Source organism: Balearica regulorum, chromosome 14 (assembly GCF_011004875.1).
Source record: "Balearica regulorum gibbericeps isolate bBalReg1 chromosome 14, bBalReg1.pri, whole genome shotgun sequence".
Lineage (NCBI taxonomy): Eukaryota > Metazoa > Chordata > Aves > Gruiformes > Gruidae > Balearica > Balearica regulorum.
In genome coordinates, this window is record NC_046197.1 from 18,700,375 (window position 1) to 18,771,524 (window position 71,150).

Sequence of the window (71,150 nt, forward strand, 5' to 3'; positions counted from 1 at the left end):
TGCTCCAGAGGCTTGCTGCCTCGCTGCCTCGTCCCTCCAGCAGCCCCTTCGGACATGCACATCGCACATGGCTCCACCTGCTCAAAAACTCTGCCCCAAATTCTCCCCTCCTCCTCTCTCACCACTCTTGGCTCAACAAGAATATCAGGAATGGGAATTTTAACCAGATGGGGAGTTAGAATTTAACTAATTCTAGGTAATTCTCATTTAATTCTAACTAAATGGGGAGTTTCCATCACAGCTGGGGATGCCGGTACCCAGGTGCCCCGGACGCTGCAGGTGCCCTGGGTCGCTCCGGAGCTGGAACCGGCGCATCTCGGGGATACCGTGCCCAGGGGCCGCTCCGGGAGCGCCGCCCGGTGCCGGTGGGATCCCGCTGCCGGACCCGGACCCGCACCCGGTGCGGTTGGGGATCACGGTGCCCATCGGGAAGTGCTGCCTGGTCTCAGCGGCAGATCCAGCGCGGCCCTGGGAGCGGCTCCCGCGGCCCGGTACGGCGGCAAGGCCCGCCCCGCCGCCCGCCCCTCCCCTCCCCTCCCCTCCCCTCCCCTCCCCTCCCCTCCCGTCCCCTCCCCTCCCCACCCCTCCCCTCCCGTCCCCTCCCGTCCCCTCCCGTCCCCTCCCCTCCCCGCCCGCCGTCACGCAGCCGCCGCCGCAGAGCCCGGGGAGGCGCCGGGCAGGGGCAGCCGCCGCCGGAGGAGGCCGAGGCGGGAGCGGGAGCGCGGCGCAGGCTGCTGCCGCCGCGGCGGGGACAGGTAGGGCGGGGCGGGCGCTGGGGGGGGGGTCCCGGTGGGTCCCGGTGGGTCCCGGTGGGTCCCGGTGCATCGTCCCCGGGCCTCGTCCGCGGGCCGCCCCCTCCGAGCCGAGCCGCGGCGTGGGAGCAGGGAGGGGGGAGCAGCGGCAGCGGCGGCGGCGAGACCCGGTCACGGGTGGGAAATCCGCAGAGACCCGGGAGGGTTTTTTTGCCATCCACGGCGCGTCGGAATGGAGATAACTGTTTTCTTACGTAATGCTGGGCATTACGAAATTAGGGCCTGTTTTCGAGGCGTGGGGTGACCGCGCCATCGGAGGGCGTCGAGGCGGTGGCATGCGGTGAGGCGGGTGGTGCGGGGTGCTGCCACGCGCCCACCTCGCCGGCGCATCGCGCGATGCCATCGGCCGTGCCGGGACAGGCCGAGTGCGCATCGATCGGGCGCTGGCCCCGTGACGGGCATGGAAAGGTCGTTCGGCACCGGAGGTGCGTGCAGGTTTCTTGACAAACGCTTCCGCGTGTGGGGATCGTTTTTCGTGTTCCAAGGGAGCAAAGGTCGTGGGTGGCCACACCTGCCCGGATTTAGCACCATTTTAGTGCTGACATCCCTTCCACCTTGCTCGTCCGCGCCCCTGGGATCTTTTTTGCAGGTTGGCAAATTCATCCTGACGTGCACCGAAACCCCAAACCCCACCCCGAGCAGCCAAACTCATTTTTGTTTTATTTTATTCTGCTTATTCTCAAAATGTAGCTCTTTACTTGGCGGGGCGGGGGGGGGGAATAATGTCAGTTTTAAAAATCTTGAGGACTCGGTTTCCCCCTCCCAAACCAAGCCGGGAGCACTGTGCAGCCACAGCAGGAGCCGCCGTGCGATTGCCTCCATTCTGCCTCGTCACAGCCCTCGCTGGAACAACTCTCGCTGGAGGCTGATGGACTCATTCAGTCTTTGGGCATTTGTTAAAAAAAAAAAAAAAAAGGTAGCAAAATTTTCTGAAAATGAAGTGGAGCTGACTCATCCTTACTGACCGGCACAGGGTTGTGTCTCTTGGGAATATTTATGGTGATGCCGGCTGAAACGGATCCCATCTTGTTCCTCAGACGGTCTAGTCAGGATCAGAAGCGCTTGGCAGTTTGTTTTGTTCGGTGCAGTGGGTGGTTGAATAAACACCTGTCTTGTGGAATTTCATCTATGAAATTTTGTCAGAATTCCTTCATAAAAGGGCTTTTGCAGTACTGAAAAGACTTCCCCGAATAATCCCCCCCAGCACTCTCTGTGGAACTGACCCACAGTCCATACCTTTTTTCCTGCCCACGTTTCGGGTGATGCGGGGGGGGTGTGATGGTGTGTGGGACACTGCGTCGGTTGCGATAGCCGCAGGAGCGGTGTCCCCAGCCCTGGCTTTCGGTGGGACGTGGTGCAGACCCTCGTGGCTTTGGCATCTGCTGCAAGAAGAGAAAAACCCATTCACTGGCTCCGTAGCCCGAGCTCCGGTGCGGTGGATGCTTTTCATCAGCGTGAGAATAGCAAGCTGTCAAATTGTGCTGGAAGACAAAATGCTGATTTAATTAGTCATCCCCGTTGATCCGGTGCTGGGGCCGGGAGCGAGGGATGTGTCCCTTCCGGAGCGCACACCAGCCATGGTGGCACGGGGTGGGACGGCAGCGCTGCTCCTCTCCTCCTCTGCAGGTGTTTGAAAGAAACAGTTAACCTGAGCGTTTCATTTAACGTATAGGGTATGTGGCTCTTTGTTCTTCCCTTGCAGTTTTAGTAACTATAGTAGCTACGGCAGGCTGCAACATCCCCCAACTTTGTTTAATTGATACTTAGATGTGATAGTTTAATAAGGGGTTGCCATACAACGTGTTGTTCTTAATTCATACCCATACAATTAAGAGCAGTCTCTTTCTGTAATTCCATAAATATTAGTATAGACTAAATCTTAATATTTACATTTGCTTAAAAGGGGTTTATCTCCTCTGTGCTCCTGTGTGTATTGGGCTACTGCATAAACCAGTCTTTAAAAACTAAATCCGCTCCATCATGCGTGTAGTTCAGAAGCAAAGCTGGGCTGGGAAGGCTGCGATCCCGCAAGTGTCAGAGGGATGCTGCATGGGTTTACTAGTTCCTGCATGAACGGAACTGCGGGCTCCAGAGTCGTACATTTTGAGTCATAATGGTGCCTGGATTATATGATGTCGGCACAGCAGCAAGTTGGTGCAAAAAGTGGTGTTAAGTATTGTGTCCCATAATGCAGAGTATTTACAAATTGTGTGCTTATACTGGCTTCTCAAAAGACTTGTGAACATGCCAGACATGATGTTTGACCTCACCGGGACTACTCATGTATTTACGGTTAAGCGTGTTTTGAGATCTCTGCACAATTAGGCTTCTGAACCTGATTCAAGGCAGGCTGTAGTCATGACTGGCATGGATCTGGGGTCTGGATCATTAAACCCAACCTGTGGAGCCAGCACCGTGCTCACCTGGCAGCCCGGCACGTCCGATGGTGGGACAGGGACACCGGTGCCATGCGGAGCCGGTGACTCCGTCCCAGCCTGCCGTGGCATGCGGAGAGAGCTGGGCCCTGCTCTGCCTGAGAGCAAAAGCACCGTCCTTTGTGATCTGTTCACTGATACAACATACGTTGCTTGGGAGGTGACCCTGCGCAGCCTGGGGGTCCAGGAAGGCACTTAAAAGTTGCTTCATACCAAGGAATAATTTTTCTTTTAATGAAGGAGATGAATGAGAAATAAACTAATCAGATTTTTGGATCTTGAGGCAAGAGACCCTCATGCTTTTTTCCTCATGCAGGCAGCCTGCACCTGGTTTAAAAACCTGCTGCTGTCTGTCCCTCCCAGCTCAGGCGCCGGTGGGATGCGTCCCCGGCAGCTGAGATGTGTCAGCTCTGCAGCTATCATCTTTTCAGGGGTACCGCTTGTGGAGATGGGGAACTGAAATGTTCAGAAGTACTGTTTCCGTCAAGAAATGTTAGGAGAGTTCAATTTTTTAGGAAAAATGTGACTAGAGTAAGGTTAAATCCAACCTTTTTATTTTGTTAGCCTTGAATCTGATAGGCTCCCATTGTCTCCATGGGAATTTTATTCTTATCGTGGATTTTATTATTATCTTAAATTTTTTAGATTGCTCCTTCCCCTCATGTAAATATCATGAAGTTGATAAGTCCGTGTAGGGAAACTTTAACATAGGCACGTAAGAGAGTTATCAAGCAGAGATGAGTTTTCCTTTGGTTGCTGGCAGTCCCTACACTTGCCAAGGGCACCCCGGAGCTTTGCTGCCTGGTGGGCTGATCTTGGTTTAATTGCCCGGAACTGCATCGTAGAGTGAAAACTTTGCCATCTGTGACACTGGAAAATATTCAAATTTTTCCTGCTGGAAGTGCTTCGTCTTTACGGAAATCTTCACGAGGGCTGGCTCCTGCGTCCTGCAGCTCCGGAGGAAGCCGTTTTCTCCCTGCGGCAGTTACACATCAGGTGTTCCTGCAGGTGATGCTCACAGCACCACTCGGAGCTAACTCCTCAGTTCAGGTTCTCCTCGGTCGTGACTTGCGCTACAGTATTTCCTACTGAAGAAAATAAAAATATTTTCCTACTTAGAACACATTATATATATATATAATTTTTTTTTTTTCTACTTGGTCTGCTTTGTGCGGGAGTTGAGGTACGTAGTCACTGTGAGCTATTTGCACAGTTGGGCAGGGATAAAAGCAATGAATTCGTTTCAGTCCTAACCTAATCGGAGTTAATGTGCTGGGATCCCATGGTGAAAAGCAAGGGCACTTGGCCACGGCCATTCCTTGATCCTTTAAGAGTTTGAATCCCCATTAAGCATGCTTGTCTTACAACCTGCACTCGCACAGGATGTAATCAGTTTTGTTTTCCATCTGTTAAACAAGAGACTTCTGATTAGCCAGTGCAAACAGAAATAATTATTTTTGTTCTTGCTGACAATAGCAAGGTTAACCACCAGGTACAGAGCTCGTAGTGTTTTCCACACTCAGCAATTTTAAACACCTTGCTCTGTGTGCATTACATGATTTACCTTACAACCGGCAGGGATTTGGCTTTCAATATTGTCCCCTAATTATAGTAATTGCCTAAGTGGAGATCTCGACGTCTCCCACTGTTCTACAGCCACAGCCCGGACTGCAGCGGTGGAGCAGCCTGTCGCAGCTCATCCACCTGACGAGCCCGGCCACATCCCGTGGAGGTACACGGACGTGAGTGGGAGAAAAACTTGGCTTCACGGGCTTGGCTAAGGGAAAAACAGAACCTACAAAATCCAAACCAAAAGTATACAGTATTCAGTTTTCAAGAAAATATTTTGATTTTAGGAAGTCACTCAAGGGGACTGTTGATAAAATACATCTGATAGATTCCAAAACGCAGTTAGTTGGCAGAGCAGCGCGTTATCTTTCAAAGCAATGCTTATTTGATTTTCAGATGTAGGAGTTTTTACCATTCTTAATTTTTGATGATGCTAAGTGGATGTACCCATCGGAGGGCTCTCATGAGGCCGGGCTGCTCTGGCAGGGCAGCAGCATTTCCTGAACGTGTACGGCCCTCGGTGAATCCTGATTCCCTCTCCTGAGTGCTGCCCCAGCTCTGACTTCAGGGTGTGATCTCCAAGCAGGGCTTTGTACTCTACTTCCAGTGACTTTAGTAAGGAGCAGAGAAATTACTTAAAGAATTTGGTTTGGGGTTTCTTTTCTGTGTGCGTATGTTGTTTTTTTCCCCTTTTTTTAAAAGGCTGGTTTTGTGTATAAACATTAAATCCCTGCTTTTATGTTTGCACAAAAAATGGAGAGAGACTTTTAGGTCTAATATGAGTAGCTAAAACTGCTTTGGAATATGGAATACTTTTTTTTTTAAAACTTTTTTTTTTTTTTTTAAATTTGAACTGTTTAGTTGCTTGTGTATTTGGGGCTGCATCTTATTACTGAACAATAACTGGAAAGAGATGACATGCATCCAGGTAGTCTCTGCAACTGAAGCTACATCACCGTATGCACCCTCGTATCCTACTTTATTTATGTTCGGAGAAGACTGCTTTTATTTAGCCAGCAGATCTGTTTTGTTCCCTCCAGGATAGGAATTCTTCATTTATGCCATAGCATTATCCTGTTTTAACAGGCAACAACTTGTTGGATGGAGTGCTCGAGGCGTCGAGTGACTGCTGAAACTCCCTATCTGATACTCGTGGCGTGGCGTGCTTGCCCGGAGAACTGCATCCAAGTCTACAGCCAGAAAGACTATTACGAGCACCCACCCCTCGCGTTCAGAGCTAGCTGTTCTGTCTGTGGTTTAAAGGAATAGTTTTCTGCTAACTTTGAATAGTCTGCAGTAAGGATTGGCAGGCAATTTTTTAAAGCATTTGCATGCTTGTGTAATAAACTGCGTATTACTTTTGCATAACCAAAAAGTTGGGGAATATGGAATTTTAGTGCAACATCTAGTATTGAGAGGACCAACTTTATGATTTATCTCCTTTGCTTTTTTAAAATTATGAAATCTTGTCTGTAAAGCCAGAAGGTGTATACCATTTCAGATTGTTTGACTTTGTTTCCCTAGAACAAATTACTGTACTTGGACAGGAAAGTAGATTCGGTTGTTTTGTTCTTCTGAGAATCTTATTTTCTCCTCCGTATGCGATGAGACAGTTTCCTCAGTTGCTGAGACAGTTGGATGCATTCACGCTTCTCGCAGGAGGCAAGAACCGAATGAAGAATGGTCAGGCCCCGCTGAGGATGGGAAAGCGAGGACCACCATGGCGATGTGGGCATCCCTACGGAACCGCAGACGATGGAGAACGCTGGCTCTGCGGTGTCCGTGCCGTTGGGCTGGTGGCTCGCTCCGGGCCTTGCAGAGGGCTCTAGTCTGCATTTGGCCGCTGAAGCGGGGTTGTGGCCCTCCTCACTGCCTGGCTTCTACGTACTCACAGCGTAGCAGCCCTTCAGGCCTGAGTTTTCTCAGCAAGCGCAGTATTTTCCCAGTTAATAAACAGAAAAACACTTAAAGGTCAATGTCAAAGGAGACGTCTTAACCCGCTAGCAGCAGGACCAAAGTAAAAGAAAACTGTAGGTGAAGAATGACCGTTTATTGATTTTGCTAACAGAAATGATAGCCGGTTGCTGCTGTGAATTAGGGGCAGAGAGATGCTCCTGATGCTAGATGTCCATCCTGGTGAGATTTCCCGAGTGTATGACTTGGGGCCCTAATTCTTTGTGTCAAACTGCATAGACCCATTGCATGAAACACAAGAAATGTTTCCAAGAAATTATTTAAAAAAAAAGTTGTTCATTCGTGCAATTATACTGATAAGAGAGCAACAGTTAACTCTTTGGAAAGCATACACAGTTTGGTTTTTTTTTTTTTTTTTTTAGTATATATCTGCTCTGCAACCTGTTTCTTGTCCTCAGTGGCAAATGCATGGTAATTTTTTCTGCTGGCTAATGAGCAAAATCAAATCACACTATTTGCTATAGCTACTTTCTTCAGACTGTATTTAATTGGTACATGGTGAATAGAAAATAAAACTGCCTGAAAATAAGGAATTGGGCTTGAGTTGCTTGTTGCTTAAATTAGTTACATAAACAAGTTTCTGAACACTGTAATTTCCTTTTTTTTTTTTTTTTTGTTTTCTCTCCCCCCTGCCCCCAGAAAATGGCTGTTCCACCTGCTTATGCTGATCTGGGCAAATCTGCCAGAGATGTTTTCACCAAGGGATATGGTAAATAAAACCAAAATAAATTTGATCTTTCACTATCTACCTGATACCTGACACTGTTAGGATTTTATTGCTCTTCTCTGATAAATATTCCAATAATTTCCATTAGAATCCAGAGAAATTTCTGTTGTAGCTTTGCTTTGCCCTTGCTGTCTGGAAAGGAAGAGTAACTTACTTTTCTTTTGCAAAAATTCTTCTTGTTCCCCATAGGACTATTGTCTGTTTTGAAAGAAAATTGTGTGTTGTATTTTGACTGTTTCCTTGTTTCATGAGTAGGATCATTGATGTCAGTAGTTTGCTTATGAATAAAATGCTGTTCAGTAGGAATAAAGACATTATTACCTAATTTGGTCCCAATTATATTGCTGAGGTCAGTAGGATTAATCAGTCAAGTGCTATCTGAAGTGAGTGCAAGCTGCATAATCTGCTTCATAAAAACACATGATCTGAGAACTATACCCTTGGTTTATTTTTTTAATAGTTTACAGGCAATTTAGAAGGGAGTTTTAAGAAATAAATTGGAAATGCTTTTCAAATTAGCATATATATAATTCATATTTTTTACTCATCTTCTAGGTTTTGGGTTAATAAAACTGGATTTGAAAACAAAATCTGAAAATGGACTGGTGAGTTTGGAAAGACATTGAAATCCAAAGCATTGCAATGTTCTTGTGTTTACTGTATATTCCTTTTTAAAAGTAAATACGTATCCCTTACTCTCCTTATCATTTTTCAGATATAGCATAACCTTGCAAGTTACTTTACATTAATAATTTTTGTGTAGTACACGAGACTGTGCACAAATTAGATTAGAAGGTACAGTGAAGGGCTCCTTTGCAACCACGGTAATTGCTTGCTATAAAAATCAGGTTGCTATTTGAGGCCGTCGCCATGCCCTGCGCTCCGAGGAAGTGTCACTGCCTCCCTCTTGCTTTACTGGATTGAACGAGCGGAAATACGCTGGTTTCTAAATGTGCCGCACGCTCATTTTCTTAGCCGTCACTAAACAAGTATAGTTGCAATGTAACCGTGTATTGGAGCTAATATTTAGACTATCTCTGCAGCGCATTTTCAGACTTGCACGCTGATTCACAGATACACCTTGTACAGTCAGTTATCGGACTAGCGCCTTATTCTGTGTTGTGCTGCGGGTAAGGGGCACCCACGTTGCTGTCCCGTAGCCGTTCCCTCAGGATGAAATGCTTTTTCTCCCTGACGCTGAATTTTTTTTTTGTGGGGCAAGAGTGTGTTGATATTAATGACTAGCAAACATTTTATTAAATCTTCCAAGAACTCTGAAATTTTGAATAATATCCCAAATTATAATGACTAATATATTCTAAAAGCATTTGTCTGCCTGCAAATAGATATATTTTTGCAAATATATATCTATTATGTATATATAGGTAATTATTATTTTTTTCATTTTAGGAATTTACAAGCTCAGGTTCAGCGAACTCGGAAACGAGCAAAGTTAACGGTAGTTTGGAAACAAAATACAAATGGGTGGAATATGGATTGATGTTCACAGAAAAGTGGAACACCGACAACACACTAGGCACTGAGATTACTCTTGAAGATCAGGTAATTTTTGGCTCAAAAGATGCAATTTACAAATTAACTTATGACAATCTCTAATTACAAGTTAGAGTGAATTACAAATTACCAGTGAATTTCTTTTCTGTTCAGCTTGCACATGGCCTGAAGCTGACCTTTGACTCCTCCTTCTCTCCTAACACTGGGTAAGAAGTGAGTAAGCTTAAGTGACAAAAAAAGGCATTTTTAATTTTAGTTTTCCAGAATACTGTCTTGCTTCTTTACTCCTTCTGTCCTAAGGTATTGAGACAGTTAATAATCAGCCTGTGTATGATTAAATCATGTACATCTGATTTAAATCTTAGTATTAACAATCCCTTTTTAATCCTAAGCTATAGCAAGCAAACTTTTAAATACAGCAACTTGAAAATTATAGTCAGAATGAGGGTGGGAAGAAAAGGTTTTGTTTGCACTCCTGTTGCTTATTTCTGGCCATGTCAGAGGATGAGCTACTGTCTGAATAAAAGCGCTAAACAAGTCAGCTGTAATGCAAAGCTTAACAACCTCCGGGAGCCAGTTGGCCACGGCTCTAATAGGTCGACACAGTAATTGGGCTCTTCTCCCGAGCTGAATTTATCATCCGAATTCTTGCTGGCCGCAGCGTGCCTTGGTGGTGGAAGAGTATTTCTGACGCGGTGATTGGATGCCATGTTTTATGTGGGCCAGAGGGATTAAGCAGCAGCTGTAGGTCTAGATGTGGGTTTATTTTTTTCCCCTGATTATCTTTTTGCAGGCAATGCTGCCAGCGAGTCAAAATATTCTGCACATTAGCTTCGCCGAGCAGCACGCTGCACTGCAGGCTGCGGGGTTACAGTCCCCGTGGAGGTTTCACCCTGTCTTCTAGATTGTGTCCTGCACTGTAAACTGCTTCCAGTCCATTCCCAATGCTGTAGTAACTAGATATTTTTCTGTTTGTTAACCAGAATAATCTCTAGTGTTTGTTGATAATTATTTCTTAGCTAGTAAGATCCTTAAAAAAAGAAAAAAAGAAAAAACCTCTATGAGAATGACAAGTTACAGCTCTATAGCTATTTCTTAGGCACTTCACAGACATTATAGTATCTGAGTTATGATGATTGCCTTGTGGGAGGACTATTATAATTTGAATAAATGGAATGAGATTCAATCCCGGTGTGACCTGGTTTAGGTTGACAGGGATGCATTGTGGCTGAATGAGACACCTTCTCCCCCTTCCTTACTACCTCCTGGCTCTGATGAGCCTTTCAACAGGGAAAGTCACGTTTAGGAGCGTTCCCTGTTAGCTTGCCTAGTCCCTGTTGACATTGGTGGGAGAGGTACCGCTGGCTTTTACAGAAGTTGCAGACAAGCTAATGGTGAGTGCTTTTGGCACTCTTGCTCTTTATTTCTGATTTTGCAAAACACAAGAAATTCCTAAGTCTGAAAAAATAATAATAATAAAAAAAGAGAGCAATCTCTATGTGGGTCTGATACAGCATTGAAACAGTTCTTGGAGACTGTTTTTTGCTAGCTGAAGTGAAAGTCTGAAGTTTCAAATTAGCCTGACTTTTCCAGAAGGATCTCAGTAAAAGATTTGGTCAAAGACAGAAGACGCTTGTAAGGTAAAAAGAGAAGAAAAAAGTCTTAAATAAGAGCAGCAGTATATGTTAGACATAACTCTCTTGCCTTGTGAGGGCCTGCACCCTTCATGTAAACCGACCTAAGGACACACGAGAAAACACCGTTCTGGCCAGTAGTATAAAAAGAAACGAGTGAGTCAGGAAAGTTTATTTCTGCGGTAACCTGGCAGCCTTTCTAATGGCTGTAACCATTGAACTTCATAAAGGATCCTAAGGAGAAAACAGGGTGTCAGAGCCATCGAAGCAGCCTCCTTCCTCAGCAGCACAGCCTTTCCCTCAGAAGCTGGAGACAAAGTAGTGATTTCTTCATGTCTGTCACAGTAAATGAAATCACCAAGTTCACTAGGATTGTCTAAAAATTATTTGTTTGGGACAGGCCAACTATTACTGACTTTCTGTGACTGCTCCAGATTCCATTCCTTCCCTGCATCTACCAAACTTCCAAAACCATCAGATTAGTTGGAGATGAGGATTTGTTTTTGTCACCTCCCATCCGGCTTACTGTGCTGCCACTTTTCAGAATGCGGCCCAGAAGCGCTTAGTGGGGTGCCACACCGCATTTTATTGCTTGATAGCAAATAATTCACTGGAACTGAATTAGGGTTTTGCAAATGTGAAAGGTAAGAAGGTGATGTATCACGTGGCTCTCCAGGTATGTATACTTTGTCCTCAAGAACTATTACACTGAGTTAAAGTAACTGATTTGATGGAATTGCTATCTACGAGGGTACCTTTTCAAAGATACGAGATTGTTTCTTTTCTCTTTAGGAAAAAGAGTGCTAAAGTTAAGACAGGGTACAAAAGGGAACACATCAACCTTGGCTGTGACATGGATTTCGATATTGCTGGCCCTTCAATACGTGGAGCCCTGGTGGTTGGCTACGAGGGGTGGCTGGCAGGTTACCAAATGACTTTTGAGACAACGAAGTCTAGAGTAACCCAGAGCAACTTTGCTGTTGGCTATAAGACCGATGAATTCCAGCTTCATACTAATGTGTAAGTATTGGCAGATGGGCGTTAAAAATGAGTTTGAAAGGATTTTGTTGCTTACTGAACAATGAAAGGGAAGTGGAGTTTCAGCAGTGGTGAAAGAGGGAATGGTGGATTTGAAATTCCTTCTTCATTTAAGAGGGTAAGCTGCATTTCTTTAGCTGCATTAAATTTTCTTTGAATTTTGTGGGTGAGGGAGTGCATGATGGAAGGAACTGAAACTTACTGAGCACTCAAGCATCCGGTGTCTGTCTTTCTAACAGATCAGGATTATTAGAATCTATTAGTGGAATAAAAAAACCAAGTGGATTATAAAAATAGTCTTTGTGAAAGTTGAAACAAAAGCAATGCTTTCCTTTTGCACATGTCAAAATCAAACAAAATGGTGGTTTGATCTGTAGGGGAAATAGTTAATGAGAGGATGAACAAGAACATGCAAAAGGGAATGAATGGAAGTGATACGGACTCGGTTTGTTTTAGTATTGGAAGGGACATGGTATAAAGTTTATTTTAGTATTGTAACTCCTAGTAATCTATTTACACAAGCATTTGTCCTTTCTGAATGCATGAACAGTGGGAAAGCAGGACCAAATTCCATGAAAACCTTAATTTCTCTGTCTCTTGTTCCTCTTAATAAAGCAATTTATGCCGTTGAAGAAGATGATAGTTTTTTAAGATTAGGCAATCCCTAATCCGTTCCCTCTGCCCCCCTTTCCCACTCCCTTGGGTAACTGGATATTTTGCATGTAGCAGAGCTATTGCAAGCTGTTCCCGTTGGAGGGCTGAACAACTGTTTTGCCTTCCTGGAGCTGCTTCTTCAAAGGCTTTCTGTTCTGTTTCATGCTGTTTTGCAGAGATCTGGTTTAGGAAGCTCACGCTGCCTTACAGAACAATTGAACCTTCACAGCCCAGACAGCTTGTTTGAAGGATTGCCAAAGCACAAAAAAATGTGGGCAGAAAACTTTCATCAAAACAATATGCGGGGTTCCCCTCCACTCAGTAGTTAGCAGCTATTCCTTCAAGCACAATGACTTTCAACTTTGTTAAGCTGTAGCAGTTCAAAACACTATTATTGGCTTTTGCAAGAAAATGCTGTAATTATTATTACTCTTAATTAAACCAACAGCAGAAAATAACTTTAGAACAGCAGCAGGGGCTCAAATCTTACTGTACTGTTTCTTGGATTCCTGAGAGTCTGCTTCTTAGGCTGCTGTTACTGTACGTGGGTGATAAATCATCTTCAGGAGGATGCCTAGTTTGTTTATTTAATATTCATACTCTACCAATTGACGGGCAAACCCATAAATATGTGATATGAACAGAAATCTTATTTATTGATGTTAATAGATTAGTTAGGTATTTGACGTGTTTCAGCTTTGAAACGTGTCAGAGTTTATATATAATCCCAGAAACAGTTGTGAGCGGAACTCGCATCACTAGCCTGCTCGGTTGTTAATACCGAGACGGTTCAGTGTTTCTCAGGGATGCTGTGGCAGAGTAGATAATTTAACTAGGTGGGGCTTGAGGCATCATCTTTTGTTCCTGGTGTTATACAGAGCAGCTGGAGACTTTAGCAAGTTACTTTCCTTAATGGTGCCTTAATTGTCATGGGAGGATAATGGTTTTTTATCTACATCTGAAAAGTGCTAGTATTACTACTGGAATTAAAAGAAGGTTTGGCTTTTTAATTATTATTAATAATAATAACTAAAGGGAGGTAGGGCTGGATAATTTCTAGTTTTGAATATGACTTTGGTTTTTTAAGCGTAGCTCAGACCACCCCCCGCTAATGTTGCAGGTCAAGACAGAGCTGTGTGGGCACCTTGCACAAAATCTGCCAGTATAACCAGCTCTCCTCGGTCCTTTTTAATCCCTCCTTTTCTTGAGAGCCAAGCACATGCAGTTATATGTGCGCTTCAGTCTTATCTGAAGTAAGTATTGTAGTGTTTTTCTGGAAGAATTGCTCTAACAATTTAAATGGCTTGAACTTTTAAATACGCGTATCACTACTGTTTGTGCAACCGTTACGAACTAAGGAACATGAGGCCAAAGGGGTAAAAGTGGAGGGATTCTAAATCTGCCCCTATTTTTAAGGTTTGGAGTGCTCTAATAATTGGAACCAGATTATTTCATAGTTCAGAAATAATTGTGTTTTATCTGCAGAGGTCTTCCTGTGGTTTAAAGCCCGTTTTGTGCAATATGTTTGTGTCCTCTTTAAGAAAATGAGCAAAAATGGAAATTCAGATGCTTGCTGGTTTACAAGGAGCACAAGGATTTTAGAAGTCTTTTGCTCTTGTTCTTATGATCTGCATGCTCTAACGTTTTTGTGTTTTATTTACCACACTTTATTCCCTGCGCGACATTGGTGTCAGTAGTAATTGGAAGTTGCGCTACTGGGTAGCAGTGGTAGAAGGCTGTCATCATTCTGCTGTTGGTCAGTGCTCTCTGCAAAATAAAATTAGTTTCATTCCAATTTCTAGTACAGAGACATCTATAGTACAGAAGTACCATAAGGACTCTTGCAAATGATATTCATTTGCAAAAGCCGATAAACTTGGACATTAAATTGGCATCTTCACTTCCGGTACAGTTCATCCGCGTCTGGTAAAAGCATGCTGACAGGGTAGTGTTAGGGTGACGGCTCAGGCTCGGTGATGGAGGTTCAGCCCTTTCAGGGCACTAGGGAGACATATGCCTGGGAAAATAATTATTTCAGAGATATGCAAAGAATAAATCTCTTTACTACAAAGACTCCCATTTAGAGAGAAGGGAAAATTGGAAGCTGTCATCATTAGTCTATTTTTGGTAGTTTGTCATGGCTTTTTTTTTTTTTTTTTTTTTCAGTTTCCTGTGTTGTTTGTGCAAATACAGTAACCATCAATGAATTTAAGCATTTTAAACCAATTTCCTAACCAATCTGGCCTAATGTCTCTATTGTAGTTGTTAAAGGGATTTTAAATACGGTGTAAGTGAATGTTCTGCAAATATAGGTCATACCGGGGAGGGGGGAAAGATTGTTTTGGGGTGCAGTTTAAAACTAGACTAATGCATTCCTTCCAGGAATGATGGAACGGAATTTGGTGGCTCCATTTACCAGAAGGTGAATGATAAACTGGAAACTGCCGTGAATCTTGCTTGGACAGCCGGTAATAGCAACACTCGCTTTGGAATAGCAGCCAAGTATCAGATTGACCCAGATGCCTCTTTTTCTGTGAGTGCTATGCGCGTACATTTCTAAGCATTTGAAAATAGGCTCTCGTAATGGAAATGCGAAGCAACCTTTACATCAGTGAAGTACGGGTTTGATGCAGTTCTGTGGTGTATCGTTGGCATGTATGTCTATTTGTCTTGGGTTTGGCAGCATGAGAGCACAACTATTGAATTTTCCTTAAAAGTGACACAGAATGTTTTATTGTATTACTGGGCACTGTTTTGAGATTTTAACTTTGAGGCAAAATTAACTCTAGATTTTTTTTTTCTTGTGATTTAAAAGATAGAATCCTTTACATGCTTAAAAGATGTTATTTAATTTTCAAGTAGGAAGGACTCTGAAGAAAGATACCAAATTATTTACGTACGGTATTTTTTCCCTTTAAGGCTAAAGTGAATAACTCCAGTCTGATCGGATTAGGATACACCCAGACTTTAAAGCCAGGTGAGTCCACGCAGAAGGAATTCAGACATCAATAAGCGATACTACTTTATGGTCAGACTCAATGATCTTAAAGGTCTTTTCCAACCTAAGTGATTCTGTGATTTTTAGTCTGGAAATATCCAAGAGTTTTTTTGTGACAAAATGTGAATAGTTTTGTAACACCGCTATTCTGCTTGGCAACCCAGTGATGAACTTTTCTAGGGACTGCTCTGTTAATTTTGGATGTTGAATGGAAGCAGAATTATTATAGACCACCACGCACTGACCAGGCAGATACTCTTTTATGTTGATACAAAACATATCTACAATTAGGTGTTTCACAGATAAGTAAACGTATTTTTAGTACTTTCAGAGGCTTCCTATTACTGAGTTTATTTTGCTTGAAAATGTGACTTTCTCAAGGTCCCCTGGTCCAGGAAGAAGACAACCTTACTGCTGTGAAATTGGTTTTAATGTAGTCTAATAAATCTCCTGCCAGAATACCAAGCAGACTGACATGAGCTATTACAGTCGACAGGGCTTGGGCCTTCTCATACCTAGATTTTAAAGTGGTTTAGAAAGGTGGGTATGTATCAAGGTCCCAATTTTTCATAATGCTGGACTCTAAAATTAGATTAATCAGTGGACCAGCAGCAGTGAACTGACTCAGAGCTTTAATTACTTGGAGTGATAAAAAGCAGAATCTATCACCGTGGTTTATTATAACTTTCATAATTCAAAAAGATTTCATGTCTGCAAATTGTTTTAAAATGCCCAATCCTTAGAAGGCTAGCCGCCAAATTACGTTAACCTAGCTACCCAATAAATTAAAGCAGCAATACAGACACTGCACTTACTGAACGTAAAGCTCATTCCATATTTTAACAGTTGTTTTTTCTCTTGCTTTTCTCTATTTTGCAGGTATCAAACTGACATTGTCAGCTTTGTTGGATGGCAAGAATGTCAATGCAGGTGGTCACAAACTTGGTCTAGGATTGGAATTTGAAGCATAAGGAGTGATTCGACAATGACTAATTTGAAAATACAGCATAGCTACCTTCAGAATATAGTGTACCTTTCAATGTTTAATGTCTGGGATGCAAGTATTGCTAAGTATCAGTCCTGCTAGTCCTGGTTAAAGACAGCTAAGCTTTAAAAATGATGTTGTTACAGAAATGGAGACAAAAGCATAAAATTTTTTCCTGATTCCAGGCTTTGTTTTTGAATGTTATTGCCCATCACATTTGCCAGCTGCCACGATAGGAAATATGAAGGTATTGTTTACCTTTACTAGTATATTGACTGCACAAGGAATATGTTAACGTGATAAAAAACCTGAGACTTTAAGAATCGCAGACCACTATATCGTACTGTTAATTCTGTAAGCAAAATGTTCTGACACTTAAGGTTTCAATTCACAATGGAATGTGCAAAATTGTCTGAAAAAGGGATTTTAAAACAAAATTATTTTTAGATAGGTATTTCATGAATGGTTTGTCTTATTTGGTTATCTTACACCTACAGCTGTCTCCGGAATGCTTTAGGTTGTCCACCTTGTATAAGTCTGTTGTGGAGGACGTTTGATGTGACTCAGACAATACTACCTGTCCTGTGTTGTGGTTCCTTTCCCTTGCACCGACCGAAAAGCTTGTAAGAGAGGGCCATAATCAGGGAAGAGTCTTTGTAACTGCAATCACATAGTTGCGTCACTAAATCGAAAATGGACTTTTGTTTTATTACCACTTTTTTTTAGCAACTAAATGGGTACATTTTTAGAGAGTCTTCCATTTTGTGTGGAACTAGACCCCAAAATGCTGTACTTGACACTACTAAAAATGGATAAAAAACCCAAACCCAACTTGAATAAAATATTGAAATGTCACCTTTTACTTTGTCTTTATGTTATTTGTGAAAACAATTTCATATTCATTCTTGACTCCAGAAGCAGACTGGCAACATTTTAGTGCATATTTTGTACCACACAAAAACAGTTGGTAGATATAAGTTCCAGACACGGCCATATTCTTAGTGCTTACTAAGCTCTGGCAACTGCACATATGCTTATGGAGAAAACGAGGTAATGATGTGACTTGTTTAGCTTGCTTTCATTGCACAATTCGCTAAGATTAATTACCTTTACATAAAGAAATAGATGTGAGCAATGAACAGTTATCACCTAAGATAAACATCAGTGGCTTTTCATTAAAACTTGGTATTTTTCCATCTGTAAGTGATCGATGCGGGTGGTGTGCAGACAGCAGGAGGCTGTACGTACAGAAGGATGTGCCTGATGTGGCAACGGCGTTACGACATTGTGAGACGGGTAGCTCCATCTATACAACTGCCTGCAAATTGTGCAACGCTTGCTGCCTTCCCTTTTATCACAGGCTATTGCTAAGGATTTCCTAGTATGCCTTATCTCAGGTATTTAATGTAACACTCCTGGGAGAAGCAGTCCCCTTCCAGACTTCAGCAACCAGCTTGCAGTAACGTGGCAAATGCTCAGCGTTAATTTGCATTGCTGTATGCTGTGCATGTCCTGTGTTCTGTGTGGCCCCAAAAGCTTTTGGGCTCCTTGGGTTTTCTTATGCTTCAAGTGTTTTGGAATTTGTTCTCCCATGATCAGCTTCAAGGCTTCTCTCAGGGCTTGGATCACCTCATTTGGGGTGAGAACAGGAAAGCCTTTTTCTTCCAAGTCCATTCATGCTGTAAAATTGTTTTACTCCATCCTAACACCTCGTTTCATAATACATTTACATCTCTTTTGTTGGGAAGCATGAGGCAGGCTGGTGGATCTTCCTGAGCAGGCCGTAAGCAACTTGGGATAATGGAGTAGCTATTTTCCTCTAATTAAAGCCCATAAATCTATCTTAATTCTGCAAAAAGCTTTCACGAGTGCTACAGCACAAAGCCCAGTCACGCACGCAGATGCTGGAACAGTAAACAGCTTCCCGTGGCCGTGGCTTTGTGTGGAGGGCCCAACCCCTAGTGTCAACCTCCGTCTGAAGGAAAACCCGCACTTTCTGTCAGGGGGCCGGAGGCGCTCCCCGCTCGCTGGGCCCTGCCCTCTCAGGCCCTGGCAGCCCCAGTTCGCCCGCCCGGCCCCGACACCCTGGGCCTGGGCCTGGGCCCGGCCCCTCCGCGCTGCCCTCAGCCCCGGCGCGGCGCCCTCCATCTTCCCGCCCAGGCGCATGCGCGGCCGCTCCACCGGCGGCGCGCAGGGTTCCGCCGTGCCGCGCAGGCGCCGCGCCCACCGTCCCCCGACGTGGCGATGGCACCGCCCCCTGACGCCGGGGGGCGGTGCCATCGCCACGTCGGGGGGAAGGGGGTGGGTGGGTGTCCGGGAAGATGGCGGCCGCCGGTGAGAGGGGTGTCCCGGCGGGCCGCGCTCTGTGCCTCCTGCTGCTCTGCGGCTGGGCACTGGCGATCCGCGGCAGTGAGGCCTCCGGTGAGCACGGCGGGGAGCGGGCCGGGCCTGGGCGGCTGGCTGGCTGGTTGGCCGGCCGGTCGGCCGAGTGGGGAGCTGCGGGCGCTGCGCGGCCCCCCGCCGGTCTTTCACCGGACTCGTCCTCAGCGCTTTGGGGCCTAAAGGGCTCTGCGGCCGCCGGCGGGGCCGGTCTGCCGTTCTCGCCGCCGGGAGGCCGCCCTGCCCGCCTCGGCTGTGTGCAGGGGCAGCTGCTGGGGCCTGGGAACCGGCCTCGGCCGGGTCTTGGCTCTCGGGGAGCCGGTGGCCGCCAGGGCGGGAGCGCTGTGGGGGAGCGTGGGCGGGCAGAGGGCCGCTCCTGAGGCCGTCCGCCTGAGGCCGGCTCGCCCGGGGTCCGCCTGGTTTTATCGCTGTGAAGATCAGTGTAACTGACTGCTAGTTAAGTTTATTTTCTTTCTCCTACTTCCCTTCAACCTACAGGCCAGCTGTAACCGACTGCTAATGAGAAATACATATTTCAGGTGCAGTGAATTCCTGTTTGTTTTAGGAGGAGTATTGGTCGGGCAGTGAAGAGAAAATGAGTTGCTGATGGAAAGGAATGGAGGTGTTTTCAGTTGGCAGTTCCTTTCTTGTCATTCGCTGTATCCAAAACACCTCTATTTGTGTTGCACCTCACCTGGTCTAAGGGCTAGGCAGTAACGAAGGAGGAGGTTCAGGATACAGGACAGAAACTTGTAGGAAACCAAGAGTTTTTAATTTCAAAAGTCATAGAACAGCTTGCTTTCTAAAAAGTAAATTTTCCCAGAAGTGAATTTTGACCCTGTCACATGTTTTTGTGTAGTTTACTCAGAGGACTGTGTTGCTACTTCTGTCACCACGATAAAACGTTAATATCTATTTCTGAAGCTGAGGCATCTCCGGAGTCTAGGCACTACATCTAACGTCATCTGACCAGTGTTGTGTAACTGTAAACAGTTCAACCACCATTCATAATGCCAAATCGTTTTGTGAAGATATAATGAAACAATTGTGGTGTAGTTGCTAAACTTGCTACTCCTATTAAAACAAAAAATAACTTATTTTAGGAATAATAGGAAATTATTCTTTGTCACTCGGAAGCTGCAGCATTTACTGGTGGGAATCCCTTGCATTTAAGCATATATCCTTCTAAAGTTTTCAGGTTAAAATGAGTTTAAGAATAGTTTGAAGTGTAAGGATACATACAGTGTAGTTCTATAGGAAAAATATGCTTGTTTCTCAGACAATGTAGCTGTTACTTTCTAATATTTTTTGTCTTTTTGGTAGCGCCAAGGACTACCGACCTCACTCATAATGTGCCACTAAATATGAAACCATCTTGCAGCTGCCTTTTCTCACGTTTATCTCCTCATATGCAATTAGCTGGCTTGACTCCTGAGGGGAGATAGGAATTCCCTAAGCTTGTCCTATACAAGAACTGAACAAGTTAATGTCGATATGATAATTCAAACTAGTAATTTCTTCAACAATAAGTGTGTTAAATGTAAAATAGTTGACTTGAAACTGTTGCAGAGAGGTACTGTAATGCCTAGTTCATACGGGATTAGTTGAGTCTTCTCTGTTTTACAGTTGGTTAAAGAGTAATTCATGCTGGAAAAGTGTGCCGTGTAAACAAGGAGAAGTCTGTTGTAACCGATCCTCTGTAAATATACATGTTTCATGAATAACATGATTCAGTGTCCTCTGTATAATATTTTACTTGTGAGTAATTTGACACAGGCAGTTGGTTGAATGCATCATTTCTAGAATCTGTAACTTTCCAGTGAACCAGGAAACTCCTTGGGAGTGCTTAATGAAAGTACTGTTACTTTTTAAAAATAAAAAATTCAAAAATAGATTGGAATGCCAAAATACAAAGCAAGTATTCTTCCACTATTTAAATTTTGACGTGTACTGAAAGTCTAAAATGTGTTCTTCATTTTTAAGCTGCTTCCTGATTTGAATCTGGAAGTGCTGTAAACATGAGTAGTTTGCACTTTGCTGTTTTTTTAGGATTAAAAGACCTGGCCATCTATAAACACCCTCTATATCTTTTTTACCTTCCTTTGGATAGAGAAGAGGGTGATGGGCCCTGTGTATGGTTTTAATGGTTGCCTTGTTTTCTATCTAGTTTTGCAAATCTATCCTAGTACTGGAGAGATTATCAGTTTGCCTAAGGCTGCACTGTAACGTAGCACTGTTGCTGATTTTCTTCATTATAATAACTTGTTGCCGACAAAAGGCTTTCCTACAGGAACATACGCAGTCAGATTGTCCTTTCTTCAGCTTTGTTTTTTAACCTGTGGTTCAGTAATTTAATTCGAGTTAACATAAAGTTGGAAATCTTTTTCTGTTTCTACAAATTCAGTGAAAATAAGTGGCTGGGAAGAGATGCTAGGACCTTGTGTCCTGACTGAAGGAGACATCAGTGTGTTCTCATTTTTTGCTGGCAAAATATGCATGGTGAATGATTAAAAAACTTCTAACTGCAGAAGAAGCTTTATTGAGAACTTCTTCCTCTGTAGACCCCAGCAAATTCTGCGGGAGAAAGAGTTTGATGATGGAGAAAATATTAATCATGTGTCATTATACGAGAGGACATCTCTCTGAAGTTCTAAGTCTGGAAAATATGCCTGCTAAATTTTCCAGGGACACTTTGGCATACTAATCTCGTAAGCATGTGCTTGCAAGCTTTAATTCCTGTCCCACTCAAGACTTGTCTTTTGAAGTTGCCAAAGTACAGGATATGAATTCTAAAGTGTTTGCATGTGAATTCTAAAACATTTGCAGTGTGAAATATGCCCTGTTCATCCTACGATTTCTTGTCTGTAAAGTAAATGCCTTGCATTAATTTTCATTTATAGCTGAGGTTACAAGAGATGTTAGTGCCTTGTGCTTAATATTGACTGTTTTTCATTCTTTTCTCAGATTCTGTGAAAACGGAGATGCTTCAAAAAAATATTTCTTCCAACAGTGAGAATGAAACACTACACAGATCGCAAAATTTGACCGACAGCATGCAGAGTATAACCCCAACAAAAAAGGCAAGCTCAACAAAAAAAGAAGCATTCCCAACAACAGCTAAAATCAGTTCTGTGACCGCAGTAAAACCACCTACAGCGAAAGGTGATTCTCCACCGTATGTTGTCTCTCATGCGGTGACTGCTAGTCCTGTATCTCAAATGGATGTTGATGCTTCTGAAGATACTAAAATTGAGGAAGAAGATCTTCTAAGAGATTTGAAAGACAGGCTAAATAGTTCACCGCCCATCATAAAAGAAACTATGGAGTCAGATGGAGATGATGACTTTCCTTATGAAATGACATCAAATTCCAGGTACAACCCAGACATGCTAGAAGATGATGACTCTGACACTATTAGTAATTACAACGAGGAGATCAAGTCCCTTGATGAGAAGATAAAAGATGTTTCTGTCACAGGTTTGGAAGAAGAAGAAGAAGATAGCCATTTCTTTTTTCATCTGGTTGTAGTTGCCTTCATAGTAGCTGTTGTTTATGTCACCTATCACAATAAGAGGAAGGTAGGTATGCTGTGAAAGGTTGAGAGACACAGCTTTAGTATTTAAAATGAAGTTGCATTGCTTGCACCCTTTTTTTTGAGAGGAACTTAACTTTTTGGACAGTGAAATCTTTGGCCACTTAGTCTTGTTATACTAATATGCAGATCATTACTGTCACTTATATCTGCACAATGAAAATAAACTTGAATCAAACATTGTAGGTTAGAAAATCAATTAATTGATAACATCAGTAATGTAATCAATCAGTTCAGTAATGGACACTGGCAGTGTACAACATGAGTTCTGTAAATGAAACCTGAGCCAAGTTGAGTGATTGATTAACTAATTTTGTTTCTGCACAGGATTATAAACAGGAAATTAAGGAAGGTTTAATGCCGGATGGTGCAGGAAGTTACAGTTACAACTGTGATAATCCTTGTAATGAGTATTCACTTTAGGGTGGTCTTTATAGCACAGATCTTCTGAGGGATTGACTACAAACTTTAAGGAAATGTTTAACACTCTTTCCAGATTTAGAGAAGCCCAAAGTTAGTGTTTTCAGGTAACTGTTTCTTCAGTACAAACTCTTTGTATCTCAAAAGTAGCCTGATTAGTGTTATTTCAAAATATACTGCTAGCATAGAAAATGAACTCCAGCCCAGCCAGACCCCTTACGCATGCATGCACAAATTTGCAATTAAATCATAGATTAGTTTTTAGTAAATTTAGTGTTTATTCTTGTAGAGAACAAGGTCAAGAGTTCAGGGGAGTCTGAAAAGAACACAGCTAAAAAAGCCCCCAAACTTCTGCTTCACAGTGCAGCGTCATGTCTGGAACATGCATTGACAAGTCTTTATAGGGGAAAATGTTGAAGACTTACATTTGAAAATTTAACTTTGAGGGAAGTTCAGATAACTGATAAAAAGTGCCTTGTGTTTGCTACAGAAGTGAAATAATGCTTGTAGTATCATTTGGGTAATTGAAAAGCTATCTTGATATTACATTTTAGCACTTGGAAATAATTTTGGGAGCAGAAAAAAACCACTAGTACTTTAAGTACATAGATAGTGACATGTATTTGTGTGAGACAACAGTCAAATTGGTTTAGGTTCCCCTTTTTCTTTCCACTTAGAGCATCCGATTTCCTCTTTTGCCCATATAGTTGCCCTGTATAGTAAAATGGATTCTTAGATGATGTTGGTAAGAAACAAGGCTAAATAGGGTGAAGATAATAGACATTTAAAAATCTGATCACTTGAGTGCTTTGATTTATCATATTGCCTCTTTAACTGCTCTGCTGATATTGCTGAAGGGGGCACGGAGCTGTTAAGGCAGAAACGGTTTATCAAATTACACCATTGCTGCTTCTGTTGCCTTTGTTTCAGCACCAGTAACACAATTATTTTTAGCAAGGGTGAAATGCTGGAATAGGTAAGATGAATAAACTAGCAAATGTCACCATCTGGGCATAGTTTAATAGCCTGTATTTGCAGTACTTCTGAAGCTACACACGTATCTTTACTGAATGTGTTACGGGTTGAATGCTGTGGGTTTTTTGCCAAACTGCAGCTGAGGTTGCCAGTGACTTGATGGCAAGCACAGTATGGAAATGGCTGACTGCTAGTGCCGTGTTTTTCAGCGACAGTAATGCCATTGCTAGGATCGAGAGGTAGGACTGTGATAGCAATAGAACTGTTAAGCTATCAGACCCAAAATGTTTCTCCGTACAGTTATGTAAGTTGGCTTTTTTTCTTTCAGATCTTCTTACTGGTCCAGAGTCGAAGGTGGAGGGATGGCCTGTGCTCTAGGACCGTAGAATATCATCGTTTAGATCAAAATGTTAACGAAGCAATGCCTTCCCTGAAAATAACTAATGACTACGTATTTTGAAAGCACTGTGATTTGAGTTTGCTGAACTTATCACTCTTTGCCTGGCTAGTCATGTAATGATATTCAGGTATTCTAAATATGCTGCTTGTACTGAAATGAGATGTACTCTCTTTGACCTGGATGTTTTTGAGATTAAATCTCATGCAAGATCAAGGGCATGATACATCTGTTTGCTACTTTGGTCAGGTTTTATATCAACTATAAAGAACAGAGTTTAATAATTAGTGCTCTTTCCATTCATTAAGCATCATCCCTTCTGTCTGGAGCAGTCTTAATAGTGGTAATACAAAAAATAAGCATAAAATATTTTAGGTCTAATAAATTAATGACTTTGGCATCACTAAATCAAATTAATGATCTCTGTGCTAATCACTTATATGGCTCATAAATCCCACTATATTGCAAACTTAAAATATAATTACTTTTTTCTGTGCTTAAATCCTGATGCTGCAAATCTGTCATCTTGGGTTTTTTTGATTCTGTTTTCTTGTTGCATAACTTGATCCTATTTTAGGCAGAATAGCTAGCATGGCAATTTCATAATTTCTGTATGTGTTCATGCAGTAAATAATTTCAAAATGATTATGTAGAAACCATTTTATATCAGAAGTTATATACCATATATTTCTTTAAAATGTTCAAGATCTTTGTGAAGGTATGCAGCTTCTTGACTGTCCAGTTTTTTTTTTTCTTCTAATGGTGTTTATGACTATTTCATTACCTTTGTAATTAATGAATGGAAAATAAGCCTTGTTGAATAATCTTACTAAAATATAGATAGTTGACTGGCTTTCAGTACATTGAAGCTTTCTGTTGAATTTTAAGATGGTTGGGAAACAGTTATGTGATTTGCCATATTATAAATGGGAGAGGGCTGAGAATGTAAGAGTATTTTGTTGTTATTCTGACCCAGGTAACAGGCAGATGACAGTAATGGTGTGTGGGGCTGCCAGTCTGTGACAGCACACTCTAATTTTTGACAAACATTTATGCATTAATGTAAATCAAGTTACTGGTACAGTAGGTTTTTTTTACCTTGTCTTTTGTACTTCCATTATTTATGTTTTCATGAGTTGTAAAATATAAAATCTTAGTTTTCTGTACATTCTGTTTGTGATTTAGTTTTCAAACTGATAAATATGTAAATAATGATGGATCAGAACCCCATAATTAATGACTTGGTATTCAAGTAGTTATGTAACATTTTGAAAAAATCGACTTTACAGCTGTTGGCATGAGGAGTATGAAGGCATGATACTATCTTATGAATGATGTGCTAAAAGTTCTAAATCCTACTGTTAAATGCATTCTTTTCATAACCACAAGCAGTAAAGCACAAACAAAATATCCCAAAACTCTTTTCTTGCAGTAATTTTTATCGTATTTGGACTTGTATCACTTAATATTTTGAATAAGGTTTTTAAAATAAATGACAATAATAAGCTTGTATTTTTTATCTTAACTGTTTCACTGCTTTTATACAGTACCTTATGATAAAGAGCTTGCTTGGGATTGGACCGCTTCAAATCCATCTTTGCTGTTACTGATGAAATTCACTCTGTGTAGGGGGTGTATGGACTTCTGCTTTATGCAGCTGTTAAATGGTATCTAGAGCAGATAGCAAGACTTAAATGAAATCTTTTAAGCGGTAGGAATTAAGTTCTTTAACAAGTAATTTTTTACCTAAGTTGTATAATTAATAATTCTCATGGAAGATATTTGAAACTATTACCTCAACATACCCTCATTAAAGCATAACACTGCGGGGGTCAAGATCCACAGGGAAAAGTGTGAATGTTGGTATTGGAGAGGAGGCGGCTAATGTTTTCACACCCAAGAAGTTCCGTAGCTTTCTCCTTAAATAACATCCATAAAGTGTAGTAGTGGGTTTGACATTAAACAGTAGTATGTTCACAACTCATGGAACGCTTGTGCTACCTTCCAGCTTGGTACCACAGGCCTTACGCAGAACTCTGAAAGAGGTACTGAAGTGCCTGACTGTGCAGGCGTACAGGGATAGCCACGTTGAAAGTTTCATTTCAAATGTCGTTTCATTTCAAATGTCATTTCCTCTTCAACCCATGCAGTGATTTAGGCTATCGAGGCAGATGTTACATTTTCGGCTACTTGACTGGCTCTAATAGCTAGAATATTAGCTATTATTTAAAAAATGTAGAAAATTAACATCAACCTAAATTAGTAGAAATAAGGCATATTTTGTTGATTTCTGGAGTTCATAGATGTGTTACCTTATTCCATCTTGGATGCTTTCCAAAGCTCTTGAGACATAGTTCAACTGACTAATCTTAAATGTTTTTCTTCCAGGTGTTCTGAATGAATAACAGTGCTCTCTTTAAGACTATACATTAATATATTGGTGGAAAAATTTTGTGCGTTTCCTTGCCCTCCCTCCTTTAAATTGTCCTTGTGAAAAGGCTGTCTGTAGGGAGAGACGTTTATTTGCTTTCCATCTTTTGAGCTGTTCCTTCCAACAAACCCACTCATTTAAAACCCTGTAACTTTTATTGGAGGAGGAGTGCACACAGCTAATAGCAAGATTGCTTTTTGAGAGAGTTTTAGGGAAAACTGTCAAAGGCCTAATGTCAACTCCATTACTAAGCCTGCTTCTTTGCAGTTTGTTTTGCAGTCGTCACATTTTAAAATGCTCTTACGTTTAGCTGTGCTGTGACAATACTTGTCCCACAGATTAGTATTCATTAGGTGCACCTAAGAGTATTTAGGCCTAATGGACTGCAGCTCACTTTGGCCGTGCTGCAAACATTAATAAATTCTCTTTTCAAATGTCCATTTAACTGTCTTTGAAGATGCTCTTGCACGCGGTTACCTTAGAGGAGAAATTTACATCTTGAGCTTTTTTGCTCTTGATAGTCGTATCAGTACTGAAATAATTTGAGTCGGGTAACTGATACCTGAAGTCATGAAATCATGGCTCGCGTGCGTGTCTTCTCTAGCAGAGTGCAGCTTTGCCTCACTCCAAGTACTTCAGGCACTTGAGCAGTTATTCTTTGCTTGTTCTAGCTATTGTGTACATCCTCTTTATCTCACAAGTAAGAAAAATTTTTTAAATATTTATACAAATATATTTTTTAATAAGGCTCTTTACTAATGGTACTAAGGGCAGCTTATTTGCGTGTTTTTAAGTTCACAGGGAATTAACATGAATATGAAATCCTTGAAGTTCTTTAAACAGTGGGTTTCATTTGGGCAATTGTCGAAACAGATTTACTTCTAGGATGCCAGTGAAGTACTTGGGGCAAATCTTGCTCTGTATCTTGGGCCAGAAGGAGGATCTGGGGAACTACAGCCCTGTCAGTCTGACCTCAGTGCTGGGGAAGGTTGTGGAGCAGATCACCTTGAGTGCTGTCATGGGGCATGTACGGGACAACCCGGTGGGTCGTGGTGAACTTGGCAGTGTGAGGTTAACGGTTGGCCTTGATCTTGAAGGCCTTTTCCAGCCTAAACAGTTCTATGATATGGTTGACAGTGATTGTAGCAAGCTGCCCCAAGGGACAAGTTTGGTCATACCAAAGCAGAAAGTTTGTGGATGCCTCCAGGCAAATCAATTAAGATAATGATGTTTGTGGAATATCGCTATTCTTCAAACCTGTCCACTGCTGATGTGCTCCAGCATTCAGCTAATAACGCCAGCGTAACGTAGAGGCTGCAGAACCAATTCACACTGGTCCTGGAAAGGTGAATCCTAAATAATCAGCTTGTTACCAAAGGCATCTTGCCATCCAGTGTCTGGCGTATACTTGCTCAGCTTCACCTGTGGCAAGATAATACCAGAAACAAAGTGAACTATCACCTCTGCCCTGGCTAATGATGATGCTGAGTTCATTTCCAGCGCACTTGTGTGTCACTCTGCCATCTTGGTACTGTAAAAAAGGGACCAACCCTTGCACAGATGCAAGATTTGAAATGCTCACAATGGCTTCTATGCCTTTTTTTTTTCCCCAAGGATATCTTTTCAATCGCAATAGCCCTTGGATTGGTGCCTGATCAGGGGAAGTGCCTTGCTGATTTGACTTGGGTAGTTGCTACGCCATTTCCTAATAGTACCAATAAAGAGGGAACGGTTTCTCATGATCCGGTTTTATAAGGGCTCCAGCAGCACCAGGAGAGTGGGGCATATGTCATCCGTTGTGCAATAAAAGAGCCATTTGCTGATGAGGTAATCAGGATTGAACTACTGTTTTTTAATGTCTTTAATTGAATTTGCTTGTGGAAAATTAAGAGCAGGCAATCAAAAATTCATGAAGTGCTGAGATCAAATAGAGGAAAAAGCAAGCCGATTTATGTCAGATCTTACCAACAAGAAATGTATTGATGGATTTCTTTACTGAAGAAAGGAAACTTTCTCACATTAAGGTGAATTATGACTTCCATCAATATTCTGATAAAAGGAATAAAATATTCCTGAAGAGCTTTCTGATTAAACTTCTCAAGATGAAAGTTGAAGCTCTATTTATGTAGGTTCTTGTTAGTGGTTCGGTTTTATGAAATGAGGAAAGAAATAATGAATAGGATGGTTTAAACAAATGATACATTTCACTTTTACTATCCAGGAAATCAGGTATTTTAAAATATTTATAGTTTAATTTTCATTTAGCACCAGTACATATTATTCAGCTAAGTCAACTGTCCTTGGCTGCTGCTCAGTTGTATACAGGGTGAATCAAGAAAGGTTTATCTGAGCAGGGTGGTTTGAGTTACGGGAAATTAATTTGCAACATGGAGATGAAAAACATGATAGCTCTTAAATAATTTTAAATGCTACAAAAATAATAGAAAGGGAAAAGGGTTATTTCTGTGGCTCTAACACAGACTGCTGTTAATATTAGAAGGAGAAGGGGGATACTTTTACAGCTGTAACTCAGGATTGGGAAATCTTAGCTCTGAATGAGGAGCAGTGCAGCTGCAGACCAAGGTGGACAAGACATTGGTCAGGGATTTCTCAAGTCACAGTCAGTTTAGGAAACCTGCGATGAGCCCCACTGGGTGAGGCTTCGTTAGCTTTTATTGTCTGTGGAAAGCTGGCGTGCTGAGCAAAGAGAAATCTGGCTGTCAGCTGGTATTCATTTGGGCCTCAATTTTCTGCCTAAATCTCGAGGCAGCGATGCTGCCCAGGGCTGGGAGGTGTGATCCCGCAGCTGCTCTTGCTCTGACGGGGAAGGAGCGGGTCCTCCCAGATGGAGCTCTTCCTCCTGAGCTGTGATCAGGAAGGTGAAGGTTGTGGGTGGGTGGTGGGATGGTCCTGCAGGTACCACTGGGGATGGGTTACTGAGGCACCCGACACCTCCAGAAGAGGCTCTTGCCATGTTCTCCTGCTCTGGAAGGTAAGCAGGTTCCTAACCCAGCAAAACAATTTCTCTCTTTAATCTTCTTCCTGGCTTGATTTTCAGTCATTTTGGGGCACTGAGCTGGTTTATCGTAGAGGCAGACCAGTGCCAGAGCTGGCTCAAGAAAGTGATGGGAGTGTTTAGGACAGAGATGGGAATGTTGCCCATTCGGTAGCAGCAAACTGTTAATTTGGTTTCTCATAAAGCTGTTATTAAGGTATTTTGTAAAACCAAGCCCAAACAAGAGCATTTTACATTGTAGAGTCCAGGTGAGAGACTGGTCGCTGCTGTCTCAGCATAATGTTTTTTGTTGCCAAGAGGCTGGACCATCCTGAGGATTTGAAGGGGTTTTTTTTTTTGGTTTGAGTTCTTTTACGTGGTGGTTTTCTTGGAGGGAAATCCCTGAGTGGGGCGGCTAAGGGGTGATGCGCCCAGTTGCAGTGGCGGTGCGTGCACAGTCCCCTAATGTCACGGCACCCGCTTGGCCATGCAGCTTTCCTCTCCTGTCCCAAATCCGAACCGAAACTGCATTTTGAGCTCTATAAGGCCGAGTAGCTTTATGGGAGTGCTAAATCCTCATGTAAGGCTGATAGAGCAGTAATCTTCAAGGCCGTATATCCCAGCCACCACAAAGCAGCAGAACTAATAACATCATTCTTACACCTTTTCTTTTACAATCAAGTGTCCTTTAAGGAGGAGTCCCTATACTGGTTTTTGTTGAACTTTTCAGATACAGAGCATATAAATGTCCTCACTGTAATAAAAAATGGTTAGTATCAGAACTTCTCAGCTTCGCTGTTTCCAATATATCTAATTAGAAAGGGAAGAATGACATCTTTTCTGTAATTGGTCCTTAAATCATTATCAAAATCATTTAGCAGCCTCCTTAAACTTATTTTTAATTACAAGGTCTATTGCCTTGTTAAGTTATTAGCACTGAAAATCACTAAACTTGGCAATTTCCAATCTTTATTAAAATGAAAATACAAAGGTTGTGTTATCCTTACTGAGGTGCACTCATTGAGGTTTTATTAAAGATTAAGTGAAACCAGATTTAATCCCTTTGCGCTGTGCTGTAAACAATGTTGAAATGGGTGTGATTAAGCTATTTAAGGAAGCTGGTGGGGTTAAGAACTGAAGCTTAGGTTCACAGATGTACCAAGGATGCTGAAATATTTCAAATTCAGATTACATGAGTTAGGGGACTCTTGGCATTTGTTGATCACAAAGCTGATACAAGGCAGTGGAATGATGTTGTATATTTTTGTTAGCACCTTATTGCCTTTCGTCTTCCAGTGTCCCATGGGGACTTGTGATGCCTGATGGAGGTCCTTTTTGTCCCCGCATTCATTTACTGTTTGTCAGAGGGGAAATGGTGATGCTCTCCACATAACTGTTCCCCCTCAGCAAGTGGGGGAGAGTGAACAAAACTTTCAAAAGTACCTACATGGCGTAGTTTTTGCACTACAACAAGCTGTGATGTTGATGTTAACTTTAGGAGGTTAAGGTTAACTCATGCTTGTTCTTAATAGTTCTGTTAAGTTTCCAAATTAAATTGTAACGAGGTGACTGTTCTGCAGTCACTGGGGCAAGGAACAGCTGATTATCCTTTATAGAGCTGCAAAGTGTTTTCAACCTCTAAAAAATTGTCCTTTCAGTATTAGCTGACAAAGTCTACCAGTTAATCTAGAATAGGTTTTAATTTCTAATACATGCTGACTGTGAATCCCAACAGCTGCAATGCCAGATGTTCAGAAAAGGAGAATTATATTCCATGTTGTTTGAGGAGGGAAAGAAGGTGGAAGTAAAGGGCATAACGGCATCGCGCACAAACCAAGCCACAATCTCCCAAGCAGTGACGTTACATTTTCGGTATCGTTTATGGGAAAGATTCTCTGCATTTGAGTAGCTGCTCCCTAGAGAAGGAAGAGCGTCCCTGATCCTATCTGAGTGCAGAGGGTTTGGGCTGGATTGTACCACAAAATGACAAAAAGGCTCTGTGACGCACGTTACCTTAGCGGTATTGGCACAGTTTGAGAGTCAACCTTCTTTTGGCTCTTGGTTATTATGTTTAGCTTAATTTGTGTAATTTATACAGAGGTGGCTGCGGGATGCTCACACATAGCGGTTTGGTGACTCAGGGGGAGGTGGTAGCATCTTAAGTACTTTCTGTGGCTGTGTGGTTTGTGGTAAGGTGTTTAGGTGGCAGTTGGCTTTGACCAAAAACCTTGCTGCAGGTTCAGCAGCAGGAACGACCGTCAGCTGACGGGCAGTGCAGATGTGTCTGTCTGGGATCTCCTCTCCTACCTGGAATCAAGTGAAGTTGACTTTTCCAGAGAGGAGTAAGATGTAAATGTTTGTGAGTCCCAATATCATCCTGGCTCTGAGTAAGCGGTGGAAAGCCTGGAACAGCTATCTATACTTTATATACTGTTCATGGCTGAAGCCTGACCTAGCTGAAAGTACGATCTTCTCAAACGTGACATTATAGGAGTCCAGACTTGCTCCTTTTGTCAGCTCCATGCCCGATTTCTCACTCTGGAGGTCAGGAAATTGCAAGAGGTTGGATGCACTTGCCTGGTGCTCGTTCTTCCCGCTACCTTAGCAGTTGCATCCCGGCGCCACAGGTTTAGGGGAGTTTTGCTGACTCGGGAGGTTTTCTGCCCATCCAGGTCGGAGGGTCCCAGGGGCCTGAGCCCTGTGGGGAGGTGAAGCTGGGAAGTGTGAGGTCACCTTTAGTGACCTGTGGACGCATGTGTTACCAAACCGAGCCTCAGAAACAAGGTTGGTCCTTCCACATCATCCTTGGTCTGCATGGGACTGATTTGCAGAAGGACGTTGTTTGTAAAGAAAGCCAGGACAAAAGTCTGGGTGGTTTCTTTATCTCCCCACCCCGGAAAAGCCCTAAACTCATCTCTTCTCATTACAGTGTGAATATTATGGGTATCACAGTACAGATGAGATGCGTTCTGCTGCTGGGCAGGTGGTGGCTGTGAGAACAAGAGGATCCTGCTGTCTCCCATGGCACTTGCCCGGAGCACTGCCTGCTCCCTGCACGGCACCCCGCTGGTGGGTGAGCAGATAAAGCATCGCCTGAAAGTTGTATTACAGAAAGAATTCAGTGGTGAGGCAGAGGAAGGTATTTTAACTGGCAAGCAAGCTTACCTTGCTGCTGCTGCGATACCATCATTGCTGAGGACAACATTTCTTTAAGTAATACCCAGAAGAAAAGTACTCAACAGTTTAGGTATTAAAATAATTTATTTTTCCCTGCTTTTCCTGATGCTTTCCTGCTTTTGGATCAGCAGCCAGCAGGGGGGAGTGTGACTGCGCCATGCAACGCGGCCTTCCAGCCAGCGAAAAGCTGGTGAAGTGCAAAATAAGTTCAGAAATGAGCATTGGGATCCCTTCAGACAAAAGCCGACACGGTGAGACAGACGGCGTGATCCCGTAAAGCGCGCACCTTCGTTTTCAGCTGCTTGCATTATTGTGCAAGAGGAAAACATTGGAAAACAAAGAAACCAATCTCCCTAAATGTTACTGCGTGGTAACGGAAATATATAAAAAGAAAAAAAGTCCCTAATTATGGGATTATAATATGATGAATTTTACCTGACAGCATCTAACCTTTTCCAGAGCAATATTCAAACGATTGCTACGTGCTTGAGTAAATACAGATTTAGAAATACGTCACCAAAACACTAGTTAATAGATTAATTACATGCAGGCTGCTAATACCCATTTCTTTGTTGAACTTGCTGTCTGAAAAGTGGTTATTTTATGTCTGTAAATAGTTTACTTGCCTAATTACTTGCTTAGCCATTTCTCCTTCCAATTACACATGTGTGCAGTCATCGTATGGGAATTGCTAGTGCCCGTGGAGCTGCAATGTTGAGCAAGAATGTGTCTTAGAAGAGGTGGGAGAGACTCGGAACAGGGAAGAAACATTTCTCCATTTGAGAGACATAAAAATTCGCCAGCTAACAGCTGCTTGGTCTGAGGTGATTGCCAGTGGAGTCCTCCTTACTTCCCCAGAGCTAAAGGAAATGTGGTGCCAGTGCCAGACCCCAGACCAGTGAGCATCACTGGGGGAACTGTACATCTGCTGCAGTATCCAGGTGTCATCCTTTCTTCTTCAAGTCTTGACATGCTCCATATGGGTCCTTCCAAGGCTATTGAGCCATCAAAGGCTGTATGAACCCTTCTGAGGGCTGTAGAAGATGCATGGATGCTATATTCAGTGTATAACAGCCGAGAGCAGGAGAGGGTCTCCCATCCCCTGTCCTCAGAACCCCCACTCCCACAGTGACTAAAGCCAACCCTATACTGGCGATTCATTTTCACGTGTACAGCAGCAATTAACTTCTCTTAAAATCAATCGTAACTCTCAACAGGGAGTGCTCAGAGCGGAGCTCTGTTAATGTTCGAAGGACGCTGATGTACCTCTGAAGTATGTCAGTCTTCAATACTACTCCTCTTTACACTTCATGCAAAAAATAACATTGAATATAAAACTTAAAACACCCACTAAATTGGTGCAGTCATTAACACACCTCTTTTCCCAAGATGAAGGTGACTGATTTCCTAACAAAGGTTAATCTAGAATTATTCTATTAAAAGAAATGGAAAATGACTATCACGGCACCCACCACACCTCCTGCCTGACTTCCTGCTTTGTTTCTCTGTAATGTGCCAGTCCTAGAACACAAAGCAGGATCCAGAGGTGGAAATAGCAGCAGCAGAGATGGTTTCTGATTAACAATATGCCAGTGAGACTTTGGGATAGTTTGGAGATGACACAATGTTTAAGAAGTGGTGGTTCAGCAGCATCACCAGAGGGATATTGGATGATGACTTATGATTATTCTAGTGCTTGTCTTAAATATTTGATTCTGCTCTGCATACGCTGAATATTCTTAGAAGTTTTGGACTGAGCTGTATTAATTAAATTAATTTATATTATTAATTCAATAAAAGTGCTGTAGCTCCTTTAGGCCTTTCTGGTTTCCATCCAGTGATGGATGCTGGATTGATATGGTGCTTCTTCCTTGTGGTGAAGTTGGTAATGTTTTAGGTGGTCCCGCAAGGAGCAGGGAGTTGGACTCGATGATCCTTATGGGTCCTGTCCGTATTGAAATATTCTATGATTCTAAGGTCATGCAAGCTTCTCGGGTCCTAATATTAATAGTGGTAATGAGAAAGGGCCCTACCAAAGCTCGCTGCTTATCTAGCTGTGGTGCTCACAACTTACCCAAGACAGGCTATGTTCAAAAGGCAGGACAGGAGCATGAGTGACTATTGCAGGAAGGGTTTGGTGCTGCAAACAGAGCAAGATTGAATGAGTCTATATATTTCTGTACAGTTTCTTGTTGCATGGAGTGTTGTCTAATTCCTTCTCTACACTGAATTGCAAACAGATGCTTGGGTAATTGAGGGCTGAGGCTTTAGACATGATGGTCCAGGCTCTGATGCTATTACTCAGGCTGGATTATACCTTACTGTGTAAGCAGTCCCACCAGCTTTGGTACGATAAACCAAACAATACTGAGGGAGGGGAAAAAAGTGCCTAAATTAAATGGTGCACTGCATACAGCACTTGTAAATGAAACTTCTTCCTATTGAAACGGCACTGACAGCTTGTGCTGGAGGTGCAGGAAGGACAAAGTGGGCTTTTAACAGGCTTTGCTTCTTTTTGCCAGATGGTCTCATTCTTGTTTGGGTTTACAGCGCTCTTTCCCCCTCTCTCTGAATCACTTCTGGGATTAATGTCAGCAGTTTCTGCAGGAGGCTCCACTGAGGGTGAGGAGTAAAGGGGAAACATTTTGTCTATGTGAGAAAATAAAAGAAAATACAGAAAATCGAGGTGGTTTGGCTGCTTGGCCCTGGTTTGAGAGCAGGGAGAATGTGGTTTCCTCCCCTCCTTCCAGGGCTCGTGGTTGCAGCTTTGCTGACACCTCGCCATGGGGAGGGACGCCCTGATGGGGATATGGGTGGGAGCTGCTGTGGGGCGACTGTGAAAGGAGGAAAAAGATGCCACTTCTTCTCTAAAAGTGAACAAACCTTTCTCTTCAATTCATGGTGCTTGCTGCAAAACACGGCTCAAAATGCCCTGTTGGCTGCGTTCCCCTTCAAATTAGGGAAGCCTTCTTGGGAAGGTGGAGGCACATCAGTGTTCAGGGCAGGAGATGGGCAGGTAGCTCTGCATAAGCACTCAACAAGCAACGGGGGTTGAGCGTGCTTACGCTGTACCAGCAAACTTCCCCAGACTGACATCACCCTCCTAAGCCAGGCTGTATTCTCCCCCAGCCCCAGGCTTACACAGCTCGACCAGCTTGGTCATGCTGAGCCTTAGTTTGCTGTTAGGAACCCAACAGCGATGGAGACATTCAAATAAAGTAGCTAGTTTTTCTATTTCAGGACAAGATTATCTTGAAATATTTACTATAGAGGTGTTGATGGAACCAGCATGTTCATGTCAAAATGTCTGACTGACATGTTGGTTTTCAAATAACCCTTTGCTCTTGAGATACTTAAAAGCTTTTCCAAACATATTCTCCTGTCTCTGGGGATATAATCTGCTTGTTTCATTTCTGGTCTGCTAAAGACTGTCTTTTTGCTTTTGGGTGAGAATATTTGAATGTCACAATTTCTTCTGTTTGGTGAGTGGGACATTTACAGATTTTTATATAAGCATTTCCCATTTGTTGTGGAAATCACTGGTCAGACAGAGGTCTTCACTACAAAAATGATCTAAGTAATGTATCGCCTATTACCATCAAACCTCTTTAAAAAGGAGAAAAAAAAAAAAAGAAACCCCCAAGTCCTCAAATATTTTCCTCTATTGAAGATACACAAAAGCCCGTTGCTTCTAGCAGAGTTTTGACCCGAAAAGCAAAAGAGCCAATAGTTTTCAAAGTCGTAGTTGCTATAAATACTCAGATACTACAGTTGCATGTGGAAGTACGCAGGTGTCATACAGAAAAATGGGAACTTTTCCCTCACTGAATTTATAATTCCAAAGACATTTTTGAGCCTCTAATGCTGCAAAGTGACCCAAAGAGTGGAGAACATCACGCTTGGCTTTAGGCAATCCCAGCTGAAGTGTGTCTCAATGGCAGTCTAACAGCAGAGCCTCTTCCTCCTCTCCTGCGGCGCTGCAGCTCGGGGCATCATTCAGACCCCCTGTGCTGAGCATACCTGCCACAAAACTCAGAATTTCAGGAGCACGTGGTATTTGAAAGTTGCAAAAATATATAGTTGAATCCCTTCCTCTCCAGTTACAGTTTCCATTATTTTACCGGATTCTAGGGCTTACACATGAAATTTTGTCTTTCCCTTTTTTAAGCAGATTAACACTTTATAAATAAAGATAAGAGAACTATGAAAACTCTGGAGAAAGAGGGTATTTCTGGTGATAAATTATGCAGTAGCCCTGCCAGTGATATGCGTTTTCATTAACAACATGATGCGACAAGTATTTTATTTGATGCCAGACTGAAAGACAAGCCTCTCCTTGTTGGCGCAATTGATCTACGCGTCCTCGTTAAGCGGCGGGATCTTAATCCTGCACATAACGTAGCCTGGCGTGGTCCCCGGGTGGGTGCGAGGGCTGGGACCACAGCCTGATCCTGGCAGCGCTGCTGCCTTCAGGGGTTATTTCCGACTTCTGTGCCTAATGACAGCCATCTGGGTTGGGTGTGCTGTCACGTACCTAGATCTACTTGCAATAACACAGCAATAAAATTGCAAGATGCCTACAATCTGTTTGTAATCTTCTCCAGAATATCACCACCTGCATTCTGTGACTAAAAGATGTAAATACTTCCTTCTGCGCAGAGCAGCTAAAACTTTCCCAAGGCTCAATTGCCAAGTGAACGGGTTTAGTTTTGAAAATGTTGTAAAGAGGGTTTTGGTGTTTTTTGGGGTTGGTTGTTTTTTTTTTTTTCCCCCCCAAGAATGCAGCTTTTGCTGGATTTTTGTTTGTTTGTTTTGTTTTTTTGTTTTTCCTTTAGCTTGCTTCTCTTTCCAGGAAGCCTGTTGTTCAAAGCTTAGCTCAAGGATTTACAGAGCCTTGGGAGACCCTGGGTTATGGCTGACCTGGAGGCCCTAGAGCAGACGAGATGCTTTGCAGCAAAATTGTGCATAACACCTGACTTATTCTGCATTACAGAGGGGGAGACTGTTAAATTAGATATGTGTTTTCCAGTTCACACAGATGTCTTCTCTGGCTGTACCACTCTCTGCATCTGAGGTAGGGAGCTGGTATGAGCTATGAATACATTTATTACTGAACGATAGCAATGGGATATGTAGAATGTGCCTGCAATAAAAACATGGATACCTTCCAACTGCTGTTGGCAAAACGCTTGATTTGGTTGAGATTTATCATAACAAATCATCTCTGCTGGAGGTGGGCTTTCAAATACCTTTACTGCTGTACAGGCTGTCTCTTGAAGAGCAGCAGGCACAGCAGTGGTGCTGAACTTGTGACAAACTGCAGAAGAGCTCATCTTCTACGACACTTGCAAAGTGGCAATGTGCCTTTCCTTTGCAGTTCTATAATTTCCTGCAAATAATTTTATTACGGTGCTGTCCAAAGGCCTAAACCCAGCTCAGAGCTGTGATGTACTGAACATGCTTTCACACCATAAAAATAAAAGTTAAGCTGACACAACGCGGTGCACCTCTGACACATCTCACGAGTGTTACAAGGCTATCTAGTCTGTGCAAAATATTGCAGTGCTTCGCTCTCCCTGCCTTTGGCTATGATCTTTGCATAATAAATTGTATTTTGGGGTGGGTGCAGCATCTGATTTATACCCAGGCAGCTCAATCTTAAAAGGAAATTAACACTTCTGTGGCAGCATCATTTACAAGGAATAGCACTTTCCTTGTCTAGAAGATCATCACTGCTGTAACTAATTAATACAGCATGCTTAATTGCTTTGTGCAATTGAGGGTGGAGTTCGATTTAGCTCCAGTTAGATGGGGGGAGCCTGGTGAGCCCACTCTGTACACAGGGAGAGCGGCTCCACTGCTCCACAGACTCAGCCCGGGGCTGTGTCGGAGCTTTTGGTGATGGTGGAACAGCCACAGGGGGTCTGGCACCTATAATTATTGCCTTTCAAAACTCTCCCACTGCTGAGCATTCAGAATATTTAATTAGCTGAAAGCCATGATATATGTCAATCACGTGTTACCTCAGATTCCGGGTTTAAAGGGCAGAGTTATTCCCGAAGACTTATTATTAAAGGAAATTACTAGTACAGTTGGCTCAGATCTCGCTAAGAAACAAGATTATAGATGGGTAATGTTACCATGGAAAGCCAAACACTTTAATCATACCCCAGCATGTAGTAATAGACTTTTGAAAGCCACGCTACCAGAAAACTTAACAAAACCCAGGTGTTAGATAGATACTTGAATATCAGCAAGCACTCAAGGGAACTTTTAAAGGGTTGGATTCGTCATGGGGCTTTGCAGCCACAGCAGCAAGTCCTTGCCTCCGTCTTGCATGTGTTTGACATGGATGTACATGGCTGCACAGCTGCACAGGGCAATGAAGAACTAAATCCTGGAGGGGGGGTGGGGGTGGTGGGGAACCCCAAACTATCAGATTTCCAAAAATTAGGAAGTTCAGGAACACGTTGCCACACAGAGGGTGGTGAGTTGTCTGCTGGTTCCGGTTCACAGCTGCAGTGTGTTTTACTGGTCTGATGCTCTTCCCTGAAGAGCAGGACTCAAGTGTGTGCTCATGCTAATCTAAATCCTGGCTAGATGAGACCTGCAGTGTGCTGGAAACTGTGAGCATGGAGTCTTCAGAAACCTCTTCTGAACAACTCTGTAAAGTGATGGGGTTCATGCAGGGAGCCAGGGTGCATGAATGATGTCTTCAAATGTCTTTTTCCTTTATAAATTACATCTCAGCATCCCTTTCCCATGTGAAATCATGGGGTTTGTGCTCAAGGTGTGTCATTTCATGGAGTCTGTTAGGAATAGTGCTTTGAAAATGTTATTCAGGGAAGGAACCTGGTTCTGGAGGCAGTTTTATGTGTTCTGCAGTCTCTGGATCTTCAGGTTGGGCACCTTTTCTTGCACCTGAGAGGAAGATTCACATCAAGGAGGACAGAGAGTAAATTACAACATGTCCCTCTTCAGTGACACCATTCCAGGGTCCCTTAACATCCCCCATAAAGGACTTCTGCTGGGCGCTCCCCAAGAGTTGTGCAGACCCAACGTTTTCTAACCTCTCTTGGCCTTGGTTAGTCAAGTATGGGGCAGGTTGGCCTTGTTTGCTTCCCAGATTTGGGCCTCTTTGGAAGGGCAGCAAGAAACTGCCATGGCAGGTCCCTGCTCCGCAGTGATGGTTCTCAACTGAATAGCTGCAGCGTGGGGATCTAGGAAGAAAGTGGTTGGATTTACTGAATGAATCTGTCTTACCCCATAATTGCTGGAAAATAGATATAATTTGCCAAGAGTGACTGATACCAGGAGAGTCGTTGCTCCTTTTTTACCCAGAGAGAAAGCGATGGAGAAGGATTAGTCACTTGCTTGTGGCCAGGAATTAGAAGATGTTGGTGCCAATGTTCAGGCATGGACAGGTCAGAAATTTTGGCCGTGCTTTGGGGCAAGGGATCACCCCAGTGGGGCAGCAGCCAAGAGGATGGGCTAGAAATCTGTGCCTTGTTCTAGTAGAAAAATGTCCAATAGACACAAACCCATGACAATCCACAATCCCTGATCTATTTAGAACAAAATAGTCCCCAGTGTTCAAACTTCTGATGTAGCCAGGGTAAGTTGGCTTTTACCGTCCCCCATAACTGAAGGCTGAGTGAAGAAGAAATCACATCATTTGGGATTTCTTCACGTTGTGGCGAGATGTTGAGAACGACTCACTTGGACATTTTATTATAGCCACTGGGAACCAAATGTAAATTATATACTTAAAAAATGAAGCTGATAAAAAGCAAGGAGATTTAAATAGGAAAGAGGCACATGGCAGTCAGATTTAAAGCCAGCTGGAGGTTATGTAGTGGCAATGAGATTAGGAAAGCCAAAGAGAAAGCCCTGGGACGTAATAGAGCTGATTTGTTATGGGTACATAGCTGAAATAATAATAATAATAAAAAAATTCTATTCTGCCTGTTGCCACTCTCTTCCCCTGATCTCATAATGTTAATCAGATCATAATGAAATGCTGGCAAATTTTGGTCTCAGTCCTAAAACTTGAAGGGCGTGCTCTGGTCTTCTTCTCCTGAGTATCATAGGACAATGCCTCTCAACGCTGCAGACTGATAATAGTTTCTTCTCATGCAATCAAGTTATGAATATTTTGATGCATGTTCTCTTAGGCAGGATTTAGTGCCTGAACTGTGATCAGTGTCAGTAATGAGATAATACCTTTCTTTCCCCTTCTCCTGTCTGTGCATAAAGAACAAATATTATCAAACACAGCGAAGGGGTGAGTTTGGTGCGAGCCACGAGAACTTTTTGATTGTATTCCTTTCAGGGAAGCCTGATGCTCAGACCTGTCTGTGGACATGTGCTGCTATCTTATGGATGTGTGCTAGTAATTTCCATGATGGAAATAGATACGAATCTGTTATCTGGGAAGACATTTCCTGGTCCATTTGAATCGGCTTAACGTGTTTCCTGAGCTCGAATTTCTGAATCTCATGAATCTGGGAAACAAAATGAGAGCTGTTGCAAATGGATCAGCGCAGAAGCTGCTGTAAAGAAAATATGGGCAAGTTCCTTTCAAAGAGTTAGTGCAGTCTGTGAAATCAGATTCACAGCTCAACAATGTGAGCGAATGCATGAAGAGGCCGTGCCTAATCCCAAATGATCTCAGAGTCCGAGAACGGTCGCTCATGGATTTCAGGCTTTGCGGTCAGACTCGCTGATGCTTATTAGTGGTCCAACTCAATCATTTTCTCGTTCACTTCTGAGTAACCCTGTTAGGTTAGAATATAACTTTTTAGCTTTTAATTGCTTCTTTTACTCCCAGCTTTGGAGGGATGCCCTCGTGCCTCACCAGACCATCCCTCTCTCTCCCAGGACAGGATCTCTACCTCCTCCATGACACACGCCTGTCCAGACCACACCACGACCTGCGTGAAGGAGATGGCCACGGCCAGTCTCATCATCTCCTTGCTTTGTTCTGCTCCTGCTTGCAATTACAGAGATCTTCCTATTACTTAATGCTTTGTAAAAATAAGTAAGCATATTCTTTTGCTGTTGCAACCCAAGCTCATTGCTTGCTAGAATAGCAAGAAGGATTGTGCATTGAACTTCCAGGCTTGTTCAAAGGGAACGTTGTGCGGCTGCAGGCAATGGTGATGGTTGCTGATGTTTATGTTTCCATCTGTAGCTCTGCTCCAGGAGAGGTTTTGTTAGATGTCAGGATCTAATAGAAGTTCCTGACTTGCTGGTACCAACAATGTTTTTATCAGACTCTTTCACAACCTTGCTCTGCCACACTGCCCGTATTGAGTGTTGCCATAGAAATTCCAGCTGTGCAAACTGAAGCTCTTACACCCGTAAAAAGTTCCTAAATTGGTAGCATGATAGCTTCAGAGACAGTTTAAACACTTCTGCTGCTTTTCTCTTCCTCTACTTTCTTTCTAACTTTCTGCACCTTTTTTTTTTTTTTTACCTTCTTTTTTCCCACTTCTCATCTCACCTCTCTCTCTGAATTATTGAATTATTGACCTATGGACTTATTGTTAGGCAAAGTATGGGGCCCTCCCAGGTAAAGGACTCTGTCCCCTCTCCCCCTTGGCTTTACAGCCACTTTGTACATTGTGAGTTTGTTGGTTAAACCAAAAGGTAGAGAAATGGCATCGTATCCCACTGCGCGAGCACTTAGCAACTAGTTGGTGTTTCAGGTTACTCTTTCGTTAATAGGTAAATGAAGTAGGAAAGTTTTTATTTTTACCCCTGAAGATAAGAGTAAATAATATCTTGTTCCTTAATTGGATGCATGTCCAGTTTTAATGATTTGTTATGCCTCAGGCATGGCAGAGGAAAAGAAAATGCGTGACTGGGGAATAACCAAGCCAAAAGCTGGCGCTTTGCTAAGAAAAAGGTTGTCCTTCTTGGACATAGCTTTTTAGTTTTAATTATCTATGTAATGTTATCTCAAGAAAATCTTATTTTTTGACTAATTAGTTAATCCCTGTCTGGTGCTAATGGAAAACTGTATTTCAGGGAGGTTTGTTGTTGCACAGCTGAGGAGTTAGGCAATTAGTAGCAACATACACTAAAACCGAGTCTCCAAACTTACACAAAATGTTTAACAAGTCAGCTGGGATAGATACAATCGGGAGCCAAATGTGTTGCAAGTTGCTTACTGTTATTAAACCAAAAGCATGTGGTTTGGAGAGTCTCCCTTCTTTCTGCCCAATCCCTCCCCATGCCATGTTGGCTGGGTAGCGCGTCTCGGGGCAGCAGCTGCTGGAAGCGGGGTGCTGTGATCGGAGCTCCCCGTCCAGATGTTTTGCAGAGCCGTTGAGCGCTTTCTCTTGCTGCCAGATCTCCAGCAAGGTGAACAGCTTTGTTGTAAGCACCAGATCGCAGCGTCAATAATTGATTTTTTCAATTCCTACTGAGATCTTGGCAATCAAATCCCCGGCAGCCTCAAAATCTCAGCAGTGAGGTAGAAGATCTTTTGTCTTGGAAATTTGTATTTTCGGAAGATGTATGTTTAATTGATGTGGCTATTATTTCAGCTGAAAGAAGGGGCATTATCAAATAAACACCCTATCTGCTGCTTTATTCAGGACCCTTATGAATTCCTTTAATTCCAGTCTTGCATGAAAGAAACATGTACAGTGTGGATCTTGACCTACAGCCATCATTCATTCAGCTCAGCCCCCAAACACACATCTCGAGGGCTGTTTCTCTGCAGACCAGCTACCTGCCTATGTAGAGGCTTTGGGCTAAGAGATGGGTTAGGCAGTGCCATTGGGCATTGCTGGCTTGGGCTGAGCTTTGGGTGCAAATTCTTCAAACCAGAGTTTTCTTCTGGTGCTGGGGGGAAGATATTGCCCAAAGTGCATATGATGGAGGTGAGAACTGGGTCTCCATCTACTCACGGTGGTGATTCATGTCCATTGGTATCACAGGGGAGAGGAACCGTTGTTCCTGGACCATTATGGGCTCGTTAGTGAGATGCATCTCATCTGCTGGTGTCTTGGATGAGAGTCCAGCTTCTCATCCCCTTTGCAGTAGGAGGAAGCTCTGGTGGCTGGCAGGGTGGAGACTTATGGGCTTTTTATTTTATTTTGGAGAAGTTGGATAGGACTCAGAGGCACAGCGTACTCCACGTGTGTGTCCAGTTCAGCTCATGAGCATTACAGGTGCTTAGCAGAAAGAAAACACTCTTATTTTGGATGTCTCCCCAATGCGTGTCTATGAGGTCAGGATTAGCCCCCAGTTTCTGACTGCTTGTGTGTAATGGTCTCAAAAATGACTTAAAATTATTGGGCTCCGATTTCTTTCTTCTATGCAACTTTCACAGTGGAATAATCTCTTTCTGTTTTAGTTATAGAGCTGGCGTTAAGGAGCAGTGCAGTCCTTACAGCCACTCCGATCTCCCCCAGCGACCCCCAGCAGCATTACTATCAAACTCAAACAAATAATTTTCTTGAAAGAAATGACATGCCAGAACGAACTCCCAGGGTGTCTGTCGGGAAAAGTGGTTGGCTCCCTGGCAGTAAATTGCACTGTAGTAAATTAGAGAGGCATTTCATAACTTCAAAATTGATCATTTTTTTAATAAATGTTAATATATTCGAAGGAAATTCTGTGATCCAACTGTGCCAGCCAATGCAAGCATTAAGATAGAGTCAATCAAGACATAATTTTGTGATGATATAATTCAGAATGGCTGTGTATTCTTTCTAATTCACTTATTTTTTTATTGCTGTGGGTCTATTACGGATAGCCGTAAAATGCTGTTTATGCCTACTCATTCATTCACTTGACCCTTATTTAAAATACAGTTTTTTACAATTCATTTTATGCTGACAGCATGTCAAACTCTGCAGGTAATAAGAGTGTTAATAGGAAAACACTCTTTAACTGCAGGCTTTCTCAATGCATTACACATCAGTTGCTAATTGGACTTGGAGAAATTGCTGAAATATCTTACGAATGTTGGGTCTGATCCACCGAAGCATTCCTCTGGATCTGTGTCAGTACAATCAATTGCCTGACATCTGGTCCCTTTCCAATTCCTTAAGCCCAGAATAGCCTCTGTCTAGTTTGGATTTGCAGAGCGCAGAATTAGAAACTGGCTAAAAGTTGACATAAGTGATACAGGTCACAGCATGGACCAATTTATTTTTTTAGCCTGGTTTCCTGAAAAAAAATGACACTTGTGTTACAAGCTGCTAGTGTACATGCATGTGTGAGGGTGTATAATTTCTTCTTGCAGTTTTTGAACCTGTTAACACATTTTAACCCTATTTTCCTATAGTAGAGGCTTCGAAGCGATGATATTCCTACAAATTTAGTTACAACAGACAGCAGAGAAAATACTTTTCAGAGCTTTAGACTATGGGAAAGGCTGAACTCAACTCCTTGCTAAGCACCAGGGATTCAGCAGAGGAGAGGGATCACCTCGCAGGGATGCTGCAGGTGAGCAGAAACCTTCCCCAAAGCTCGGGCTTTTGAAGGCAAACAGGAGCTGCGCTGGCTCTTGCAGAGCTACTTGTTTAGATGAAAAGAAGGAGAAGAGCTGGATTTTTTTAACTGAGTCACGGGCCCTGTTGTTTTTGTTAATTGCTGTAAGACATCTTTCACACTCTATTTTATCCTTTCACACTCTCTGTTTTATCTTTGGATTCTTTCCCTTGGAGTAAACCCAGAGACAAATCAATCTGAAAGATTGCATGTGTGCACATTTTTAATATTACCGGTCTGATGTGCGAGGTTGTATTTCTGGCTGCAATAGTGTATTGGGTACATATATTTTTGCAACAATCCATCTCTGCAGCACCCTTGCAGGGGCTGTGTCAGGGAGTAGCTTGCCTTCTTGTTCATCTGTTGGGTTTATTGTTACTTATAATATACTCACAAGGCTGCTGGTTGCTTTCATCTCGCCTTTTTACTGCCTTGCTTATTTTTATCTTCATCCTGTTGTCTCTAAAGAGGTCTTTATAAAACAGTGTCTATCTGCTATGCACGTCTCTCTCTTATTAATAATTCATTAATCAATTTAGATTAGAGAAAAAAGGCACCAAAACCAACAGCTAGAAGTGATCGCAGCTCGGGAACTGCGCTGTGCATATTTTGCACCTCAGGCTGCATCATTCTCTAGCGCTACCTGTAATACCCCTGCCAGAGATATCTGGAGGTCTTTCTTTGTAGATCTGCTTGGAAAAAAAAAAAAAAAAAGTGTTCTTTTTTGTTACATGGAAAAATGTTCCCTGGGAAATCAATTGATATTGAGCAAAAATGGCACCGTGTTTCTGGAGCTGGTGTTTGATTTTTGCAGGGAAGCAGACATTTGTGTGTGCGCTTACCAGAGTCTGCTGGGCAAAGCAATTACAGGTTCATCAAGAATTAAAATTCACCGGTGACTGAACAGTCATTTCACTGAAGCTTCTGGTAATAAAGTCAAAATTTTTTCGATGACATGTAGGAATTAATGCTTAATTCTGAGCAGGCAGCTTGTTTTTACAGCCAATATCCTTTGTCAGTTACTTTTAATACATCTTGGAGACAGAGATTTTGGCTTTGTGTGTGGGCCAGAGCACTTCCTCGGTCTGACTCGGTAGAAGGAGCCCTGTCCCGTGCCAGGATGGGACCTGGCCGCACATCCCCGTGCTGCCCCTCGGTTGCCATAGCTGGTGGTAGGAGCACCCGACGGGTAGCGGCTGGGCGGCACCTGGAGAAGAGAGCGTGGCCGCTGCTTTTCTGCTTATAGCTAATTGCTCCCAAATAAGTGGGAGTAAGTAAGAAAGACCCAAGTCTTACAATTTATTTTACTAAGTAAGACCCAAGTAAGACCCGAGGCTGCCTTGGATGCTCCTCAAGCAGCTCCTGTGGGCGGTTTGGTGATGCTCCTTCTCCCCAGCTTCAGTTGTGCACAAACTCCTCCTCCCTGGCGTTCACTGCTGAATTGTTTCCAAATTCAGTTATTTTACCATAACCGAATTTGCTCTACATGCCTCGAATCTTCATGTTAGAATTCACCTTTATGTCTGTCCTCCAGATAGAAAACATAAAGTTTTGCTTGGTTTTCCTATAACCTTCAGTGGGTTCAGTGCTAATCCTGCAGTGTTAAGGCAGTTTAATGCTCCATTAATTATTTTGGAGGCGGTCTGGGAGCTGCGCATGGTAACGACTGCACTGCTTATTCAATGGGAAGCAACTTCTCAGCACAATGTTAACCCCCGTTAATAAATGCAGTCCGGTCACCAAGGAGAGACTTTTCCCTCTAAGGAAAGTAAAAGCCTTTTCTTAGTCTGCTCCTGACCCAGAGTTTGCCTCCTATAATCCTCCTTTCAGTAGGCACAAAGCAGCGCAGTGTGAATTAACGGAGCTTGAGCAACCCTCAGAAGGTAGATGAATCCCCAAATATGTAAGAAGTTAAACAAGTTCCCATACTTCATCCAAGCTTCTGCCACTAAGTCACAGGAAGGGATAACATTATGAGTTTGTAATTTATTTCCATATTCTTTAATCATATTTCAGTGGCTGTTTGGTTTATGACCTTTAAAACCACCTTAGATTTAGATTGATAAATGGGTGGCAAATAAATTTAGCAAAATAAGCAATTTCAGCCTATGGAAGGTCAGCAGAGGGCTGTGCAATCACGGCTTCCATTAATATGTTATATTTCAGTCAAAAGCTTTTAAACGCTGAAGGTTTTCAGAGGGAAAACCTATAGCTTTGATGAATGGGTTTCTTCTAATAGCTGAATGGGAAATGAAAATCAAAGTAAGGGAAAAACCACCTTGTTTCTGAAGCGGAGATGAAGTTAGGCAGCGGGTTTTCCTCTGGCATAGGGGCAGGACAGTCGAGTGGGCTTGGTGACGAGGAAATCATGTTTCAGCTCATGAGGCCATTTGAATAGTCTTGTAAATTAGTTAATTGACAGAGATTATTCATAATAACTATTATTATTATTGACATGGGGCTTGAGCAGAGGAGAGCCACATAGGACAGGTAAACTAAATAGGCATTTTTATTAGCAGATCTTAACAGGGGAGAGAGGAGACAGCTCAATGATGTTAACTCTCCATTTCCCACCAGCAAATGTTTCCAGCAGCATCAGCCGAGGTTCGAGCTGGCCGGGCAGGGGATTAGGTCTCTTTGAAGAGGCAAAATTTGTTAAATTAATTACTTGCTGCATATTAACTTAGCTCCATTCATATCCACATGCAGGGGGTTCCTTGTTGCTGGGGTGTAAGAGGTCAAATTCATGGAGAAAGCAATGTGAAAGCCTCTTACGGGACCGAGATGATCTTTTCTTCATGTTTAAAGCTGTGAAGCTTTTGTGCAGAGTAGGGACTCGGATCTGTTGAAAGCAGGGGTGAGGGACAGTCACTACAGGAGAGATCAGGAGATGCACGAAAGCAGAACATTAAAAGTTAGAGCTTATTTCTGATTCTCACAAAAGAGTATTTCACCACAAGTGGAGTTAAAAATCCATTGTAAAATATCTTTTTTTTTTTTTTTTTTTTAAGACAATGAAATAAAATCAGTTGTTGCTTCTAAGAGCTGTGGGTCAGATCACTGGCCTGCATAAAAATATTTTGAATGGCTCCTGCAGGTCAAAGCTGCCTTGGAGGTGATGTTTGCATGGGACAGAGAGCTGGTAGGGCTCTGTCCCCTGCATGCAGTTTGCCTCTACGAGATGATCGATCAGGGTGGCCTGGGTCTGCTCTGCCACAGGGCTGTGGGAGGACGTCTTGCAGGCCCCAGCCCCCAGGAAGAGCAAGCAGAGATGTGCCATTGCCCCATTCCTCTGGTCCCACCGGAGGCACAGCTGAGCTGCAGCCATCTCCCAGCACCTACCGCCAGCTGAGGTAGAGATGTGGGGCAAAATGTGGTTGGGGAGAACAAGGACGGGTGCTGGCTGTTCTCCAACATGGGTGCCATTGCTGCAAAATGCAACCTCCCTGTTACACCGTGCCACTAAAATTAAAATGCATATGACAACTGAAGCAAAGACTTGTCTGTGGGACCGACGTGCACAGCAGCAGCGATGCGAAGCAGGGTGGCAGGAGCAGGGTTGGGATTGGTTTTGTGGGAAGCCGTGAGGTTTACGCTGGCAGAGGACCTGTTGTCTCTGGAGCAGGGAACTGGTTATTAATGCTTGACTTGCCAGTGGTGTTTACGTCTGATTTAGTATCACTTAAATAAGTGATGTATGATTTCAATTAGGAAGCAAAGATGCTTACTGCATCTCCATGATATGTTTGGATGGAGAAAAGTGCTTTGCACAGTCTTTCTGTTTCGGGGGAGGTAAATGGAGCACTGGGTGTCTGTGGTTTGCTTGCTGCAAAGTTATTTCAATGTCGGCTGGGAATGCAAACTGCATCAAGTTCATCCCGCATGTGCCAAAGTCGATGTAAAGTCACTGGGGCCGACTTGAGGGCTCTGGCTGGCACTGGAGCCAGGCTGGTGAGTGCCATCAGGGGATGCTTTCTCTTGGGGTCGGTGCTCTCTGCCAGCTGGAAGCAGAGCAGCTCCGCAATGTGCTGTTGGCCCTGCACTGCTGACACCCAGTATATCTTCTTTTAGGGTCATAAGAACCCTGTGGTTTTGAAGGAAAATGAAAGTTTCATCCTTGTTGCTAATGTGAAGCTCATCGATATCTGTACTCGACAGATTGCAGTGGTCTGAGGAGCCCCTGGATGTATTAAAATGCTAAAGCTTTGTCCTGCAATACGGGGTGACATTAGTGTCAAAACAAAACCCGAGGCTGAGCAGGAGCAGGCAGTGAAGTGAGGGAGGGCAACGTCAAAAGGCTTTTCACCAAGGCCAGCCCGGTGATGCTTGAGTCATTAACATCTGAAAGGGCTTTGTGCAGCGGGATACACACACGTTTCTGGCTGGAATTAGCACAGCAGAGCTATCCCCATCCGTGCTGCTGCAGGGGAGGTATTGATGTCTGGTGAGGAGGCAAAACCTCCTCCTCCCACTTCACCCTTGTGACCTGCTCCCCCTCCCAGCCCCAAACCGAGATGCCAGTGCCACCATCACCTCAAAACCAGCCTCAGGCTGTCAGCCTTCCATGCTGGTGTTTGCCTTCATCTCCCGCTCTGTGTTTTATTAGGAAGCAGCTGGAGATGAGCTGTGGTTTGTGCAGCCCAACAGCTGCACGGGCAGGGGCAGAGGTTTGGGAGCTGGATGTATGTGATACATAGGAGATACCTGAACCTGCTTTCATTTATTATGCCTCCATTAATTCTCCTTCCAGGTCTCTCTGCACTTTGCCCTGCTCCAACAATTCAAACCATTGCTCTCATTGCCTTCTCGCTGGTGGGAGTCGCACAGGGTCTGCTGTCCGAGCCTCAGAGCGCCTGACATACCAGATAGTTTTGCTTCCATAGTAGTATTTCTTCTAGAGCCACAGTATTAACTTTTTTTGTTAACTGCATCAAAGGGTTGAGATAAGGGATGTCCAACAATTACAAGCTCCATCTTTGGGACAGCAGCTGGCATTTTCATGATGCTTTCCACATTCTTGCCTGTCTTCTCAGATCACCGGTTGAGAACAAAGAGGGGTAAGAATCTGACTGTATTTAGGAATAAGTAGCAGAGTATCTCTGACACAATACATTTTTAAAATACAAGTGAGAAAACGCACAGTGCCAAAAATGGCCAAAGCCAGAACCTCTGATTTGGTGTTTTTCACACATTGCCCAGCATTCTTGCTTGGGTCAGCTGGAGACCTGCGTTCTCCAGGTAGTTGGGCTTCAGCTGTAAAACATGCAAGGTGCAGAGTGTTCGTAGGTGTGGGTTTGGATACCAGAGCTATGCTGGAGCCAACGGGAAAGTAAGGTTAAACGACTGACACACGGGTCTCCTCACACTCTCCATGCAAATGTTGCAATAGCACTGTGTTTCTCAGCAAATTAGCTGATGCAGAGCAATTATCCTTATAAAATAAATGCCAATGGTGATTTAAAATGTTGTTTTCAGAACCTGGTTGCTACTATCTCTCCTGGTGAGAGATGTCCCCATGTTTGAGCCATATGAACTTTCAAACTGCTGAGCTAAACAAAAGAGAGATAATTTTCCTTTAAAATAACATGGCAAAGTGCTTACAAACAAATTAAGAGTTACCTTGCACTGATTAGAGAAGTAGTTGGGAAGCCCCTGTAAAGCAATAACAGAGATTACTTAATTGCTCAGAGGGTGATGCATCACCAATTGTGGCAGCGTTGTGTTTCCTACCAGATCCCATCTGATCTGCACGCAGAGCAAGTTTCCTAGAAGAGGAAAACCCCGACCTTAGTGCTTTCTCCTGGTAGCTGGGAGCCTTTCTTTCTCAGTGAGAAGAGAGCGGAGATCTTCTATGGGTGCTGGGGTGACTGGAGGCGCTGGACAACGGCTGCTTTGCTGCCTACTGGAGTGTCCTCTAAAAAGCAGCATCCTTTCTGTCCTGCCACCTCCTACCTTGTGCGTGACTCTTCCTGCTTTACCTCCACAGTCCTTCACTTCCCTGCGTTGCTGCAGCACGCTTATTCCACCTTCAGGAAGGGTTTTCCTCTTAATGAAGTGTGATTTATTTACCTTGTGCTGAACTCTTTTAGCATGTGAGAAGCCAGCCCCCTCCCAATGGATGCCCAACAGCCCTGGGCATGTTGTCCATCCTCAGCCAAGGGATTCTTCAGGTCCAGATTCCAACAAGTCACATTTTCAAGTTGAAGGTGAGGCTGACAGCAAGCTCTTCAGATTCATGCACTATTCATGCAGTCCTCTAGGCTTCAGTGAAGCCCTTATAAGATAATAAGAAATTAATGAAACGTGGCAGTCTACACCTCCACTCCAGTTTTCATCCAGGGATCTCTGCGTTTCACTAATATTTATTAACTGAGTCTTGCAATAGTCCGGCAGGGTCTGATAGTAATTTTAGATCTGAGGACTCGCTCTGGGCAGTGAGTCCATGGCAGGGTTGGGGTAAAACCTCAACTCCTGCTTCCACCTACTGATTACTGTGTGAGGACACGGGCACCCCATTTTGGACTCTTCACCTCCATCGCTATCACCAGGGTGCTACGGGGTTTGCTAACAGAGCTGCTTGTGCGTTTGGAGTAGCTCTGCCTTCAACACTGCAGTATGAAAGGAAAGCTTTGGATCCTGTTTCTAAGGAGGGTGAAGATGAGGGAATATTAAACACAGCTGTGAGTAGAGGTAGGTACAGTGGAAGGATAAAATGGGCGCTGAAATGGAGGACAAGGTCAAAAATGATGTCTCACTTCTCAGCTCTCCTGGGGCAGATGTAGGGAACTGATGTATCTTGGGACAGAAAGTTATGGATGAGGAAGGGCAGGACAGCACGCAGGAGAATTTAGGGAAGGACAGACCCGAGTGAGAAGGGAATCGCAAAGACAGGACCTGGAAGGTGACAAGAAGCAGAGGCAGGAAAAAAACACTTGAAGGTCAAAAAGAATGGGCTGGGAAAATGAGACTTCCTACCAGGAAGGATTGGAAAGCACCTGTAAGTGTTCATGTGCCCCTCTGTTGTCGGGATGGCTATGGCTGAGTCACTCCCTTGCATGTTTCCTATTTTTACAGAGGTATAAGTGCTTTTTCCAGCTAGGTTAAGTGTGGTATTGGCTCTTATTTCCATTTGAAGCTGACTGAGATCATCCAGCGCCGGGGGCCACACTGCCCCGCTTCGGCACTTGGAGCTCCAGGCAGGGCAGCACTTTCACCCTAGCAGTGTCCCTTGCTGAGAAAGCAGACCCCTATACCGTCCACTTGAAAAGATATGCTAAAGAAAATTACTGCCGTGACAGATGTGAGTGCACATCTGCCATGTATTATATGTAGCAATGAATGTGAAGGGAAAAGTCCATCATTTTTCAGGTTATTGAATCTGTCTGTGTAGCCCACAGATATGAGGCAGTTGACATTCTGTGTTTCCTTCAGAAATCAGAATAGTCCCAACCCACTGGCTGGCTCCCTTTCACAGAGATTTCGTATCCTTTGTTGCTTTCTTTAAAAAGAAATTGGACAACTAGACTGAAAAATACCTTTTCATTCTCTATGCTTCCTAAGCAATATTTGAAAGTAAGCTCCTTCTGCACTTGTACCAATTTAATTTAAAACTGCTTCTTTAGATCTGTGATATTAAGGAGCTACACATCTTTCACCCATAGTGGCATCCGTGCAGAGGCAAGGATGTTAAAAATTGCCTGAATGACTCCACTCCAGCCCTTGTTGAGTCCAATACCTCTGTTTCATATGGTGGTGGATACCAGGTGCTCTAAGAGCCCCATTATAGGCAGATGTGGGATAATCTACTTCTGCCTCTCAATATCTGATCCTAATCCCTAATAGTCATCGAGTGTCTCAGTCCCAGAAAACCCAAGGTTAGATATTCTTCGCAATGTTTTCTCCTGTTGTTAATTATAAACCTCTGTCTATTTGTTAGTGTTCAGTTAAACGTCTGCACCTTCAGCTGCAATCCTTGAAAAAACCTCTTACCAGCAAGTTAACTAAGACTGGTATTGTAATTTCTTTTCTCTGCCTACTAAAATTAGTTTTCCTATACATTATTTACAGTTTACTGTCATCCTACTATGATAAAGACAACAGCTTTGTGGCTTTTCAAAAATCTGTTCCCAGCTTGCCGTGACATCCCCTCACACAACTCTGTGTGTCAGCACAAGGGTGTTCCTCGCGCGGCGTGTTGAAAGCCAGAAAAGATTTACATCTGCGGAGTGTCACTTACAACTGAGGTTACTTTTATGAAAATCGGTGCTTATAACAGCTGCTTCACGTGGGTTGTTTGTGCATGTGTTTTTTTCCCTGTATCTCATCCTCTTCTGTGGGTTTCTGCTGGGGGAGGCTAAGTCTCATAAGATTGAAGAAATTCGGGGTCGCATGGTGCTAGTTCTCTTCCCTAGGGCAAGGGGAGTCCCCATGATCAAAGCAAGCAGTGACGATGACAGAAGACCACCTGGCCATGCCTCTCCTTTCCTAGCCCTAGGGTGCTGGCAGTGATGCACCTTGTTGTTTCTCAAAGATGCAGGAGAAGGAAGAATTTCAAAGCACCGAATGGGATCCTGCAATGAGAAGCCTAAGGGAGGATATGCACCTGAAGTGTTGAGTTACTGTGAAACTGCTCTTTTAAAGGAATGTAGCAAGTGAGAGAAGGAGGCATTTGGCTTCTGTAAAGAAAACACAATGTCTGAGCAAAACCCAATAGCTCCTGAGGGGTACGACCAAGCCAAGCCTCTCCAACCTTGGGTTATGTTCATCATTCAACTCGGGACATTTGTGGCGCTGAAATCGCACTGCCGCACGTGTCTGAGGTGACCCAGATGTCCCCTGGCACGGAGCGGGGCTGGTGGCCGAGGCTGGCTCCCCCTTTCCCTGCCGCAGACCAGAGAAGGGTTCTTTAGGGCACACTTCCATGTGGCTTTGAGTCACCAGGTACCGTATGTGTTACCTAAGATGCAGAGAGGTATATCTCACCTGACGAGGTGCTCTGCCTTTGCACCTTCACGTGTGAGAAAAGGATAATTTATTTAAATTTATGGTGGCTAACAGGCTTATCTAACTACAGTGAAAATAACTTGCTGAATTATTCATGTGATATTTGGAATCATGATTGTGGGAACAAATTAGCTGACTGAAAACTGGAGACTGATGTTGCTCATTAATAATGCATAGAGGGAGGCCGGGTGCTGGGTGAGCGGGTGGGCTGGCTCCAAGCATACAAATGGGGCGTTTCCACCTGAGAAATGTTCTTCCTGGGCAGTGGTTGTATGGAAAAGTATCACCGGCTGTGGGGTGGGGTGTGATTGTAGAAGCAGGAGTCTGCATTGCATCGGTCAGGTGTTCTGTGCCTGGTGCTCAGGGTACTTCTGCACTGAAGGACCACGTCCCAGGCAAATACATGGCCATCCCATGGAGAATTTATACTTTTTAAAGTGTCTCCAACAACAGGCCAAACGTTCCCAGCTTCACTTGTGCAAGTGAACCCAGCAAAGACTTTTTGATTCTAGAGAATTTCCTTTTAAAGATAAAGTGGGGCCCTAGATCACTGGGTGTTTAGCAGAATGACACTTTCCCTCTTCTAGGTCTTGGCTGAAAAAGTCAGATAATGTGGTGGACGTGTAAAGAAAGCCATCTCATTACCTGGAGATCATCTAATGGGCATTGCTCTCCATAGAAATCAGTTCTTGCAGCACCAAAGAACTGGAAGATATTTAAGGACTCAGGATCACATTAGCTCTGAGGGTTTGCCAGGTGGTTTGGTGTGCCATCAGATAAGGATGATATAATACAAACAGGGCACGACTTGGATAATGAGGGGCTATATGTGAAGCGACATGATTGCTTGATTAAGATAATAGTTGAAGCATGTGGAGAAGGAAATTATAATTTATATATTACTGATTGTGAGGTTTATTTTAAGGACATAATTTAAAGATTGTCAAAATCAGAAAGAAAGATCCTGAGCAAAAGGAAACCAATGAAAGAAAAAAAGAGAAATTGCTACTGAACAATAAATGTCTGAGACCAAGCAGGAGGTGGGCAGCAAAGGGTGGAGGGACTGGAGAAGACAAAGACAAGAGCTCCTGTTCTTAGCAAAGAACAGAACCAGGAGCCAAATACCCACTGGCATCAGGAAGGGCATTGGATGTATCCACCCCGTCCTTTGTGGGTAGACGCTGCTTAAGTTCAGCGGGATGCATGGAAGCTCCTGCTGCCAGCTCTTCCAGCCACCCATCTCCGTGTTGTTGGGGGACCCCAGTGCCGGGGGTCTGAGCCAGCCATTCCTGCTGCATGTCTTAAGCTATCTGCACAATGCCATGCATCTTCAGCTGTTGACAGATAACTGGAAAATTAATTGCTGCATGATCTGGGGGGAAATCATGGTGTTTTCAAATCAGGCCAAAACATCTAGTGTGGGTGTAACTGCAACCAGCGCTGAGCCATCTGGGTGATGCTTTGGTGATGATGAATGTTGGTGGTGATGGTGAAACACTGCTGGGTGGTGAGAGATGGGAACAGAACGTGCATGGTGGGCAAGGTGCTAGCATGTCCCACAGCCATCTGCAGTGGTGGATAGGCATACCTGTGTCTCCAGCGTCAGGAGCATGAGGACTTTCTCCAAAGCAGCCAGTTTTCTGCCTGCATTGCTGATTTGTTCATCTGCAATGTCTTTAATATGATTAATGGAGAGGGTTCTGCAAACTGATCAAGACAGACCTGGTCTGCCTGTAATTTCAGCTAAATTACTGTGATGTTCAATTTCAAACATACCTTTGATACGGTAATAGAAAAAGCTAATTTAGCATATTGCGCAGACTTTGGGTAAAGTGGAGGTGATACTGAATATTGATCAAATGCATACACAGGTAGCAATACTGGCGGACAGTGATAAATATTTCTGTAGAGACTGAGTAGATTTATATTGTTATCCCTCTGCAAGCTTGTACCTTAACTCCTAATACCTTTAATTAGAGCTGTTCAGGGCAGGCTTTCAGCTTGCTTCCATTGTGCTCCCATTATGAATCAAAAGTTTATTTGCTTCTCTGGTTGATGTGTGGGAAATAATGATATGGCATATAAGCTCACAACTTGCACAGCCACCATCAAAATGCCACGGTGAATGAAACTACCCATGTGTTATGACCTTGATGCACAATTTAAATAGATGATTTTTCAAGCCAAATAAAACCTTTCACATTAGGCAGTAGATGAGCCACTTGTATGTGCTACAAATGCAGCTCCCCCTTCTCCTAATTAATAATATAAAATAGTGGTGGAATAGATTTATGCTTGTCAGCAGAGCAGTTAACTGTCATGCCACTGATGAGTCAATGGCTTGTTGTATCATAAGTGCTGATAATACCCAGATCTGGGCTGGGCACTAAGCTGTGATAGGGCAATTTAGTTTTCACACACCATTTAGTTATGCTTTTGTTTCAGATTAATATCTGTTTTTTTCCCTTTTTATTTCAGTTCTAATGCAATAGGCTCAACAGTGACCCAGGTCACAGTGTGAGAACTTGCTGTCACAGGCTGAACTTCAGCTGTGACTGCTCCTGCAGGTTTTGGAGAGAAGGATGCCTGGCAGATCCAGGGGAAGAAGCAGCTCACGAGCACACCAGCACCCGGTAATAACTAAGGACCAAAGTTCATGGTTGCAAGGATCCTACAAGCAATAGGGAAACACCACCCCAGGTAACTGAGGTGGCATTTGCCTTTCCACAGCAGCATCAAATTCAAAAATTCAAATGGCAAAAGGAAGAGGTGTCCTGTTCCCAACCGTGCGGTTTTTAGAGGAAGGGTAATGTAAGGGCTCTTAGGCTCGTACTGCACCACCAGAGGGTTATTGCTATTCCATGTGATTCAAGGTGGGATTTAAGATGAGTTAAGGTAGAGCAGGAAGGGCCTGGTCCAGGGCTTGGTGGAGATGGTGCTACATTTCATTGGAAAAGAGCTGCAAGTCTCTCTTCGTTAGCCCACAGACTGTCTCCAAAACAGGGGCTTGAAATAAGGGCTTCGTGGTCTGCCTTATTTTGAGGCTCCTCAGCAAAGATTCTCCTTTAGCAAAATATATGAATGTAAACAATCAGAGATTGTCTCTGGGCAACCACCAGCTGTATTTGGGATTTCATGTGTTTGTTCTGGGCTTTGTGGTACCTCTCTGGTATTCTGTCTTCCCCTGAGCACTGTCACACTGGGAATTTCCTTTGAGATGATAATATCTTCATCTCTGTTTTCCTTGGGGAGGTTCACCTGGATTTCCAATAAGCCTAGTTTGTTTTACAGGTGAGCACAGCCCTTGGGACGCTGCCGTACCTGCTGTACCCGAGCATTTAGTCCACAGCGTTGGAGTTTAAGGAATGTGATGGGTTCAGGAGATGATGAGGGTCTGCTTCTTCACAAAGTTCTCACCCCACCTTCACAGGCCTGCAGAGACTCTTTGGTAAAATGGTCCTGGCAAGCCGAATTTCAAAGCCTTTTGTGCAGCAAAGACTTTCCCTGCAGGCATGGAAATGCTCGATATTGTGCAGACCAGGAATACCCCGAACCTGGTTTTAGCGTTGCTCTGTTGACCTTGCAGCAAAGTTGCATTGAATGAATTATCTGGGGAAGGAAATCTTGTCACCTTGCACCCACCCTCACATGTGGGCTTCCCATTGTTAGCAGGGAAATGTCACTCAGCGATATGTATTTTTTCAGGCAGTGAAATGACAAGCAGAAAAAAGGAAAATCAGCCACCAAATAATAACACATCTTTTAAATATTTTTTTCAGTGAAACGATAGCTATTATATTAAATTTATATGTATTTTCTCACATACAATAAACAGCTCTCCTGGTGCTAGATTGAGGCTCTGTCAGACTGACCCTGAAAGGCAGAAGAAGATCTCCCGTGCATGTGGGATGGAGATGCCTGCAGCAGAGTGGAGGGCTCTCTGTGCAACAGCTCTTCTCTGTATTTTATCACTCATGGTGATATTATACAGAATTCACAAGGAGTCTTTATTTCTGCTGCCCCAAATCTCAAAGCTTTTTTAAAAATTCAGTCTGACCATTCTTTGTGCTTGTGAACATCCTACACCCGGGAAAGGTTTTAGTCCTTCTGGAGCAGGGCCTGGAAATTAATTGAAAAATAACACCGAGTAAAATTAAAATGTACAAGGATCATTGCTCCAGCTTGGTGGTGAGAGATGCAAGGTAACTTGTTGCTTCCTGAAAAGCCTGCTGTGAGAAGGATGTATCTGATACCCAGTTTTTGACGGGCTTCCCACGCCGTTCCTCCCGTTTCCTAGTCAGTCACGGTAATGCTTGGAGTGAAGTGGTTTTGAGGCAGCATTTCCACACATTTGACTTTTAAATTAAGGTGGGATTATAGCGATAGCACATGGTTACATGCTTAAATGTGTGAAAGAAATTGCATTTTATATTCTTTAACCCTGCGATTACGGGCTTTGGGTGAAAACTTTCATCAGTAATTTCGGATCCCAACTTTGCGGTTGGATTTGCATGGCTCATCCTTCCCACCTGGCTGGCTGCCGGTGGCTTCAACGCGACTTCACGTGGCCGTAGGGATGCATTGCTGGCAGCACAGTCTGCGCAAGCCTTTGTGTCCAGCGTTAGTGGCCTCTGCGGTCAGTTCAGTGAACATCTTTCCCCACCAACACTGGTTTTTTGGTTATTTTCTCTTAAACCGCACAATTCAGAGTCCCTGTTGTTCGGTGCAGTGTAAATTAGGCCGTATGTCTCCCGGTGCTGGGAAGTCTACCTTTCCGAAAGTAGGTTTTAACATTACTATGATTATAGCCTAATGCAAGTTTCTCTTAGGGCATGGCCTCAATTTAAGGATTTACTTTTATAAGGAAACTAAGTGGGTTAAACTGAAAGTTTGGTGCTCAAAACCCAAGTGCTCAAATGTCAACGCACAGCAGAATTTAAACACAAGTAGCTGGTCAGTAGCTTTTGAGCTACGGTATTTGGGCAGAGGATGTCAGAGGCTCTTCTTGTTTGAGTCAGTATTTTTGCATATTGAAGGTTTTGGGCACTTGTCTGCATGATTCTTGTTGAATTTTGATGAATTATAGACTAGGTAAATTTTGGAGCATGCAACAAAATGGGTAGACAACCCCAAATAGACAGAAATTTCACTGGTCATGCTGTTGTACTTGCATTTGCCAGGAACTCCACTGCGGTGAACACCCACCCCCCCCGCCACCGCAGTGAAGCTGAAGACATTCATGTCATTTTTGCTCTTGCCAATGCACTGCAAGAGGAGTTTACAAAGGTCATGTATTTTCAGAACAGGCATTTCTGATATATTTTCTGAAGATCTATGGATAACTGTAAGAAGGCTGCATTGTAAAAATATAAAAATTAGTAATTGAGTTACAAGACCTGGAATATTTAAAGTTTCTGCTAATATGTCTAAAAGCAATAGAAATGCCACATAAATTTTGAAAAGAGGAGGGGGCAACAAATCTTTTAAATCTAACTGCAGAATATTTGGGGGGATGCTGGAAAAGTGAATACTGGAAGAGGGTATGTTACCTACCCCCAATGGTGTGTGTGAGGGTAGGTAACTGCTGACACCATGATCCCTAGCCTGCTCCTCTGAAATATTAACGATTTATTCTACGTACAGTGGCAGCAGATGTTACCGGAGATGGTTCTGACCATTTCTCTACCTCAGTGCTACAGCAAACAGCCTGTTCAGGGCAGATGTCCTGCACGCTGCTGTTTCCTCTGCTGTGCACAGCTCTCTGCAGAGGGACCTGCAATCTCAGCAGCAATAAGGAGGTTGGATTTTTTTTTCACCTCACACTTGTGTCTGGCAGCATCAGCTCTGGAGTACGGAGCCTCCAAGAAAGGCATGCACAGTATTTCTGTCTAGCTGTGCTCCAGGACCAGCATGTGAAAATAGAGATGCTTTGCCTGGATGATAGCCACTAACATCAGTGATGTCTGCTTCGTAAAAAGAGAAGCTTGCAGAGGTCCTGAGCTTGGTCTTGGCAGAATGGCAGAAATATTGTCCTTGTTTACTGGGTGGAGAATGGAGGTGCTGGAAAAAGCATATAGGTGTCTGAAAGTACCAGCAAAGAGGTAAGGCGAGGCAGATCCTGCTTTGTTTTAAGCATCAGGTTGTCCTTCCCTTGGGCACCACGCTAAAGTTGTGTCATGTACTCAATGTGCCTTACGCTGAGGCTCTTCTCTCTGAGCTCAGGGGAGCTGAGCTTGACTCGCCTGTGGCCAGTTAGGGCTGGTTTATATTTCCACTACCTGTCACCCTTTTATATTCTTTGTTCATATACATAAGATAATAAGGCTGGAAGAGGAAAATGGGTATGGTGATAGAGAATATATAAAGAGCGCAGATGATGCTAAGTAATGACCGTTAAACTATGTGATAAATCCTTGGTGATAGTACAAAACCTTTGCATCTGCTCACAAGGTAGAATTATTTCATTGCTTCCAGGCCCCGTACGTGGATATATAAGTCAGTGCATCAGCATCTTCAGGGGCACATCCATAATAAAGATAATACTAATTTTCATAGCAATGTTTTTTCCTGTCAGCCAAAGGTAATTAAGTGGTTAAAGGAGAACTCAGTTTGCTACCTAATGTAAAAAATAACTCATGCATTTTATGTCTCCTAGTCTTCTAACTTTCACCAGTGTCAGGCCACATTGGTTTTGCATTTATTGTAACAACCTTCCAGTAGATGTGAGACAAACCATGGGGTTTCTAATCACTTTTCTTTTGTGTCTGATGTCCCAGCCATCCACAGACCTTAGGGGTGATCAGATCATGGCTCTGAACTAACCAGATTTAATGTAGAAATAAAAAAAAAAAAAAGGATCCAAAATGAGGTGGAACTAACAAATGAAAATAATAAGGAAAGTAAATGACAATAATTGAAAAGGTTTCTAATGTCTTAGATGCAACACAATAACATTCCTTTACTAATTATCTAGCCTTGAGACAGTTACTTGCTTTTGAAAAGTTTTGCAAAGGTATATAGCTTGATATAAATGCTATATTTTCTGTACCTACTCTACCTAGACTAATTGAAAAGCTATCATGGAAAGGAAATTGGGTTGGTGTTGGGAGATTGTGCTTGTACTCTGATCTTCAGGAAGCTGTAGAAAATCTCCAGAAAAGTAATTGTTTAGACTTGAGAGTGCTCCATTAAGCTGAGGTAATGGGGAAATTCGGCATTCCTCAACAGTGATCTCGGGTTTCTTCGAAATCTTACTACACTAATCATAATTTCTGCACCATTCAGTTCCATATTTGCTATTTGCATAGTGTCTATTGCCAAATCACTTCTGCAGTTGAAGAGGCTTCACGGCAGAGGCAGGTACGTTTTTAAATGACAGCAAGTTTTGCGCTGTTTTAAAACAGAAGATGATCCCAGGGCGGCACGGTTCCCACCCCCCACCCCCCCTCCATCAGAAGGTTTGTTAAAAATTCCTGTTAAGGATAAAATCACATGTTGAAGCTTCTTTTGTCAAGATGTTTATGTGTGTGTATAAAAGGGAAATTTAAACTGTTTTCTGCCAGGCCCCGGTGAAGTGCATCCCTTGGAGGACCACAACCCCCCCACGCCGTAGGAGCAATCCCCGCACCATCGGGCTCCCCATCACTGGGGGTTCGTATCCCTTCCGACCTGCAGCGCCTTCCAAGTGCAGGAAATATTTTCTTTTCTTCTCTTTGTTTGTTTTTTACGCTTTTCCTTTTAATGGTGTATTAGTGGCAGAGAAGCCTGTGGAAATAAAAGCTCTCCAGAAAAAGGCTACAACAAAATACTTGATACCAGGGAGGGATGAATGAGACCTTGAAATTACAGCCTGCAATATATGACTCAGTCCTGCTCGTGCGTACTAAAGGCATTAATTTCTGAATAGTGTCTGCTTTAGTAGGTAATTTTTGTGAAATGCCTGGAGAGGCTGGTGCATTTCACCATATACTATAATGAAGTATGGCAGGTTTTAGAGAGATGAAGGACTTTGCAAAGGTGCAGCAGCCTGACACCAGGATTCATTTTGAGCATGAGCTGGTTCCTATTTTATCTAAGCCTGATTCCGTCATCCTCGGAAAGGAGGGTGTTTGCTTTTGATGGTGAATCTTGTTATAAGTACTTATTTGGCATGCCAGTGAATAAGAAAAGCTATCATGATTTGACATGTGAAACGTGAAGTCTCAATTACTTTTATGTTGTTTTTCCTTCTGTAGATCGGGAGTGAAAAATATATTTTAATTAAAAAGTGAAATATGATATCCAGATTTCGGCATGCCTCGTGGAGAACAATCTGAATTTTGGAGTGCTTCATAAGTCTTGGAGCTGAGCTTACGCTGCACTTCGCAGGCATGGGCAGCAGCCGTGGCTGATAATGCTGACTGATTTATTTGGCCATTATCTGACAGTTTCTTTACTTAAGGGAAAAGGAGGCTGTGGATTACATCCTGCATATTCAGATAGCTGTTATTGTAATGTTCCTTTATGTATTTTATATTCTAATTTTTTTTTTCTCCCTTGCAGGCCTAATTTTTTAAGGAAATGGGGGTTATGAGATTGTGCTTTCTGCCTTCCTGCATCACCTCCTGCCTGGCCACTTTTGAATCCCTTGATGAGCCCCACCTGAATTTGATCATGAGATGAAGGCTCAGAGATACTAAATCTCTGAAAGTGCTGCACCAATCAGTGGTGAAGCAAGGATGTTCCTCAGGTAAAACCAGGGAGAAGTTGGTTATTAGGCATTTTTGCTGATAATGTGTGGGTTATTAGCTGGTATCTAAGGTAGACTGGCTGCAGCATGTGTTCTCAACCATGCAGCAAGCCAAAACAAAGCCAAAAGCCACTGAAAATGCAAGGGCATTTCTGAACACGTTATGGTGCTAAAGCTGTGTTGGCAGAATGCTTGCGTTTGTATTAAGGAGCCTCTGTCCCCCACGCCACTACAATTTGGTGTTACATTTTTCACTGTCAAGAAATATAAGCAAATTAGCTCTTTTGCTCAAATTAATACCTAATTTAAAATAAAAAGGATAATTCTTGGCATGTTGGGCAAAAATGTCTCTTTATGCATTTTGAAGAGCTATGTCTGAAAAGGTAGAAGGTGTTTCCCTTGCCTGTGTTTCCTGGTGGTTGTTAAAGATGTTTCACTGTCAGTAAATAGTAACGCATTTCTTCAATCAGTTTATTTAGGATGAAGACCTTGGCTCCTCATCCATTACGGTAAGTGGACTAAAACTTAAGCTTTTTATGGAGCTCCCTCTAATTTCCAGATGCACCGCACCACTTCACCAATAAAGTAGTATTTTTTTCTTATCAGAAAATTGTATTTACCCAACACTGTGCTACACTAAGTGTGCTGAATATCTTTGATATCTGGCCCATAATGATGCTCGCGCTTTCCTTTGAAGGCTCCAGCTGCCAGGGGCTGAGATCAGTGCAAATTGATGGATACTTCAGCTGGAGCTTCCTCAAAGCAGCCTCACTAAGCAAGCTTAAATTTAGTCCATGTCTTACTGGATAACACTAGAATCATAAAATCCTGTGCTATGAGAATGGCAATCACTATGCTTGGTGGTGCATGGTTTAAGCAGTACTCTGTGTATCTAAAATTGTCAACAACTTAAAAAGGAATCAAAATCAGTTATGACAAAAAATATAGGTGGATAATTATGCAGCATTTTAATAGAATCATAAAAAATTCATTATATTATCTGCATATCTTGCTCTCTTAAAAAAAAAAGGCAGAAAATGAATTTTTTTTTAAAATCTACCTCTGTTAAATTGAAAAGTGGCACAGATTTTTTGTGTGCTTTGCTCCAGAAATGACCCACTGGAAGTTCATGGCACAATGACTCGAAATCCCAGTGACATTAGGACTGCAGTGGGTGGGAAGCTCAGGACCAAGGAGGGGATGGGGCCCCTTGCCCAGCCCTGCTGGCATGGTGTTAGGGTCTCGGTACCCTTCCCATGGAGGTGGCAAGGCTTGCCCTTTCCCTGCCAATGCTGGACTTGGTGGACGATGTGGTGGAAGACTTCTTCTCCCACCCCTTGTTCTCCTGCAGTAGGTATGGCTGGGGGACCCCATCCTCTTTTCCAGGCGTATGGAGATGGGCAGGACTTGCAGAGACCAAGGGTTGCTGTTTGTAAGCTCTCTGCTGAGTGCTCTTAGGCAGAGTTAGGGTACGTAGCATGCACTTTTAATCAGGTGAAGAGGTCCATGAGCAAATAAACAGGGTCTTTCTACATTAGCCCTTTTGGCACTTTAAGTCAGGCTAGAGTTCATAATAATTGTTTATTTAATACTTAGCTTATGTCACTAATCATCTTTACTTGCAAGGAACTGATCATATTTAAGTCCTGGGAAGTCAATGAGTATTTTATTACCAATTTCATTAAGGCCACCATTTTAATCCTTGCCATCTAAATCTCTGCACTTGAGTGGAAATTTCTCTAGAGCTCATTACTTTAAGTACGAGAGCAATGGGAGAACCTTACCAATCACTCCAGCTATTATTATATTTAGTACTGGGGTAGCTGCAATGCTAGAAGGACTCTTCAAATAAACAGTCATTAAGTATGACAGTGATAATGGAATGTGCACTGTGAAATTATCTAATTACTGACACTTTGAGTCTGTATCAACAATTTGTTTTGAAATAGAATATAATTAAATTCTTTTGCTCCAAGTACATCCTGAAGAGCAATAAACTTTCAGATTTCAAATAACAAAGAGTGAACAAAAGGTGACATGTAAAGATGATTTTGAACAGTTGGAGGCTAATATTCTCACAGAAGATGTATGTCATGACTACCATTCTTGGACCTGTTTGCTGGATATATTAAAACCTGTTGATGGTTATGGAAATGAAAAGGATGCTCCCAAAGGAAAGGGAGAAGATGAGAATAGCAACAGATGCTACAGCACCCCAGAATGCTTTACTGTTGGCTGTGGAAGACATCTAGAGCCTGATTTGAACAGTAATTGCTTTATTGGGTCATAGCTTTGAAAAGTAATGTAGCAAAATGAACAGATGCAGCTAATCTGTTATTCAGAATAAGAATGATCATAGATGCTTCTAAGTGTGGAAGGTCATCATTGCAATTTGTTGATACAGGCTGTGAAACAGAAATATATGTCAGTGTGCTAAGTAATAATTAGAGTTAACTGGACACTTGGAAAGGTGTCTGCAAACATGTTTGATCCCAATCTGTTCGTTTTCCATAAATCTGAGTATATGAGTATTGCAGCTTGAATTTTGCAGATGTGGAAGCCATGGACGAGGCGGTAGGAGCGTGCCTGTGCCACTGGCAATGAATAGTGATGCAAAGACAGAAGGGACCCAAGAGGAGCGCGGGAGCTGTGAACCCATCCCTTGCTTGGTGTCACTTGTGCAGCGGGTGCTGTGTGCGTGGGGTGCTGGCTTACAGCCTGGGACCCTGCGCCGGGCTGTCTGCTCGCAGGAAACCATTATGTTAGCTTTGCCAGGAGGACAAGTGGGGAACTTGACTCTAGAAATATTTCGGGGGGGCCCTTTCGAGGCCCTAGCACATGTACCCTTGTCAAGAGTAAGAGTAAAATTCAGGAAAGAAAAGACGGCAAAGGAAAGAAGAAGATGTTTTCCAGATTACATTGCTTGTAGCTTGCTAGAGCTCCTGTTTATGTCTCTAACACGAAAACTAGGTTGCATGCATTTTTTAAAACATGTTGCTTTTCATCTACTAGCAAGAAAACTTGTGAGTAGTGTTCTCCTCTTATAATTTTTTTTAATTAATTAAAACCCATATAACCCAGCAGTATAAACCAGCCAAGAATGTCATCTCTCAAGTATCACAGCCTTTAATAAAAGTCAGAGTGGCACCATTCATGACCATCTGATGTTTACAGCTGCTGCTTCTGAAGCGCATTGTGTTTCAGCGTCCACCTTGGCTTGTCTCCATTCTTGCTTTAAACTCGATGACTTTGGCATAGTTATTTCAGTGCTGAACTTCGCCCATTTTGTCTTCTGCAGAATATGAAGTCTGCTGCTTGCTTATCAAATATGAAACTGTGTACAACTGAGCAACGTAATGCTAATGGAATCGATATAGCAAAAGAGATCTCACAACCTCTCCGTACTTTTTACAATTTACTTTGTTTGTCACCCATTAATTCTTATATTGATTTTGCTATAAAACACAAACTGCATTCCTATCACAGCCCAAGAAAAAAGTGCATTGATTATATTGGAACAAGGTGTGTTGTAAAAATGAAATGCCTAAAACATTTAAATGTAGTAAGCTCTGCTAAAGTACATAAATCACATTGTTTAATGTTGTAAATGAGTGGTGCTGCCTTAAACAAGGGAAAAATATGGTGCCATAAAACAATTTTGACACAAACTAACACTCTCTGTTTCTCCGTACCTGCCATTTTAGAAATGCCATCAATAACGGTTACGGCTGTTTGCAAGTGGGAGGGGGGAAATGTTCTCGATATCCCCTGTAAAAAGTTCCTTCAAAGTCACTTTGTAAAATTGACAACAGTGGTGTTTCACCTAGCTATAAATAAAGCCTGATTATTACTGTGTCCTGTTTACTTTTATCATTCACTCATCAAAAACTTTGATGCATCATTACTAATGATCGTTTCAGGAGCCAAAGTCGAGCCATGTGCTTGACTGTTATTGATGGGGAGGGAACTGCAGCTGCTTCCTACCACCTCGGTGACCACATCATCTGCTGGAGATCATGGACACCGTTCCACCAGCTTAAAGGGAAGATGGTTCAAAGGGAATTCATCTTTCTGCACCACTTAGAGTTTAACCCTGAATAGAGAAGACTACTGATTAGCTATAATTCTGCACTGTGAGAGCGTCATGGCAGTGGAGAGTGGAAAAGGCGAATTTCATGATAATTGTAAAATAGGTGCCTTTTGTCACCAAAGTTATGATCACAGAAATATATTCTAGTTGAGATTCCCGTAGTGCTTTGGAGCTCTGGCCATGATCCAGGATTCCACTAAGCTCAGTACAAGCCCAGGAAAGTCACTTTGGAAAGCCTGCAGTTAACAAGACAAATGGCAACAGCCAGGCAGGGATGGATTTGGGTCGAGCAGGAAAGAAAGGGAGGATGGGGGTAAGAAGGATTGGGAGAGGTCTCAACAGCTTAAAAACCTAAGCTGTTTCCAAGGTTTTCAGGATCCAGGGAAATAGATTTGATGGGGACGAAGAAAGAGACAAAGGCAGGAAGCAAGAAAAAATGAGGGTGATTAAGATGGGTATTGTGCATTCACTTAACATTTAAGTTAGTCAGAGCTGGGGTCTTGGCTTCCTGCTCAGTGCTGTGTCTGTGCATGACGCTAAAAAATCATCCCTTGTGCCAGATTTTTTTGAATGAGCTGGGAAGAGGGAGAAGGGAAATTAACTCATCTTGGATTAGCGATCGTAGAGCAGGGATGGGACCGCTGTCTGCTGCCTAACCCTTGGATGGGTGCTTCGGTTATTTTAGTTCTTGCTTCATCTTGTCTGATACATTTACCCTTTTCATTCAACTTTTCTTGTGTGTTTTTCTCACCTGTGAATCAGAGCAGCTACTGCAGAATCTGGGATGGCTCTGCCAAAATTTTGTTTATCTGTCAGCTAAAGCCTGCCTGCTTCCAGCTACATCACTCTAAAATCCAGCAAAACTCAAGTGACTGTAAAGAGTTTGCTATAGACTTTACCTACCGAGAGCAAAATTTGGTCTGTTCCTCTGGAAAGGAGAGAAGCAGAGGATTTGTTTTAGGGGATGTGAACATTCACTAAAGCTGCTGAGACTCTTCCCACATGTGGTCTCCCCCAGAACAAGGCTGGTGGAAATGAAGCTGGGTGACAACCCTCAGAGCAGGCTGTAGCACTAAACCCTGAGCGCTGGGGGAAGCCAGCATGCCTAGGAAATGTGCTGGGTATAGGTCCTTTTTTGGGGGAAGAGATTGTTATCTGTATGGAGGTGGCAGATGTGGGACTGACTTTGCTCAGTAGGAAATCTGCAGTTGCAAAATTCCAGTTAATTTCTGGGCGCTTCATTATTTGAATTCATTAGCACGAGTTTTCCCTATGTGGCTGGCAAACGTTCCTCCTTTAAAGTTATAATGTGCTTTTCTGATGGGAGAGTGCTCTTGTCCCTTTTGGGTCAGCACTGTTTTTTCCAGTTCTTTGGGAAATTGCACCGTTGGCAGAGCACAGCAGGTCTGTTCTGCATGGGTTTGCAGGGCAGCAGGACTTCTTTCTTCCCCACCTCCACCCTCTCTCTTCCTTCCAGACATGGGGGGAAAAATTCCTAGAATGACTTTAATATTGAAACCCCTGTGAAACGGATTCCTGTTCCTGCAAGAGGAACTCCATGAGGACCATGCTTATCTAAAAAGTCAGCTCCAAGGCTTTTTCTAAGTTAATGATTAAATTATGTCACATCTCTCATCAAGGAAGGCTCTGTTTTTCCAGGTTGAAGCTTTTAATTTTTCATTGCAAGGATCAATCCTGTAGGATCCTAGGCAGTTTAGTTAGGGCATTTTGTCCTAATGACAGCTCCTTCTGTTGGCTGCTGCAAATGAAATCAGCTGCAAAGAGGCCCCCAGGCCTGGGTGGGTGGTGGAGGGCTGGTCCCTATCAAAACACTTGTGGAAACAAAGAAAAGCTGAGGAACTAGAGAAGAAAACAATAAAGGAAAGAGCCTCATTTATTTTTTTATGAGTGTTAAGCCCACATAGCTGTCATGCTTTGCCTGCATGCAGTGCATCTAGGAGAGCAGGTTGCTGCGATAGATGGACAGGAGCTGTAGCTGCTCGGAGAAGTGGCTTTAGATGGGTGATTTGGTACAAGTTGCTGGAGCTTTTACAAAGGCATAAGGAGTGTGAGGAATTAGAGGCAATCCTCTTGCAAACACCAGGAAGCTGAATGTCTGGACCAGGCTTTTATAGGCTCGTGCTCAAAACCCAGTTATTGCTGCTCCATGGTGACTATTTCCTTACTGATACCATAGCTGCGTGCTGGGGACACGTAGTAATAACCAAGCCAAGAAATATGGTTTATGGGGTTCTTGGTGGGATAAAATGGGGACTTTGTCTGAGGCCAACAAGCAGGGTTACAAAGGGGCAAGTTCAAATGCCAGTCCCCAAGCTTCCCTTCTCTCTTTTGTGGAGGTTTTTTAATGAGTGGCTCCTGCGGTCCTCTTCCCTTATAACTCCTCCGCAGCACATTGTGTGCCTGCAGGAGGTTAATTAGGAGCCAGGCAAAGCTGGGCCTCTCTACTCACATTTTGAGTCACTAAGTGCTTTCTTCTATTAAAACTAATGGGCATTTACAAGCCTGCCTTGTATTTATCTAACGAGGCTAATTAGCCACCTCCAAAATGATATGATGCATTTGGGCCAAGGCAGCTCTTCTAGAAATAGGGAAGATGTTTTACTGTTGGGTTCTTTTGACCTGTTCCTACAGAGCAGCCTCATGGTGAACTGGCCTGGGGCAGCAAAAGCAAAGCTCAGAGCCTGCAGGATGATGGTCCAGATCTGAGTAAGTTGAAAGGATTTTCTTTGTTTAAGCTGAATCGAGTATGTCTCTAGCAAAGTGAAAACTGAACTTGCTGTGGTGCAATGCTAGGAGCTAGTGGTAAAGGTGGTGTGTGGAGGGGGGAGCCTGACCTGCCTGGTTTGTTGGTTTTTCTGGTGTAGGATATTTTTTTTGTTTGTTTGGTATGCTGTTTTCCAAGTTTCTATGGGTTAGTGTCATGGCTATGTATTAGTATAAGCAGTTGCTTGTACTTAATAGACACTGCAGAGTGGATAAGGTAGCCCAACTTCTGATGGGCTTTAGACATCTGGTTACCAAACAGGTCTTGCTCTTTCCCCAGGCAGTTTCTCTTTAAAGCAAGTTGTCGTTAATTGTGAGTGCTGTTTTGTGATGGCCCAGTGTGCACTTCTAAGAAGGTGCTGTGCCCTCAACTTGAAGTGCTTTGTCTCTGTAACTACTTGAATTGCTGTTTTCTGCCTTAGACATAGGTAATGGTTATTGCTGCAAAATGGTTTCTTGGATGATTATCAGTAGACTTGTATTAATATTTACAATAACTTTTTTGTTAGTAATTTTTTGCTACAACAGGAAATGAAATGCAAATTAACAACTGTAAAGATGAAAACATAATGAAATAAGACATGAACTCCAGAGAACTAATGAATAAAGTGGCTCGAAGGCACCAAAAGATGTCCTTCAAAAACAAACATAGAGATAAATAATAAGATAAATAATTTTGAGGCATTAAACTGACAAAGAGAAAGAAATAACAAGTATGGGACAAATTGTTTCATGCCAAAGTTATAATTGCATTCCTTTTTCTTAATAAAAAGATGCAGTTTCTCAAAGTTAACCAACTGTGTAATCACTGCATGGTAGATCTTTTTTTTTAACTTACAAATCAGCAGATCAAAATGTCTCTCTATTTACCTTTGCTGTTCTCATTTGGCTATTTAACAAATATATTGGTCTAATGGACAGAAACAACACTTTTTTTTTTAATATTGTCTCCTGTGCTTTCCGCTTTAGAAAACAGAAATGCGTATCTGAAGCTGCTGGGTGCTTTTATGAGGTGTTTTAAGCTTGTCTGAGCTGACAGGTATTAGTCCCTGCTCCAGCAAAGCTCCCAAGCCCTGACATCTCTTCTCCTTCCTGAGACTCACTTTGGCAGTTGGCTTTAAGACAGTCCATTGCTCCTTTGTTTAACCAAGGGCTGTGGGAGCAAAATCCGTGCATGGGCACTGCTGGCTGCTTTTCAGGGCAAAACCCTCATTGACTAGGTAGCTATGTTGGTGCATCTGACCCTGAGTTAATTTGCATTGCTGTAATTGTTGGCTACACTTTGGCTTCATTGGTTTAAGTTGTCTTGGATCTTGTGAAATCATGAT

The 71,150-nt window shown here is 43.1% G+C and overlaps 2 protein-coding genes across 3 annotated transcripts; both read left to right on the plus strand.

Annotated features, from left to right (window-relative positions):
• Positions 1-611: 611 nt before the first annotated feature.
• On the plus strand, positions 612-17,196 carry VDAC1 (voltage dependent anion channel 1). 2 transcript variants are annotated; one of them, XM_075766171.1, is made up of 9 exons: positions 612-755; positions 7,430-7,499; positions 8,073-8,122; positions 8,928-9,080; positions 9,186-9,238; positions 11,459-11,686; positions 14,741-14,891; positions 15,278-15,335; positions 16,236-17,196. In XM_075766171.1, the coding sequence occupies exons 2-9, from the start codon at positions 7,433-7,435 to the stop codon at positions 16,325-16,327; spliced, it is 852 nt and encodes a 283-aa protein (XP_075622286.1). In that variant the 5' UTR covers positions 612-755; positions 7,430-7,432; the 3' UTR covers positions 16,328-17,196. The 2 variants fall into 2 exon arrangements, with proteins under 2 accessions (XP_075622286.1, XP_075622287.1); XM_075766172.1 differs by lacking the exon at positions 612-755 and adding an exon at positions 6,680-6,850.
• Positions 17,197-18,622: 1,426 nt separating this feature from the next.
• C14H5orf15 (chromosome 14 C5orf15 homolog) lies at positions 18,623-25,616 on the plus strand. Its single transcript, XM_075766165.1, has 3 exons — positions 18,623-18,762; positions 21,685-22,298; positions 24,036-25,616. The coding sequence occupies exons 1-3, from the start codon at positions 18,663-18,665 to the stop codon at positions 24,165-24,167; spliced, it is 846 nt and encodes a 281-aa protein (XP_075622280.1). The 5' UTR covers positions 18,623-18,662; the 3' UTR covers positions 24,168-25,616.
• The last annotated feature ends 45,534 nt before the right edge of the window (positions 25,617-71,150 follow it).

Excerpts from the sequence above, each read along its gene's own strand:
- VDAC1 (XM_075766171.1), top strand. The coding sequence starts at position 7,433 with ATGGCTGTTCCACCTGCTTATGCTGATCTGGGCAAATCTGCCAGAGAT. Across the intron at positions 9,239-11,458 it reads TCCTTCTCTCCTAACACTGG|GAAAAAGAGTGCTAAAGTTA; the intron begins GTAAGAAGTGAG and ends TTTTCTCTTTAG. Across the intron at positions 14,892-15,277 it reads ACCCAGATGCCTCTTTTTCT|GCTAAAGTGAATAACTCCAG; the intron begins GTGAGTGCTATG and ends TTTCCCTTTAAG.
- C14H5orf15 (XM_075766165.1), top strand. The coding sequence starts at position 18,663 with ATGGCGGCCGCCGGTGAGAGGGGTGTCCCGGCGGGCCGCGCTCTGTGC. Across the intron at positions 18,763-21,684 it reads CCGCGGCAGTGAGGCCTCCG|ATTCTGTGAAAACGGAGATG; the intron begins GTGAGCACGGCG and ends TTCTTTTCTCAG. Across the intron at positions 22,299-24,035 it reads CCTATCACAATAAGAGGAAG|ATCTTCTTACTGGTCCAGAG; the intron begins GTAGGTATGCTG and ends TTTTTCTTTCAG.